We start from the raw sequence: 66,468 nt of genomic DNA, 5'->3' as shown, positions 1-66,468 counted from the left end.
CAGTGTACTATTACACTGGTAGTGTAGATGCTTTGGTAGATGCTTTTATTTGCATTCCAGATTGGCCATATTCCCCTTCTGCAAATTACTACATAGAGATAGCATGTGGGCTAAGTTATAAGCACTCTCCTTTATTTAGTGCTAGTGTGAGCTTATACTGTTGCATCTATTTTACAAGGGCATTTGTCAAAATTAATACAAGTCTTAAATATTTGCATATTAAATATTTCCGCATCTAGCACTTGACCCATTTCTACAATTCATCCTACAAATAATTAGAGATTTCATCATAAGGTTTTGCCTTAGACCATTCTGTGACTGCTCTAGGCATTCATGAATCCTATAATCATGTTATTAACATACTTTTAAAATGTACTCTGCTTTTAATATCATGATTAAATGTTCCTTCCAAACTTTCAAAATTATTAAACAATTCAGGATATATCTTATCTGTTTAATTCTGTTTTTATTTCTTATATTGAATATCTGATTCTCTCATTTATTTTGAAAATATGAGAAGTGTTGCAGATTTGTTTTCTTTCAAATCGCAACATTGGCATCTCAATACTAATTATTGCAGGGTTAATATTTATCCACATGTTTAAGATGACACATCTGTCACACACAATATATTCGTACACAAACAAGATAATTTTTCTGAAGTATATTATTTTCTATTACACCTGTGTTTCTTCATACTCACACTATGCCACTTTTTAAAGGGAAGTCTCAGAAAACGTAAGAGGTGAAAGCAAACACATGTAACTAATGACTTGTTGAACACCTCACTTAGCATGGGCAAATTGTATTATTTTTATCAGCAAATATAAATTCACCAATCTTTTCCTTAATGGCCATGCTTCCCCTAAATTAAAGATATAAAATTTTAGTTTGATTTTCCTATGAAAATTTTAAAGAACCATTTTCAAATCTAAAGTGATAATATATCTAATGAAATTTTTCTGCATTTTTTGAGTTAGAAATATAATTTTCCCTATATTAAATAACAATAGTCTCAATACTATTAGTTGAATAGTCTATTTACTTCACTGATTTCTAATGCCAACTCTAACATATAGAGAGATAAAGGCCTGGCCTGGTCCCTGTATTTTGATCTACTGACCTATTATTTATTTCAGCATATACTTTCTATTTGTGTGCTAAAGCATTCACCCTTTCAATTGTTTAAATAAATAATTTTAGTAGATCTTGATATTAGCTAAGATACCCCATCCTTATTTTCATTTTCAAAAGTTGTCTTGGTATATTTTTGAATCTTTAAGTTTCTGTATATAATTTAGAACTGTGTTTTCAACCAAGGTTACACATTTCCTTCTTAAAATAGAACTTACTGCCAGTGAATATGTCAATATACTTTCTCTCATTTCATCAGTTATAACAAAATTATAATAAAACAGATCTTTAAGAAATTTCCTATAATTAATATATAGATTTCGAGAATAACATTTACAGATAGGTTCATTGAATTATGTTTCATAATTTCTATATTATTTTTATATTGAACATTTTTTAAGATAGGGAAGATCTGTGTTATATTATCCACAAAGTTCAAAAGAAATTTTATGGACAGAAAATAAAGGAGATGATTGGCAATTCAGGGACTCACAGTTGGTTTAGCAAAAAACTGAAATATTTCACACCAGATCCAAACTTTAGAAAAGGTCTTCTTTAATTCAAAAACAAGAAGAAATTACTTTTCTAACTGTTCATGGAAACTTACAACAGCATTGCAAACAGGCCATGATCATGTATCTTTCTTCATCCCTACTGCAGAAATTTTTGCCAAACTATTCACATACTAATATTCAATCTAATATTCTTCAATACTGTTCATGATACACATAACAAAATTTATATATTTTTGTCACTCTTGAATTTTATTGTGTGCATCTTCTTCTAATAGCAATTCTGTTTGTTTTATGATAAACATAAAATAAGAATTCATGATGGAATAAAACGTGTCCCCAAGATGCATTCTCATCATTAATTTAGAATTGAATGTCTTTGCCATCCAAAAAGTTACAAATTCAAACAGTGAAATCTAAACTCACTGTGGTACATATGTGTGGTACAAATTACAATGGAAAATGGTAATGATTTCCTGAGATAAATTGTATGTTCTTAACAATGTATAAATATAGGTCATAAAGTCTTCAATAAAATAAAATATATATGAAATACACATTGTTTTATAATTCTGAGGAATGTTTTACTATATTTTTATAATTAGTTTGTGTGAAAAAAATTGGTGATGAGCATATTATTGTCAATATTCCTCATGTTTTTCATAGCCATGTGCGTGCACACACATATACACACACCCTTTTGATACAAGTGTAGGTAGAAGAACTTTTCCATTTATACCCTTGGAAGTTATTCAAATGTATACACTGTGGGAAAAACAGTAGTAAATTTAAAATATTCCCAAAACCATTAGTTTGTTTTCTACTACAGAATATGCAATGTCCCTCTTATTAATCTTTATGGAGCTGAGTGTGAGTGTTTCTTTCCTTTCACCCAGCAATTCGCCTGCCACAAAACCAAAAGAAAGGTCTGCTTTAGCTTCTGCTTCCTAAAATCAGGATGAATGAGTGGCTTGAAGAATAAATGACTCTAATAGCTTGGACAGGTTAGTTCTGTAGCCTGTTAGAATCCCAAACTAGTGTGATACTATAGACAGAAAGTAAACAACAAACAACATGTGGGAGGAGATGAAAGTTGGCAAAGTTTTTATTTGGCCTTTGGTGCTGGAATCTTGAGACATTTTGCCATAAAGCTGCATCTTCTTGAGATGTTTAAAAAGAGAACAGATAAACAGCGAAAAAGATATCAGGGACATTGTAAAGTGTGTGAAGTTTGCTGGTGTGAATCCAGTCCCATTTGAAAGGTATGCAGTGCTCTTCAACTTGATCTTCCAAGTCGCTTTTCTTTCATAATCTTTTTCCCCATACTCTCATCCACTGCAAGATGATAAAAGAAAAAGACCAAAGACCCTAATGGTGTCACCGAAACTACATTCTTAACTCTCCTCTTTAGGTAAAGAAAGATAAGGTTGGAGAAATTGGCAATATTAAACAAATAAAATATGCTGAGGCTAGTAGCAAGCCAGATGCTAAAATATTTCATTACTGCCCAGGCAACTGAAGCAATAATTCTTACCTCTACACTATATAAATCTGGATTGAACATAGCAGAATACCAATTTAATAATATTACGCAGGGCAAACCAAATCTAGAGACCAATACAGCAGTGAGAATTTGATTAGTTGAGAAGATTTTTTTTCTGTCTTGATCCAGTAAATGAAGTTCACCAATGCTATGAAGACACTGGCAAAATTTCCAAGAACAAATCTGATCACTGTTAAGATTGGAAAATGGGGTGGGAAGGGACAAGATGGCTGACTGAAGCCAGCTTTCCACAGAGGCTCCTGTCCAGAAGGAGAGTTAAAGGACAGAAATTTACCAAGTAACATGGTAGATTAGAGCTGCACCAAGACAGAAAGTAGAAGAACGCACATCAACCCTGCTGAGTGACCTGCGACCCCAAGGATAGAAAAAAAAGGTACAAAATCCATCACCAAGCGGACAGGAGTCCCATCCCCAATGAGAATGGCTCAGAGTGCCCCACAAACAAACAAGCAGAGTTCAAAGGTCCTCCCACTCCACTCCACTGGAGAGACCCTCTAAAAACTGGGCCTCCCCTAATAGGGTGCCATGGCGTTCTCCTGCCAGGCATAAAACTGTATAAAACTGTATATATTCTGTACCTACAATTCTGAGCTCCCAGCACTTCCCTCCACTCTCATTCTGAGGTCTGGAGGCCGTCTCCCCAGGAGTCCAGATTCTTGGATGATTTCTCAAGGGGTATGGATAGGGCTAGATTGCAGCTGTTCAGTGCTGATTCTGTGGCACGGAAGTGAGGACAGGATGGTCACTGAGAGGGAACCACACCGGAGCAGTGGTGCCCCAAGGCACAGAGCAGCAGCCATTTTTGGGAACAATAGGGCTCAACCCCAGATATTCCGAAGCCACATCCCCTGTCTCACTGGGCAACCAGAGTAGGCCAGGCATCTTCTCAGGTGGCAACCACCACAGAACAGGTCTGGGACGGAAACGCAGGCCCCATGAGTAAAGGGTTTGCCTGAGGTGGTACTGGCCTGGCTGGAGCACGGGGACTAGAAAAGGCACGCACAGAGCCAGGAAATTCCCAGGACGGGGCTGACCCAGAGGACCTCTTTATTGAGCCTAAGACATACCCAGCCCTCAGGGGATCATCAGCCTATAGACAAAGGAAGGCAGGAGGCTAGAATGGACAGCTAACCAAATACAAACCTGCAGGGGCAAAGACAGGGCTGGGGCGCAGGCTCTGGGAACTCAAAGCAGCTTCTCTTCTGCAGGGGAATTTAGCAGGGACAGAAACAAATTCCCACAAAGTTTTGCTGTTCTGTTCTGTCAGTAACATCAATCAGAGGCAGGGCTAGAAATGAGTGAACACCCCCCAGCCTCCATCAAGAACCCGAGGTTGTCAGGCCTCACCTCCCCCTGCTGGATAGAGGCAGAGTACAGCGGCCTGGCTGAGCAGATATAGATTTCCTTGTGATTCAGGCAGGTGCAAACCCCTGGAGTATCTGTTCACTACAGGCAACTGGGTCACAGCCCTGCGGGGCTATCAATGACTAGGTGTGACAGAGGTGCAAGATGGGGAAGGAGGCATCAACCTTCCCAGACTAATTTATTTGCTGGTGGGTCCTCCTGACTTCACAGAGCACCGGAGCAAGTCATATCTGAGTTGTCACCAGACCCCTGCCATCCAGTTGCCAGAGACCTTTTAAACTCTCCCACCTGAGACAGGTGCTCACTGAGACAACTGATTTGGACCTTTTGAACGGAGCCAATCGCCTGAGGACTATCCAAGTGGTGCCCTGGGTGTGTGGTTATAGGAAGGTTTGATTTTCCTTTTCCAATTGTTGCATGTTGGGGGCAGGGTGACTTAATTGCTGGTATTTCTCCAGAGCTGAGACTTCAACTCGGAGTAACTATTTCACTAGGGTTGGACAGAGACCAGCTGAAAACAAGACAGAATCACTTAGCCCCACCACACCAAACAGGTTCCAAGTTTCTCAAGCCATCGTGCTCTATGGGTACTCGACAAAGCTCTAGGGAGTCAAACGGTATAAAATAATCATGGGGCAGAATCAGCAGAAAAACTCTGGTAACATGAATAACTAGAATAGATCAACCCCTTTCCCCCAAGGAAAGACACGGCAGACGTAACTAAAGATCCCTTTAATAAAAAGCTGGCCAAGATGTCAGATATCGAATTCAGAATTTGGATTGCAAACAAGATTAATAGAATGGAGGAAAATTAGGGATTAGAAATTCAAGGAGCAATTCAAAAGTCTGAATTAGAAACACAAGGAGAAATTCAAAAGTTGTCTCAAGAATTTAACGAATTTAAAGACAAAAACCACCAAAGATTTTGACGCACTGAAGCAAGAATTTGCAGTCCTCAGAGATCTGAAAAATACATAGAATCCCTAAGTAACAGAGTGGAGCAAGCAGAAGAAAGGATTTCTGACGTTGAAGACAAAGCTTTTGAATGCTCCCAAACTCTCAAAGAGGAAGAAAAATGGAGAGCAAAAATGGATCATTCTCTCAGATAGCTCTGGGATAATTCTAAGAAGGCTAATATCCGGCTCATTGGAATTCCTGAAAGTGATGAAGTGGCCTCGCCAGGCACAGAGGTCCTTCTCCATGAAATTATGAAAGAGAATTTTCCAGACATACCAAGAGATTCTGAAATTCAGATAGCAGACAGTTTCAGAACCCCAGACGAATGAATCTGAATAAGACATCCCCCAGGCATATCATAATTAACTTCACTAAAGTTAATATGAAGGAGAAAATTCTGAAAGCAGCCAGAAGTAAGAAAAACATTACCTACAAAGGGAAGAATAATAGAATGACTGCAGATCTCTCTGCTGAATCTTTTCAAGCCAGAAGAGGGTGGGCATCAACTTTTAATCTCCTAAGACAAAATAACTTTCAACCCCAGATCCTATACCCAGCTAAACTGAGTTTTATTTATGATGGAGAAATTAAATACTTTAATGACATTCATATGTTGAAGAAATTTGCCATAACCAAACCACCTCTTCAGGATATTCTCAGATCTATTCTCCATAATGACCAGCCCAATCCTCTACTACAAAAGCAAACTCACTCAGAAACTTTTGATCAAACTCCAACTTCCACTGTGGCAAAAAGATTAAAAATGTCGACTGGACTTTCAAAAAACTAGATACCCAAAATTTTACCAGACTTTCCAATATTCTCCATTAATGTGAACAGCTTAAACTGTCCTCTAAAGATGCACAGGATAGCTGACTGGATACAAAAACTCAGGCCAGATATTTGCTGCATACAAGAGTCACATCTTACCTCAACAGATAAATATAGACTCTGTGAAAGGATGAAAGGGTGAAAGGATGGTCATCCATATTTCAGGCAAATGGTAATCAGAAAAAAGCAGGTGTTGCAATTCTATTTGCAGACACAATAGACTTTAAACCAACAAAAGTAAGGAAGGATAATCATGGTCACTTCATATTTGTTAAGGGTAATACTCAATGTGATGAGATTTCAATTATTAATATTTATGCACCCAACCAGAATGCACCTCATTTTATAAGAGAAACTAACAGAAATGAGCAACTTGATTTCCTCCAGCTCCATAATAGTCAGAGATTTCAACACTCCTTTGGCAGTGTTGGATCGATCCTCCAATAAGAAGCTGAGCAAAGAAATTATAGATTTAAACCTAACCATCTAACATTTGTATTTAGCAGACATCTACAGAACATTTCATCCCAACAAAACTGAATACACCTACTTCTCTTCAGCCCACAGAACACATTCCAAAGTCGATCACATCTTAGGTCACAAGTCTAACCTCAGTAAATTTAAAGGAATAGAAATTATTCCTTGCTGGGCAGCGCCTGTGGCTCAGTGAGTAGGGCGCCGGCCCCATATGCTGAGGGTGGCAGGTTCAAGCCCAGCCCCGGCCAAACTGCAACCAAAAATAGCCGGGCGTTGTGGCGGGCGCCTGTAGTCCCAGCTGCTTGGGAGGCTGAGGCAAGAGAATCGCGTAAGCCCAAGAGTTAGAGAGTTAGAGGTTGCTGTGAGCTGTGTCACGCCACGGCACTCTACCGAGGGCGGTACAGTGAAACTCTGTCTCTACAAAAAAAAAAAAAAAAAAAGAAATTATTCCTTGCATCTTCTCAGACCACCATGGAATAAAAGTTGAGCTCAGTAACAACAGGAATCTGCATACTCATGCAAAAACATGGAAGTTAAATAACCTTATGCTGAATGATAGCTGGGTCAGAGATGAGAATAAGAAAAAAATTGCCAAATTTTTGGAACAAAACGACAATGAAGACATGAATAATCAGAACCCCTGGGATACCACAAAGGCAGTGATAAGAGGGAAATTTATACCACTGCAAGGCTTCCTCAAGAGAACGGGAAGAGAGGAAGCTAACAACTTAATGGGACATCTCAAGCAACTGGAAAAGGAAGAACATTCCAACCCCAAACCCAGTAGAAGAAAAGAAATAACCAAAATTAGAGCAGAATTAAATGAAATTGAAAATAAAGGAATTATACAACAGATCAATAAATCAAAAAGTTGGTTTATTGAAAAGGTGAATAAAATAGATAAACTTTTGGCTAACCTAACCAGGAAAAAAAGAGTAAAATCTCTAATCTCATTGATCAGAAATGACAAAGACGAAATAACAACAGACTCCTCAGAAATCCAAAAAATCCTTAATGAATATTACAAGAAACTTTATTCTCAGAAATATGAAAATCTGAAGGAAATTGACCAATACTTGGAAGCACATCACCTTCCAAGACTTAGCCAGAATCAAGTGGAAATGTTGAACAGACCTATATCAAGTTCTGAAATATCATCAACCATAGAAAATCTCCCGAAAAAGAAAAGCCTGGGACCAGATGGCTTCATGTCAGAATTCTACCAAACCTTTCAAGAGGAACTAGTACCTATATTACTCAACCTGTTCCAAAATGTAGAAAAAGAAGGAAGACTTCTCAACACGTTCTATGAAGCAAACATCACCCTGATTTCCTAACCAGAAAAAGAACGAACAAGAAAAGAAAATTATAGACCAATATCACTAATGAATATAGATGCAAAAATATTCAACAAGATTCAATCCTAACAAACAGAATCCAGCAACACATCCAACAAATTATACATTATGACCAAGTCGGTTTTATTCAAGGGTCGCAAGGCTGGTTCAATATATGTAAATCTATAAGTATAATTCAGCACATAAAAAATTAAAAAACAAAGACCATATGATTCTCTCAATTGATGCAGAAAAAGCTTTTGATAATATCCAACATCACTTCATGATCAGAACACTTAAGAAAATTGGTATAGAAGGGACATTTCTTAAACTGATAGAGGCCTTCTACAGCAAACCCACAACCAATATCATATTGAATGGAGTTGAATTGAAATCATTTCTACTCAGATCAGGAACCAGACAAGGCTGTCCATTGTCTCCATTGCTCTTTAACTGCAATGGAAGTTTTAACCATCACAATTAGGGAAAAAAAGGCAATCAAGGGTATTCACATAGGGTCAGAAGAGATCAAACTTTTGCTCTTCGCAGATGATATGATTGTATATCTGGAAAACACCAGGGATTCTACTACAAAACTCTTAGACATGATCAAGGAATACAGCAGGGTCTCAGGTTACAAACTCAACATTCATAAATCGGTAGCCTTTATACATACCAACAATAGTCAAGCTAAAAAAAATTTAAGGACTCTATTACATTCACAATAGTGCCAAAGAAGATGAAATATTTGGGAGTTTATCTAACAAAGGATGTGAAAGATCTCTATAAAGAGAACTATGAAACTCTAAGAAAAGAAATAGCTGAAAATGTTAACAAATGGAAAAACATACCATGCTCATGGCTGGGAAGAATCAACATTGTTAAAATGTCCATACTACCCAAAGCAATATACAATTTTAGTGCAATCCCTATTCAAGCTCCACTGCCATACTTTAAAGATCTTTAAAAAATAATACTTTGTTTTATATGGAATAAAAAAAAACCTCGAATAGCCAAGACATTACTCAGAAATAAAAACAAAGCAGGAGGAATCACACTACAGGACCTCAGACTATACAATAAATCGATAGTGATCAAAACAGCATGGTACTGGCACAAAAACAGAGAGATAGATGTCTGGAACAGAATAGAGAACCAAGAGATGAATCCAGCTACTTACCGTTATTTGATCTTTGACAAGCCAATTAAAAACATTCAGTGGGGAGAAGATTCCCTATTTAACAGATGGTGCTGGGTGAACTGCCTGGTGACCTGTAGAAGACTGAAACTGGACCCGCACCTTTCACCATTAACTAAGATAGACTCTCACTGGATTCAAGATTTAAACTTAAGACATGAAACTATAAAAATACTAGAAGAGAGTGCAGGGAAAACCCTTCAAGATATCAGTCTGGGCGAGTATTTTATGAGAAGGACCACCCGGACAATTGAAGCAGCTTCAAAAATACACTACTGGGACCTGATCAAACAAAAAGCTTCTGGACAGCCAAGAATACAAAAATTAAAGCAAGCAAACAGCCCTCAGAATGGGAGAAGATATTTGCAGGTTATGTCTCCAACAAAGGTTTAATAACCAGAATCCACAGATAACTCAAACGTATAAGCAAGAAAAGAACAAGTGATCCCATTGTAGACTGGGCAAGGGACTTGAAGAGAAACTTCTCTGAAGTAGACAGGTGCACGGCCTACAGACACATGAAAAAAATCTCATCATCTTTAATCATCAGAGCAATGCAAAACAAAACTACTTTGAGATGTCATCTAACTCCAGTAAGATTAGCCCATATCACAAAATCCCAAGACCAGAGATGTTGGTGTGGATGTGGAGAAAAGGGAAAAAAGAAGACAGCAATAGCCATGTGGGATCATCCTGTATTTGCTATTAGCATACTGATGACTTAATATGTCATTCATTGTATTCATATAATAATAAATTTCCACTAGATAACTTTAAAAAAAAAGGAAATGGAGATGAAAGAACAGGAAAGAAGCTAGGCTTCTCTAAATACACTTTGTTTTGAAGTTTTCCTGTTCTATGAGAATTTATTAAAAGAATCACAAACAAAATTAAAACAAAATGAAAGAAATATTAACCCCTATGCATAAAAAATAACACAAAGGAACTGTTTCTGGTTAAACTAAGAAGAGAAACTGCTTCAAATGATCTTACAACAACATGATAATTTAACTTTTTGTCTCCAGTAGGATGAATGCTAAAATAAATATTAAATTGTTTTAATAATTATGATGCTAGAATAACCTAAGTCTAGTTAGTTTGAAACTACTACACACAGAGATGCAAATAAATAATTACGTTAATATTGTATTGTTAGTGGCCAAGATGTTCAGCATAAGAAAAAAGGAAATAAACATAAAATTTGAATTGGAAATAATTGACATGAGCTTATGAAAAATTTTTTGTTGTTTGGGATTCATTGAGGTACAAAGAATTAGGTTACACTGATTGAGGTTGTTAGGTAAAGTCCCTCTTGCAATTGTGTCCCACCCCCAAGAGGTGTCCCATATACTGTGACCTCCCCATCCCCCTCCCTCCTTCCCTCTCCCCATTTCCCTCATTCCCCTACTTGACCCTTTGTATTAGATCATCTACTGCCTTCAATATTAGAATTTAGTACATTGGATTCTTGCTTCTGCACTCTTGTGATGCTTGACTAAGAAGAATGTATTATACCTCCATCCAGGTTAATACAAAAGATGTAAAGTCTCTATCTTTTTTAATGGCTGAATAGTATTCCATGATATACATGTACCACAGCTTATTAATCCATTCCTAGGTTAGTGAACATTTAGGCTGTTTCCACATTTTGGTGATTTTAAATTGAACTGTGATAAACAGTCTAGTGCAGATGTCCTTATGATAAAAGGATTTTTTTTTTCTTCTGGGGAGATGGCCAATAATGGGATTGCAGGATCAAATGGGAGGTCTATTTGGAATTCTATGAGGATTCTCCATACTTCCTCCCAGAAAGGCTGTATTGGTTTGCAGTCCCACCAGCAGGGTAAAAGTGTCCCCTTCTCTTAACATCCACACCAGCACCTGCATCTTTGAGACTTTGTGATGTGGGCTATTCTCACTGTGGTTAGGTGGTATCTTAGGGTGGTTTTGATTTGCATTTCTCTAATGATCAGGGATGCTGAACATTTTTTCAAATATTTGTTAGCCATTCATCTGTCTTTGTTAGAGAAGGTTCTATTCATATCTCTTTCCCAAAGGTACATGGAATTGTTTACTCTTTTTCTGTTTATTAATTTGAGTTTTCTATACATTCTAGTTATCAACCCTTTGTCAGCTTGACACCCTGAAAATATCTTTTCCCATTCTAAAGTCTATCTTTTTGCTTTACTTGTTGTGTCCTTAGCTGTGTAGAAGCTTTTTAATTTAATTAAGTCCCATTTGTCAATTTTTGTTGTTGTTGCGATGGCCACTGAAGTCTTTGTTATAAAATCTTTCCCCAGTCTAACATCATCAAGAGATTTTCCTACACTTTCTTCTAAGATTTTTATTATTTCATGTCTTAGATTTAAGTCTCTTATCCATCTTGAATTAATTTTTGTATGTGGTGAAAGGTGTGGGTCAAGTTTTATTCTTTTACATGTGGTTATCCAGTCCTCCCAACACCATTTGTTGAATAGGGATTCTATTCTCCACTGTATGCTTTTGTTTGGTTTATCAAAGATCAGATGGCAAGTAGAGACTGGTTTCATCTCTTGGTTTTCTATTCTGTTCCACATGTCCATGTCTCTATTTTTGTTCTAATGCCATGCTGTTTTGGTCACTGTGAACCTATAATATAGTCTGTAGTATAGGCTGGTAGTGTGATGCCTCTGGCTTTGTTTTTATTGCTAAGAATACCCTTAGCTAGCTCGGCACCTGTAGCTCAAGCAGCCAGGATGCCAGCCACATACACCAGAGGTGGGTTTGAGCCCAACCTGGGCCTGCCAAACAGCAATGACAACTACAGCCAAAAAATAGCTGAGCATTGTGGTGGGCACCTATAGTCCCTGCTACTTGGAGGCTGAGGCAGGAGAATCACTTAAGCCCAAAGAGTTTGAATTTGCTCTGAGCTTTGACAGTACAGCACTCTACAGAGGGTGACATAGTGATACTTTGTCTCAAAAAAAAAAAAATGAATACCCTTAGTTATATGGGGGTTTTTCTGGTTCCATACAAAATGAAGTACTATTTTTTACAGTTCTTCAAAATATGATATTGGTATTTTAATGAGAATTGCATTGAATCTGTAGATTGCTTTGGGTAGAATAGACATTTTGACAATGTTGATTCTTCCCAGCCAAGAGCATGGTATGTTCTTCCTCTTGTTTGTGTCTTTTGCAGTTTCTTGTCTTAGAGTTTCATAATTCCCTTTGAAAAGATCTTTCACCTCTTTTGTTAGGTATATTCATAAGTATTTCATTTTCTATGAAGGTGCTGTGAAAGGAATTGTGTCCTTGATTTGCCTCTCAACTCAGCTCTTACTGGGATATACAAAGTCTACTGGCTTGTGGACATTGATTTTATACCCTAAGACATTATTGTATTTTCTGATGACTTCCAGTTTTGTGGTTGAATCTCTGGGATTTTCTAAGTATAAGATCATATTATCAGCAAAGAGGGAGATTTTGACCTCCTCTGCTCCCACTTGGATGCCCTTTATATCCTTCTCTTGCCTGATTGCATTGGCTAGAACTTTCAGAACAACGTTAAATAATAGTGGCAATAGTGGACATCCTTGTCTTGTTCCAGTTCTAAGTAGAAAAGCTTTCAATTTTATACCATTCAGTATGATGTCAGCTGTGGGTTTGTCATAGATGGCTTCAATCAGATTAAGAAATATGCTACCTGTGCCTATTTTCTTAAGTGTTCTTGTTATAAAAGGATGCTGAAATTTGTCAAATGCTTTTTCTGCATTTATAGAATTCCACCATACTTATCAATTATCTCAGTAAATGTTAATGGCTTGAATTCCCCACTGAAGAGGCCTAGGCTGGCTATTTTTTGGATTAAAAAAACACAAGCCATCCATTTGCCATCTGTAGGAAACACACCTAGCCTCGAAGGACAAATTAAAACTCAGGGCTAAGTGATAGAAGACAATTTTTCAGGCAAATGGAAATCAGAAGAAAGGTTGCAATCATATTTTCAGATACATGTGGATTTAAAGCAACTAAAGTCAAAAAAGATAATTATGGAATTTTTTAAATCTGATCTCATAGTTCAAGCATAGAAGAAATGTATTAAAGAGTATCAGAGAGTCATGAAAGGTCTGCAGAAGTAGATTCAAAGATAAGCATGTAGACACAATGTGCATCAGATATTTTTTAGATACTACACCATCCCCAAGTTTTCTGAGCTCTCTCCCTTACCACAGGGACATAAAAGCTGGAAATATCGGGCGGTGCCTGTGCTTCAGTAAGTAGGGCACCAGCCCCATATACCGAGGGTGGCAGGTTCAAACCCGGCCCCAGCCAACCGCAACAAAAAATAGCTGGGCATTGTGGCGGGCGGGCACCTGTAATCCCAGCTATTCAGGAGGTTGAAGCAAGAGAATCGCCTAAGCCCAAGAGCTGGAGGTTGCTGTGAGCTGTGATGCCACAGCACTCTACCAAGGGCGACAAAGTGAGACTCTGTCTCTAAAAAAAAAAAAAAAAGCTGGAAATATTTCCCAGACACCCTGGCCAATTAAATTTCCCCCCAAAGGACACTTTGAGGTAAAGCCATTATTTCTTGAGCATGGAAATAGACAGGAGCACAGGTATCTACAGACTACAGCAGAAGGTTTACACAGGTACAAGCATACTCTTTAGGAATCACACACTGGGGTTAAGAGGTACCTGGTATCATAAGTAGCTCTGATGATTACTTTTATGTGTCAACTTGACTGGGTTAAAACAAATCCAAATAACTGCTAAAATAATTATTTGGGGGGTGTCTATAAAGACGTTCTAGAAACGTTGAGCATTGGAATTAGTAGACTGAGTGAAGAACTTCCTTCACTAACATGGGAGGGCCTCATCTGATTTACTGAGGAGGCCAAAGGAATAAAAAGGTACAAGAAGGGCAAATTTGCTCTCTCTTCTTGAGTTAGGACATCTATCTTCTCCTGTCCTGTATCAGAGCTCCTCGCTCTTGGGCCTTCGGACTCCTGGACTTACACCAGTGGCCTCCTAATTCTCAGGCCCTTGGCCACAGAGTGTTACACCACTGGCTATTATCATGGGACTTCTCAGCCTCCATTATCACTGGAACTAATTCCCCTTCTATACATAGTCTCACTTCCTCCAAAGACTCCAAATATTGGGATAGCTTCTAATTCCCTGATTCAACTTCTAATTCCAAACATGTAGAATGTCTTCTGTTGTTTACTTAGTCCCAATTGAGGCATCTCTTTAAAAGGAAAAAAAAAAAAAGAAAAGGCATGCTTCTTTCTTTTGTAAATTAGCTTTATTGAAATATAATTTATGTAAATTCTATGAATGGCCCATTTTAATTTTACAGTATGACTTTTGACAAATTATACAGTATTTTTCTCCACATCCACGCCAACATCTCTGGTCTTAAGATTTTGTGATATAGGCTAGTCTCATTGGAGTTAGATGATATCTCAAAGTAGTTTTGATTTGCATTTCTCTGATGATTAAAGATGATGAGCATTTTTTCATATGTCTGAAGGCCGTGCGCCTGTCACTTCTGCACTGCTGGTGGGAATGCAAATTAATACATTCCTTTTGGAAAGATATATGGAGAACACTCAGAGATCTAAAAATAGATCTGCCATTCAATCCTGTAATTCCTCTGCTGGGCATATACCCAGAAGACCAAAAATCACAACATAACAAAGATATTTGTACCAGAATGTTTATTGCAGCCCAATTCATAATAGCTAAGTCATGGGAAAAGCCCAAGTGCCCATCAATCCACGAATGGATTAATAAATTGTGGTATATGTATACCATGGAATACTATGCAGCCTTAAAGAAAGAAGGAGACTTTACCTCTTTCATGTTTACATGGATGGAGCTGGAACATATTCTTCTTAGTAAAGTATCCCAAGAATGGAAGAAAAAGTACCCAATGTACACAGCCCTACTATGAAACTAATTTGGGACTCTCACATGAAAGCTATAACCCAGCTACAACTTAACAATAGGGGGAAGTGGGAAAGGGGGGTGGGTGGGTAGAGGGAGGGGGATCGGTGGGATCACACCTGTGGTGCATATTACAGGGGTATTTGTGAAACTTGCTAAATGTAGAATGTAAATGTTTTGGCACAGTAAGAGATAACGCCGGAAAGGCTATGTTAACCACTGTGATAAAAATGTGTCAAATGGTTTATGAAGTGAGTGTATGATGCCCCATGATCATATCAATGTATACAGTTATGATTTAATAAAAAAAAAATGACAAAAAAAAATTATACAGTATTGTAATTACCACAATCAAGATATAGAACATTTCTATTACCTCAAAAACATTCCGGGCAGCACCTGTGGCTCAAAGGAGTAGGGTGCCAGCCCCATATGCCGGAGGTGGCGGATTCAAATGCAGCCCCAGCCAAAACACACACACACACACACAAAAAAAACATTCCTTGATGTTCCCTCACTCCTTTGTAGTGCATTCCTCCCGGAGGTCCCTGATGATCACTAATGTATTTGCTGTCATATTTTTTTTTCTTTCTAGAATATTATAGTATAAATGGCACAAATGGCACCATGTTTGCTTTTCTGTTTGCACTTAACAGAACACTTCTATAGTCATCTATGTTGTCACATAGTTTACTTTTTCATTGCTGAGTAGTATCCAACTGTATAGATGTTTTCATTTAAGAACTGACAGGTTTAACAGAATCGTTAACTATAAGAAACTATCAAACTCTTATCCAAAGAGACTGTGCCACTTTGCATCTGCCCCAGTAACATATGAGGATTACAGTCACCCCACATCCTCACCAATTAGTATTTTCAGTCTTCTAATTTTCACTGTCACTCTTTTTTCATTTTTCTCTTTATGTTTCAGTTTCAGAAGTTCTTACTGATCTACCTTCAATATCACTGATCCTTCCCCCCCCCCTTTTTTTTAAGTGATGGGACTCTGTTGCCCATCTTGGAGTACAGGAGTGCAATCATAGTTCACTGTAGCCTACTCCTGGGCTCAAGCAATCCTTGAGCACCAGTCTCTTGAGCTGCTGAGACTACAGTATGCATCACTAGGTCCAGCTAACTTTCTTTCACTTTTTTAGAGACAGGGTCTCCTGTGTTACCCAGGCTGGTCTCAAAATCTCAGCCTCAACCAATGACTCAGCCTCCTCAGTTTCTGGGATTATAGGCATGAGCCAGTGTGCCCAGCACTATCACGGAGTCTTTCTTCAGTGTGTTGATGAATGGTCAAAGGAATCTTTCATCTCCAACACCACGTTTTTCATTTCTAGCTTTTTATACAGTTCCCATCTCTCTGCTAAGATTTTCTGTTTATGCATGTTATTTACCTTTTCCCCCAGATTTTTAACATTATTAATCATTATTATTTTTAAAGCCTCTAATCATTACAACCTCTGTGCCACTGTTTTAACAATGGCTGGTATTTTGCATGTGTGTCTGCCCTTAGGTTCAAACTGCTCCAGTGGTGGAATGCCACCACTTTGTGTTAAGGTGAGGACCAGAATGCTAAAGGAGTTCAGTGCTCAGATTCAGCTTCAGGAGTCCACACGTGCACCATTTCTTCCCACACTCTTGCTGCTCTCCCCAAAACATACTCATATTGCTTGCCACTCACTCACTGCAAAATTCAAGGTAGAGCAATGGAATTTGTTCTCTTCCTCAAGCACCTGCCCATATGGTACATCCGCTATATATCTTTACCTCAGATGGGGGGATTCGTTAGTGTTCCAACCACCCACACAACAAGCAAAAAACTTCCTCCTAGAATCAGTGTAGGAACCTGGTTAAAAGCAGATTTCCTTTTCCTCCACCAGTGGTAACAGAGGGCTTTTACCTAGTGTCAGTATTGGAGTCCACGGCAGGTAGCCTTCCTATTCCTCCTGAATGTCAGCCTAAATTTATCAGTAAAGGGTCTTGGCATTGGCATCATCAGATTAACTGGCCCCCTCCAGCAGCAGGTGCCTTTGCCTAGTGTCCAGAGTTCACAGTGGGTATATTTTGTGCCCTTCCTAAGTAGCAGATGGCTTCTATTGTCAGTGTGGGGCAGAGCAAGTGAGTTTCAGCAGACCTCTAACATGTTTCAGTGGAGATCCAGGGGTGCAGGCAGGTTTCTTACCCTTCCCCTGGTGCCAATCAGCCTGATATCAGAGCAGGGACCAAGTTATTGCGATTTCCTGCCCCTCACTCAGCAGAAAGTAGGTTTTGCTTAATAAAGATCCAGAACATAAGCAGTCTTCTTGCTCATCCCCCAGCACTGGCCAACAAACACCTGTTACTGATGCACAGTCCAGAGTGCAAATGGGGTTTCCAGTTTTCTATTGTTCTACCTTCAGACTTAAGACTATATTCCCCTGTATTTCATATTCCTATTGATGCTATAACAAATTGCCACAAATTTGGTGATTTAAATGCCACAAGTTAATTATCTATAGTTCTATAGATCAAAAATCAAGGTGTCAGCAGGGTCATATTGTTTTCTGAGGCTCTAGGTGAGAATCCATTTCCTTACCATTCCCAACTTCTAGAAACTACCTGCAGACATGGCTCAGGGAGTCCTTTCCATCTTCAAAATCAGAAGTGTTGCATCCCTCTAACCTTTCGTCCATTGACACACCCTTTTCTTTCACTCAGAAAGAATCTCTGCTTTTAAGGGCTCATATGATTAGAACAGACCCACCTAAATAATCCAGAAAATCTTCTATCTCATGAAGCATATCCTTAATCACATATGCAAAGTCCTTATAACAATGCAAGGTTAGCATATTAACAAGTTAAAAAGATTAGACTATGGACATCTTTGGGAGACCATTATTCTGCCTACCATTCCATGTACAATAAAGGGGGCCTTCTTATGCCTCCTGCTCTGACCCCTATCTTGCAACACACTTGGTAGAGAGGCTTAGAGAAAGGAGCTAGCAATTACTGATCACTCTTGGATCTGAGTCTCCCAGGCACTCTAAACTGTCACACTAAACTACAACTGAGTTTTTGTAAAAATTGGTTCAAATTTCAGCCATTTTATTCTCATCTACCTTACAACAGCTAGCTATTCTTCTCATGTTCTGCCAAAAATTTAATGGTTCACGTGTCCAACTTGGAAAGGCTTGTCGTGTTTTGGAATTCAATTTACCTGCTTACCTTGCAACTTCAGCTCTAACAAGCTCAAAATAAATTATGACTTTGTAGCCTATCTAGTTTATTCTCCTTGTTACAGTAGAGCAACATTCTTACATGGTTTTCTCCCCCCACCCCCGCCACCAAAAGGAAAATTCTCAAATTGTTTTCAAAATACATACATATATCCTATCCTTCCACATGTATCGGATACAAACTTACCGACTTTGTAAAAAATCTTTAGTGAACGATCCAGATAGGTGACTTCTCATGCAGCTTCCTTTGCCTTTGTAACCTAGAGCATAGTAATTTGACAACTATTCAGCATATCCCATTGTCTAAAAGAGAAGCGAGAGTGCAGAGAACAAAACAAGTTTTCCTGGAAAAGTGGAAACAAGCGTATGTTTAGCTATATGAATGTTCTAAGGAGAAGTACAATGATACCAAACCATACATATATATTAAAGGCATAGCAAAAAAAAAAAAAAGATTTTTATATGGACTTCTACTATGATTTCTTTTCCTAATACAAAAATATGATTTCTTTTCTATGATTTCTTTTTTCCTCCTACAAAAATAAATTTTTATCAAGGCTTTCATAAAGCCAAAGTTCTGTCCTATCAAGCCAAACAGTACAATCATGAATTCTAATAGCACCAACAGCATAGTATCTTTCCTTAAACATATATAGAGAACATTCTTAATCTCTAACGTTGCAACTGATTCTCTGCTTCAGTATTAGACATCTGATGCCTGACTATATAGAAATTACCTAATGTTGTTATGAAACCCAATCATTGAGATCAATTGATATAATTTGTTTCCTTTAAAGAATTTTACTAAACCTCAAGCAGTTTTCAGGGGTGTGATGATGATCAGAAGACTGAACTCAATTTGCTGGTATGCACATGTTGGATTAACTCACTGATCTGCAATTTTCCTCATACCTTCAGGCTTGGATCATTTAGGTCCAATCCTTGCACTTTGAATGCACTTCTTACATATAATAGAGCATTTACATTGGCAAATTCTCAAAAAAGGAATTGATAATTTGGCAAGATGGTACTTTGCAGACATACTATAGTTTACCTTGAAACTTTTCCAAAAGATCATCAAACTAAACAAGCCTTTAAAATTTATCAAAACTGGAATATAAAGTCAAAAATAGGAGAATAACAAAGATCAAGAAAGGAACGCCAAGTTAAGAATCATTGAAGTACCCACAGAGAAATGGCTTAGGATATGCATTATTGCTGGTAACTTGTTCATATGTGCTATTGGCAAGTGTGGGTATTAGTCATTCAAATCTAAAGATCAAGGGACAGAATGAATACCACAACTAGTGGTCTTATCCCACTCTCCTCTATCAGGTTCAATCCTCTGTCAGGATTTCATGGAAATCCTTCATCTTTGGAGTATTAATGAGTAAAGATTTAGAGCTTTGTGAAATGATCTTCTTTACCTATTCCTTCCCATTAGAATAGGCCCTCCATCTGGCTGTCCTATCAGTAGGTGGCTATTTTCCCTACAGGCTCAGAGTGGAAAACTGGGTTTCCATGGAGTTAACTAGAGCTGAGGCAGGCGGGGAGTTGGGAGTTGGGGTAGCACAAAGGAAGAGTTGAAGAGAGAATGACCCACAAATCCAGGGACTTAATGACTCCTGTGACCCTGACTGGGGTGGTATTGGTACAGCAAAGTAGCAAAAGAAGAAATTCTAGCTGGGAATACAAATTATATTTTATAAATTTCACAGTAGCATTTTATTTGTACCACTCATATCAAAAGTAGGATAAATAGAAACAGAAGTACTCTAGTATACATAATTGTGCTTTAAATAGTACTGAAGATATGCAGTCCAGGGGGAAATGTGAGATATTTGAAGATGCTTTTTAGAACCAGACTGTAATCTGAAGGTTATAATCAGAAATCACATATTTGAATAATCCATGAATGTAGAGGGTGTATGTGATGAAAAAATACAGAGCTTTCTAGTTAAAATGGAAGATTAGTGAAGGTAATGAAATGCGCATCATATAAATATCAGGAAAAGTATTGTGACTATGGGAGAATTACTCTGATGTTAATCTAAGTGTATTAAGAGTTTAAAAGCGGGGTTGGTGCTCAAGCCCAGTGGTTAGGGCGCCGGCCACATACACGGAGGCAGACGGGTTAGAACCTGGCTAGAGCGTCCTAAACTATGACAACTACAACGACAGCTGGGCATTGTGGCAGGTACCTGTAATCCCAGCTACTTGGGAGGCTGACGCAAGAGAATCGCTTAAGCCCAAGAGTTAGAGTTGGCTGTGAGCTGTGACGCCACAGCACTCTACCAAGGCTGACAAAGTGAGACTGTCTCAAAAAGAAAAAGTTTGAAAGCGGACAGTAGCATGTGCCTAGCCAGAGGTTTCATAGGTGCAGCTCCATGCATTAATGACTGAAGTTTTCATACCTCCTTGGAACTTTTTAATGGGTTTACATGGATGGAAATATTATTTTGTATAGATGTCCAGCAAAAAATAAAGTGTGTGTATATACATAAGAATGTGTGTGTGTGTGTGTGTTTGGTTTTTGCTTAAATACGTGTGCAATTTCTGCCATACGCAATTTAAATAGTCCTAACACACACACAAAAATGTATATCCTAAGATGGTGATCTTTTACAGCAGGCGTCCTCAAACTTTTTAAACAGGGGGCCAATTCACTGTCCCTCAGACTGTTGTTGGGCAGGACTATAATTAAAATATATATATATATATATATATATGAACAAATTCCTACCCACACTGCACATATCTTATTTTGAAGTAAAAAACAAAACGTTCACACCGCTTCATGTGGCCCGCAGGCCGCAGTTTGAGGACGCCTGCTTGACAGTCACGCTATATTATGATTGCAGAGTCTCTGTGCCTGTATTGACTTATGTAAGGAGATCATCTTGTCTTAATGGCACAAAAGCAAAAGGGTGAAATTCCTGGCTAACATCCCAGATCACACAGCAGGCAAACCCAACTTTTAATCCCATTTGGGCCCTTACAAACCGTGTGTCCTAGGGAAAACACATCATTTTATTTAGCTTTTTCATTTTAAAGTAAAAATAGTATCTGCATGGCTGCTCATGTATGTTATATAACGTACCCTGTTCCGGCTCTACCACTGGTTAAGCAATGGTAAATACCACTATGAGAAGCGGACAGGAAGGGGCGGAGCGCCAGAGGCGGCGGGGGCTGCTCGCAGCACTGGAAGAAGCGACAGCAGCGGGAGGCGCAGGTGTGAGCCCGGAGGTCGCTTTGGCCCTCGTCCTGGCGGTCACTCGGGGGCTTGCGGGACCTGCGGTGACCCTTGGCTCCAGGCGCTCGACGGCCTGCGACAAAGGGTCCATGGCCTCAGCGGCGGCTCCGTCTTCCCTGGCCGTCAGGGCCCCGAGCCCGGTCGCAACCCCCACCTCGTACGGGGTCTTTTGCAAGGGGCTCTCCCGCACCCTGCTCGCCTTCTTCGAGCTGGCCTGGCAGCTGCGCATGAACTTCCCGTACTTCTACGTCGCGGGCTCGGTGATCCTCAACATCCGCCTGCAGGTACACTTTTAGAGTCGTGACTAAGCTGCTGGTCTCCGGGACCAGCGCGATGGCCGATTCCCAGGGGTCCCCGCGCCGTAGCGGAGCTGCAGGGGAGAAATTCGCAGTCTCGCGAGATTGCCGGGCGTCTTCCGCGGCTGCGCTCTTGGTTCCCAGCCGAGTTCTAAGGACTGTAGCCTCCATCTTCCGGAAAGGGGAAATGCGCGGTTCTGGGAGCAGAGGACTTAGTTAGGACCCACCGAAGGTGTAAGAAACCAACACCGGATGAATTTCAGGAAGCGATAAAGAGCACAGGATGCATTACAGAAAACAAAATGCCAGGAAGGCCAAATATTTTCAGGAAGAAAATTAATAAACTTTCGTAATACTGGATTGAATGATAAGCAAGACTTGAATAAGAAGCTGAAGATGTGGAGGATATGATATGGAAGGCATATATTTCTTCATCCCACAAGAAAAACTTCCAATGAAAAACCCAGAACTGTACAGGAAAAGCATCTTACAAATACCAAACATAAAATGCTGCAGGATTTTGAACAAATAGTAGGAGTGCAAGAAAATTAACTCTTAATTCAATGTTCCTGTGACCAGCATGTGAATCAAGACCTTGGAGCCAAAGAAAAGGAAACCTTGTTGTAGCAGAAAGCTTAGCTATTCAGTAAATAACATACAAGTAATAATGCAGATGTTTATGGTTTTTATCTTATTTAGGGGAATACTTAATTATGGTTACCAAGTAGAATGCAAATGTTATCTACTGAGTTTTTAAAATACAATTGGGAATACAGAATATTAAGGGAGAAAAGACAAGGTAAATTGGTTGTAGCGCCCTTATAAAGTGAGAAATTGAGAAATACAGAGTGTTGTTGAGGGGTCAAAGATACTACTTTCAGGGTAGCCTTAAAGTTTCTAGAATAGTAATATAACTGTCTTAAAGAAGGATGGAGGGAGGTAAGGGAAAAGAGCATGAAGTCAGCAGGAAATGCCTAATGATCTCGATTTCAGATGGGATGTCTCGAAAAAGAGTAACTGATGTATTTGAACATGGACTAGAGATTTTTCAGCCCCTAGAGAACCTGGGGCTGAATTAATAGATTTTTCAAAAACTGAGTTAATTATGAACCCTAGAAAAATATTAATAAAAATTCAAAAACTACAATGCATATGTTAACTGTGAATAATATTAGTCATGTACGTCAATTGTAATTATGTAAATATTGAATACTGATTTAACATGAAGTGATTATATAACATTGGAAGGATGAGAAAGAACAAACAAATGTGTGTGTGATGATGGAGGGTTAGTCAGGCCTCCTAATGTAGAAAAGTCAAAGCAGTACAGATGTATTTTTTAAAATAAAGTAAATAAAAAACAGCTAAGAGTTAAAATTAAGTCTCCGGAGAAAGGAAATCATCTGGGGTGAGTAGAGAAAAGCAGAGGCTTGCTGTTTTTCACTGCCAGTCTAATGGTATTATTTGATTATCTTTGGACATATGTATTTGCTTTCCTTTCACTAAAAACTAATTTAAATAAATTTCGCTTTTAAAAGTTCTCCAGATAATCCAAATGTGTACCACCAGTTAGGGTCCACCAGAGTAGAATGGGATTGAGTTCCTAAATCAAGCAGACCTGTGTTAAAATAAAAACTGTATTCTGTGGCTTTAGGTTGAGTTCATTAATTTTCCTAAACTTCTGTTTCCTCAACAGTTAAATTACCCCACTGTGATTCTGAGAATTGGAGATGTGCTTGCTTTAGTGTTTGTTATATACATAATAAGCAGTATTTGTTGTAACAGAATACTACATTAAAATATGAATTAAATGTAAAACACACATATGAAAAGCCTGCTTTTCCAGAGGTTTGCAATCAAAAAGGAGGCAAGTAAGGTACTGACTGAGGATGGGGGAAGAGACTCCAGGATGATTTTAGGTGAGACATTTGAGTAAAAAGGGATCATTATTGTTGAAGGTACAGAATTAAACTAATTGCAGTGTTCTGTAATATATTTCACTCATTAAATCCAGCAAATGATATTTAGTGGTTTTAAAATAAGCATCCAGCTTTGTCCAGCATCATGTACGTCTTGAGGTAATTATCTTTCTGTTCTTTGTTCCTTTCCTCCAGCCAGATTCTACTGAGCCCGTCTCTTCTGTCTGCCTCCTCTGCCCTTTGTCTGCCTATAAATATTCTACTTTTGTTTTAAGACTTAAGCTTAGATGACATTTTTTCCATTAAATTTATTCCACATTTCCCTGACTAGATTGTCGCTCACTTATTCTAATCCTTCTGGGGGCTGTGTTCATATCAACCTGTGCCATTTTCATAGGCTGCCTTACTTCCCCCCTTATTGCACATTAATTATCTGTCATGTTTTTATTTTTTAGAACTAAAAAGACAGGTTTCCTGGGTGGTGACAGAGTGTAGGAGCCAAAACATAAATATCAGAAATGTAGTTCAATCAATGAAATGGTAATACTAAGAAACTCAATATAATGGTATTACTATTTCTGAATGTGTCTGTCAGTAGTCCTGAAATGGTGACATAGAGTGGGGTTCTCTATTTGGATAACTACATGAACATTTGTTTCTTTCAACTTTTTCTTACTGTTGGTCATTTGTTGCACTGTAGATACTAAGGCGCTTTAGCGGCCTTAGTATTCATCATATCCTCCAACTAGCTTGGAAGCTCCATAAGAGAAGATCCTTATCCAGTTTTACATCTTGTATCAGCAAGTAGATACTAGGATCTAAATGTAAGCTCTGTATACTCTCCACAGTCACTCTTAATCTTGATGTGTGTTTTTCTTCCCACATGAAGCAATCTTACGAAGTTTCCCAAGGGAGAAAACATGACTTTTGGCCTGACTAAACCACTTAATATTATAAATCACAAGTAAATTTATTCTTCCTGGCACACTACGAGGTTCAAAAAATTTTGTTGTTCACTGCTCCATCTCCAAGCCTTATATAACTGCCTAAACGGAAACTAGATAACAAACACTATTAAATGGATAAATGAATGGCAACTTAGTTGGTATTCTACACATTGTCTCCAGTCAATAAAGGAAACATATAAATTTGCCTGATATTAAGGTGACTATTTTTGTTGCACCCATGTTCAGTTTTTTGAGATCATCATGAATATTCATTGGTCCCCAAATCTCTCAAACGTGAAGAAACAAAGAGGCAGTGTGATTATTACCAATAAAGAAAAAAACTTGTTAATGAAGGAAAACTGATTTTTAAAATTACTGGGAAATGGTAACTAGGTGTTATAGCTTATTCTACCTAAAAGGGAAATAGCATAGGCATGTACATAAACTGTGGCACTGGAAAGATTCCCCTCCCCCCCACCACCAGGGCAAAAGTATGTGGTATTGTTTGACCAAAAGTGTCATCATCACTATCATGTAAATTTTATTGGGTTTAATTTTTTATTTTTTTGAAACAGAGTCTCACTATGTTGCCCTCTAGAGTGCTGTGGCATCAGCTCACAGCCACCTCAAACTCTTGGGCTTAAGTGATTCTCTTGCCTCAGCCTCATAATGGAGGACTACAGGTGCCCACCACACTGCCCAGCTATTTTTGTTGTTGTTGTAGTTGTTTAGCAGGCCTGGGATGGGTTCGCACCCGCCAGCCCCAGTGTATGTGACTGGTGCCCTAACCACTAAGCATGGATGGACACCAAGCAGCGGGTTTAATATTAGGAACTACGAGAAATTATTTATATACATATCTCCATTAATTCTCACCTGTGCCCTGTGAGGAAAACATTTTCATCATCATTTTTCAGACAAAGAAGTTAGGATTTAGAGAGGTTAAGTAATTTCCCAAAGTGATGGTGAGTAGCCACCCACAACTGAGTCTGCACTAATCCCTAAAGATATATTTCATAAGGAGTTCAAATTTTTTAATTGTGTGGGTAATTACAAGTAATCCTGTTTCCTTCCTCAAATTTCCAAACAAGCCTTTTCAAAAATATAATTGAAGGCCTTCTATACTAGGATATAAATAACATGATCTGATGTATAAATTCAAATATTTTATACTCACTGTTGCCTAAAGTGTATTTGCCTATTGTATTTTATTTGGACAAGTGGGTGGAAGCAGAGTGAGTGGAAAGGACATTTTCTCTAGAATGAAAGAGAACAGTTTTCTTCCCTCTATAGAGTAGCAATCAGTCCTGTATTTTGAAGCCATGTTTGTTGCTTCCTTGAGGATCCCTAAATAAAATGTTTGTTACAACATTTGGCAGTTTGCTATTAATAGGATATCTTTCTGGAAGAGCATCAATAGTATTTGATGGAGTCAAGAATTAAATAAAGCCGACAGAGACATAAAGTGATAAGGAATGAAAGTATAGGGACAAAAAGTAAGGGAAAGGAAAATCACCACGCCAGAAACATTGAGCCTCGAAAGTAGTCTGAAGATGAGACTTAAAAAGTTTCAAGCAAGTAGACCCAGAAAACTATTAGAATTCCCAGCAAGCAAGTTGAATTGAATTATGTAAATCAATCACTTTGATTATCCCAGGTGTTGGGAATTTTCTTGCAATTTTAACAAGAATATTTGTGCTATAGTCTGAATATCTGTATTCTTCCCCCCCAAATTTTTTATGCTGACATCTTGGCCCCTCAAGGTGATGGTATTAGGATATGGAGCCTTTGGGAAGTGATTAGGTCATGAGGACAGAATCCTCTGGAATGGGATTGGTGTCCTCATAAAGGAGACCCAGAAAGGATTTCCTCGCTCCTGCTGCCATGTGAGATTACAGCGAAATAGCCATCTGTAAGTAAACAAAGTGGACACTTACCACTTAATTAGGGCCCCAAGTTCTCCTAAGCATGAAGAAGCAGGCAGGTGGTGTGATTATTACCAATAAAGAAAAAACTTATTAATGAAGAGTAACCCATATAAAAAATACTGGAAAATGGTAACTGGGTGTTATAGGTGATTCTCTCTCAAAGGGAAATAGCATAGTAATATAAATATATAATCTAAGGGATAGGGAAGAAGGCACCAAATTTGTGGTCGCCTTGTTTTTGGACTTCTCAGCCTCCAGAACTGAAGGAATAAATTTCTGTTGCTTATAAGCCACCCAGTTGATGGTATTATTGCTGTAGCCCAAACAGACTAAGACAACCTGATAGGCTGTTGTTCACTAGGATTACCACAGGCCAGGTCATGAATCTTTTCAAAGCTGAAGTAAACCTCCTCCAAACCCCCACTCCCACAAATATAAATCTCAGCAATACTCTTAGGACAATTGAAAGCTCAAAAGGACATTCCCAGGTGTCTACTACAAATGCAATGAAGAAACTATGAAAATCTTAGTAGCTTTACTGCAGGACATCTGAGGACACCCTGCCACTTTCTGTCCTGATTTGGGATCTGTAGTGACATTAGAAAATCTTGACCATCTTTATGGCTTCTAACACCAAGTATGTGAATGTATTCACATTAAGATAGTGGCATCAATCAACAATAAAGAGGAATGGAGATGTTTCTTTTACATGTGAGGGGAGTTAGGTAAACCTTTTCATGGACCAAAATGAAGAAAAATAAGTTATCATACAACCAAATTATAAAGTACTGTAACAAGTATTCTCATGTCTTGACTATGGATCATAGGCACAAAAATAGATAGTGTCCAGCAGATTTTTTTTTATTGTTTAAAGAGAAAAGCCATTTTTTAAGAGACCATTTTAGCTTATTAATTGATAAAAAGAAAGCTTTGACAGTATCTCAAACTGAAGGCAAAGAAGAAGATAAATAATAGAAGCTTTACAATTCAGAAGCGAGGTTATATCAATTATGAAAGGGAAACTAAATTATCTCTAGAACTAACTGGTTTATCGAACATGGGGTTAATGAATAGGTGTAGCACTATGCAAGTTGGGATAGCATCTTCATCTTAAACTACGTCTACATTGGTGACCCCCAAAATAGTTAAAATTGGGAATAGTCTATCTTTCACCTGGAATTTTATCTACAAATACATGGGTCATTACAAAAGTTTTGAGATACACAAAAATCAAGAAAGGTAAAATCTGTACAGGTGGAAACAAAAGAAGCCCTCCCAGCAAACACCAATAAGCTGAGCAAGTTGAAACTTGCACAGGTAAATCAGAGAAAACACTGTTGACTATAACAGACCAGAACATAGTTTGTCATTCATAGTGAACCATGTAAGCCCCTCAAAAAAAAAAAAAAAAGAAAAATCAGGACATAGGTCACTGCAGACAACATTAACCAATGTTAACAGGTAAGTAAACTGTGGTAGTATATGTTTTGCGATGGCTTCCTTGTTTGTTTAACGAAGGAAATCCTTCCCTGTTCTGTTAATTAAATTTTGGGACATTGAAATGGGATAGGAGAAAGGACTGGATAGAAAGCATTATTCTATTCATTTATCTCCTGGCCCTACAAAAATGAAAAAAGAAAAAAAAAAAATAAGGAAATCCCTGGCCCAAAGGATATGAGATTAATCAAGAACAACAGAAATCCACCTGTACCATCACAGATTCAACAGGGATGATTACATTCTCTGAAATATGTACTGATCCATGCATATTTCCACTGGGACTTTTTCAGCTCAAGACAACATGGTTTGCATGCTTTAAAATCTGCTTAGGTTCTGGATCTATGGCAGGGCTCACACATAATCCTCTTTTGGCATTAGAAGAAGCATTAATATGCAACTCTTCTATAAGTCAATGGTGTGACAAAACTGGAAAGAAAAACTCATGACCTCAATATTACAAAAATGTTTATTTTAGGGGAAAGTGGCAAGAAGGCAATGACAATTGTTTTATTTGGCCCCAGGATAGGTTACAATTTTCTCTAGATTACTTAAGGATGTGATAGTCATAGTTTTCTTGGATCGTGTCTTATGTCTCCCACCCAGGCACTTGTTACAGACATGGTGCTGCAGAGCTTAATCTCAAAATCCATTATAATTGAAAGAATAGTAGCCACTGTCCCAGCCTAGGACCTAAGCTTCATCTTTTAATAATCATTTGCTGTACTTTTATTTCAGGAATAGGTCCCTGCTCCTTCTTGTTCCTTCTCTCCAAGGTTAGTTCATAAGAAATGAGAACTTAATCCTAATGAGGCATTGAAGACTGCTAAGTCCCACTCACAAGAAGGAAGGGTTGTACACAGTTGTTTAAATCTTTTGTATCTTGATCACTAAAGTTTAATAACTCTAAATATAAATCTAAAAACTACAACAAAATATTCACATCATTTTCTAGTAAGTACAAAGTAATCTTTAACTTTTTTACTGAAAGGAGTACATTCTAAATTATTTTTGCTATCAGAACCTTTATATAGCCAGTGTGATTTTAATTTTACCTTTCCCAATGATAATGATTAGAAAATTTCTTATATCATGTCTAACACAATGAATAGGATTTAAAAGATCTAAATGTCTGTGGAGATCTGGAAATACATGTAGTGTCATCACCATAATCATCATCAATACATCAGAGCACCATACAGCACAGTTTCCTGGAGTGAAAGCACATTTTACGAAGCCTTGGTAGTTCTTACACTCTTCCCATATCTACAACTGACCTACCGCACCATCAAAATTAACTTACAAATAACATATTTTCAACATTTATTTTCTACAGTTTTTTGTTTACTTCTGTCACTGAAAAATTACAGCAATTTTAAACCCTGAGATTTCTTCATTACTGATAGTTTTTAAGTATGTTCACAATTAGAATCTCTAAAAATTATTATTTACAAACTGTTATATTCAAAACTAGAATATCACTAACAAGCACAATTTTATTACCTGCTAGTCTTAAGCTTAAATACATTTTTTAGCTACTTTGATTTAAATATTTTATTCTAAAAGTCAAGCTAGCATTATCCACAAATGTCTAAAATTTATACAAATATGTGACCTTCTCTTAAAAGCTTTCCTTTCGGTTCTTATCACTAGGGAGTTGGTTGTGTTACTTTTCTTTGACGAGGAACACTAGTATTCATGGTATAACAAAATATATCCCTACATATGCACACAGACATGCACACACAAATTCAGTGTTAAAGTGTGATTATTTTGAATTTTGTAAAGTAGAAATATAAGCATGATTATGCACCTATAGATAATTATTCAATTTCTTTTTATAAATTCATTTGACTTTTATCTTACAAAAGTAGAACAGTTTGTATTTCTAGCAGGACTCCTAATGATATAATGCTCTTCTTTTTCTTTTTTTTTTTTTTTAAGTTGTATCTTTTGTTATCAGATTATGTGCTCTGAATATTTATTTATTTTTCACTTAGTGTTATAAAAATATTTCAGCTACTCATCTTGGAGAGGATTTTCATTTCTAAATGTTTTTTCTTCTCACATGTGAATCTAATTACACATTTACCCAATACATATTAAATTAATACATGTTACATTAATACATGTATTACATTCATGTTAAGTCTCAAATATTTCCTTGTTATTAGCAAGTGTTCCAATCACAATCATGCTTGCTCTTTTAAAAAATCTAATATTGTGAGTAAATTATTTGACACAGAAATTCTGTGATTCTCAATGGTGCCTAAGAGAATTCAGTGAGAAAAATAGAAGTTAAATGGATTTTCAATATCTTCTTTTTAATTCCCCTGAAATATAAAAAAATTCTAGAAAAGTCTATGAAGCTAAAAGTTTCATTTTTTTTAGGTGGCATTTAAGATGCCGCAGTAATCCTACAGCCGTCTGTCTCAGCCTGTTGTTTCCAAAAATTAGAAAAAATGAGTGGCCTGAAGGAAAAATGGTCGATGTTATTGTGACCAAGAAAGTGGCCTGATGTTTCTGCAGGAGAAGGAAAATCCAACCTGTCAGTATGATAGAAAAAAAGTGAATAATGAAGAACAGGAGGAAGGACATCACCATTTTTAGGGCCCTCCAATGGGCCTGGGTGCTAAGATCCTTGGAGCCCAAGGAGTTGAGCTGCAAATTTCTGATGTGTCTCATCAAGGACAGAAATAAAAGGACCAGCGAGGTCAAGGACAGAAGAAATGGAATTAAGTAGATCAAAGCGAAAACAGTCCAGTTTTTAAAATATAGAGTTATACTTACACCGGACGATAAAGTTGAGTTTCCTTCATATCTGTTATTGAAAGTAAGCCAGAAGTCATTTAATGTGTCTGTTAATGCCAAGCTAGAAAACAGCAAGAATAGAGACGCCAGTTGGAGCACAACTAGCACTCTGCTAATTCTCCACCTTAGCCAGATGAAGCAGGGGTGGGAGAAACTGGCTATTTTAAAGAAGTAGAAAACACTTAGACACGTAGCAAACCAGATAGCTAAGTGATTGGTTATTAACCAAATCATAGCAAGAAATTTTGCAAGTTTATCAATGACATATAGATGTGGCCAGAACACCATTACAAATAACTGGCATAGCGTAGTCCAAAGTTGACTGATTCTGGAGATGGCAAGGCTGGTAAGGATGCACTCAAATATTGAGATCTTTTGACTCTTCACCCAGTCAATGCAGTTAACAAGCACAATGAACCCATTCCCCAAGATTCCAATTATTAACGTTCCCATTTCCACTATGAAAAAGGCACTTGTAATTCCAGATGACATTTCTACAGAAAGCCAATACTGCTTTACTGATACTTTTTACTGTCAAAATGTTGCAGAATAATATCCAGGTTGATGCTTCTCACTTCATGTTAAAAATACTCAAAATAACCGAGACTGTTCTGCTATTTGATACCATCTCATTTATCTTCACAAACGATCTTTTTCTTTTTTTATAGTAATCCCAGTGATAGACCTGAAATATGTGTGCAAGGAGATCCAGTCTCCCAGATCTTAATGGAAAATTTAACATTACTTTCAGTCAGCTACTGGCTTTCAAATTAAATAGTAAATGTGCCCAGTCATCATTTGCACTGGCAGCAATTTCCCACTTGTGAGGACATCTGGAAGGGTGAAGTCGGGTAAGTAAACATGCAAACGTAAGAGCGATTTCTTTACACTGATTTGTATTTCCTCTTCAATTGAAACCCAGTACCATTTGGATTTGAGTATCTTAATTTTCATAAATTCCCTAAAATAATCTCTATAATGTACACACTATTCATCAGTTCCATTAAGTATGTACATAAAATCCATCATATTTCAGATTCTGTTATAGCTTAATTGAGTGTAATAAAAAGAAGCAACATCAGAGAGCACACAAGTGAGAAACAAGCAAAATTAAGCTATGACTATTAAGTGTGACAAAAGTTTGATCTAAATACAATCATAGCACCAAGGAAAATGTTACAAAATCTATGCTCAACAGTTTTTCACAAGGATAGTGACGATCAGCTTGGGTCTTGAAGCTTCTAGGATTTCTTGCAGAAATAGATAAAATGATTTTACATAATGATGTAAAAGTATATGCAGAGGTAACAGACGTATACCTCTACCTGAGGTACTTTTCTGAATTTTGAACTTGGTTTCCAGTAAATTGTTGGATATTTGATTCTGAATAAGCTATCATTAGCTGAAAGTTAAAAAAATTTTTTTTAAAGATCAAAAAGTAGCAAAAATAAAAATTGGCACAGAAGAATAGAAGGGAAGTTCTTCTTTTTCTTAATTCTTCCAGTGGTAAATTCTTTGTCTCATAAAAATTAATTCATACAGCCAGGCATAGTGGCTCATGCCTGTAATCCTAGCACTTTGGGAGGCCAAGGTGCAATGATTGCTTTCAGATTAGGAAGTTGAAACCAGGCTGAGAAAGCGTGAGACCTCATGTTTTCCAAAAAGAGAAAAATTAGTTGGACGTGGTGGTACTCACCTATAGTTGCAAGCTACTTGGGAGGCTGAGGCGGGAGAATCACTTCAGCCTGGGAGTTTGAGGTTGCAGTGAACTATGATGATGCCATTGCACTCTAGCCCAGGTGACAGAGTGAGACCCTACCTCAAAAAAAAAAAAAATAAATTCACATTAAAATACATTTTATTTTATATTATTATTTATTTGTATTATTTTGTAAGGTTTTTGAACATTTTAAAACATTACCATTGCCCACCCTTCCAGCTTGGGAGAAGACCCTTACTCTGTCTGTGGAGTAGGATCTGTTGTCTGTCTCTCTGAATAAACTTTATGTTGCTAGTAGCCTCTAGTTTTAAGTCTTTCCCACATGAAGCCAGGAACCCACTTGGCAACTTCAGGGGACTTTCCTCCCTTCCTTGGGACACCTCCCACATCAAGCTAACTGAGGATCTTATGTATTCCTCCCATTAACATTACTTTTTTTATTTTTTGGCTTGAATCACACAGTTTTCTTAAATTTCTCTGATTTCCTCCCTGTGTATGTGTCATCTCCAGTGAATGACATCACTGAGCTTTATGTTTGCCTCTTTCTATTGTCCCTCCATTCCCCTCCTTTTAAAGGCCTCCCAGTAGTCTCAGAGTAGCCAGCAACAAGTGCTCTTGTACATGTGCTATTTCCTTTGCCCTATCATTAGCACACTTTCCCACTTATTTGCCAGCAAAAAAAATACATATATATATATAGTCTCCTGGTTCTTTTTTGAATCACAACTTGGCAAAAGTCTTTTCTGCATCAATTGAGAGAATCATGTGGTCAATCTTTGTCTTTAATTTTATTTATGTGGTGAATTACATTTATGGATTCATGTATATTGAACCAACCTTGCATCCCTAGGATAAAATCCACTTGATCATGATGTATAATTTTTTTAATGTGTCACCATTTTCTGTTTGCTAGAATCTTAGTGAATGTCTTTGCATTGATATTCATTAATGATATTGGCCTATAGTTTTCCTTTTTTGTTGAGTCCTTTTCTGGTTTTGGAATCAGGGTGATATTTGCTTCATAAAATATGTTGGAAAGGATTCCTTCTGTATGTGTTGGAATAGGTTCTGCAATATAGGTACTAGTTCCTCTTTGAAAGTTTCATAGAATTCTGGTGTGAAACCATCTGGTCCAGGACTTTTCTTTTTGGAAGATTTTGTATTGTTGATGCAGTTTCAGTGCTTGATATAGATTTGTTCAAAATTTCTAATTCTTTTTGGTTGACTTTAGGAAGGTGGATTGATTTCAGGTATTGGCCCATTTCCTCTACATTTTTTAATTCCTGGACATAGAGTTGTTTATAGTAATCATTGAGGATATTTTGTATTTCTGTTATTTTCCCTTTTTCACTTCTGATGGAACTTATTAGAGCTCTTACTTTTGTTTCTGGTTTGTCTGGCCAAGGGTTTATTGATTTTATTAATCTTTCCAAAGAACCAACTTTTATTCTTCTGTTCTTCCTAATGATTCTTGTGTTCTCAATTTCATTTGATTCTGCTCTAATTTTGGTTTTTCTCTTTTTCTACAGGGTGTGGGGTTGGGTTGTTCTTCCTTTTCCAGTTACTTGAGATGGCCCATTAGGTTGCTAATTTGATATCTTTCCTTTTTTTTTTTTTTTTTTTAGTGTAATCATTTTATTTACAGAATATATTGAAAAAGCATATCATCACCTTTAGTCCAGATGGAACTAACGATAAGTAGACTTAGATACTGCTTTGTAAACTTTGCACACCTTTGTAAAATAAAGCTATACAATTTAGTTATAAAATAGTTAATTGTCTGTGTTCATGATAATTACCAGAAATGGCAAACAGAGAAACATTTATGGTAGGCATACAGAATATTTTGAAGATTACCATCAGTGTCTATGGTGAATAAATCTTCCCCCCCCCCGCCCCACTATTCTCCCATCCCAGCCCCGACCCCACAGTTGAGTATAAAATAAAATACACATTTGAGGTATAAACTTTTCTTTTTTAAGCATCACAATATAAAATGTTAACTGGTGATATAGTAAACCAATATGATCATTTGTCTTATTTGCCTTACTAGCGCTACCACCATAGAGGCACTTTTCCATGTAGTCAAATTATGAACAGCATTTTTCTATAATAAGGCATATTCCATGAACATCATTTAAGAAAAGTCAATTAAAAAATAGGAAAGATTTATGGAGCATGAAACCTAAATGCATGTAATGTAAGCATATGTTTTATAAGTATTTTTCTCTCTGTACAGGATAATAAATATCACTATATCTGATGCAATTAATTCCCTTCCAGGATTGTACATATTAGTTTATCAAACTAATCCCATCATTAAATTATCACCTTGCATTTATCATCAAGACTCCATTACCACGTATGGAATATATACAGGATAGGTTCTACATGACATGACATTCTGCTTTACAAAATGGGTCTGATTTCTGTGTTTATTCAGAGATGGACAAGTCAGCAAAGCATCTACAAAATGCCTGTGATTTATATGAACATATTTGTGCATAAACACAATGAAGATTGTGAAGTGTGCAGTCACCTTGACTTCAATGAATACTATTCCTTGCCTCCATTCCACACTTCAATATTTTTCACAGAGGACTAACAGAAAAAGGCATTTTATATTTTAAGTTCTTATAGCAACTAACAAAAAGCATTTCAGTTTGACTCATGTGGGATCCTTTACTGTTCTGCTGAAGTCTCTGTTAAAAAGCAAATAGAAGCATTGCTTACATTTTCTTTTTTTTTTTTATTAATAGTAAATCATAGCTGTGTACATTAATGCGATCGTGGGGCACCATACACTGGTTTTATAAACAGTTTGACACATTTTCATCACACTGGTTAACATAGCCTTCCTGGCATTTTCTTAGTTATTGTGTTAAGACAATTATATTCTACATTTACTAAGTTTCACGTTGCAACATGCCTTTTAAACTGTCCCAAACTAGAAGAACTAACAAATCCATTACTAAATACTAGAAAGACTGAAGTAAATGTCAAACTCAAATAGCCTGACTTGCTTTAACAAGTAATACGGTGTATTCTCTCAGAAATTTCAGGAAAACATGAGCTCATTTTCTCCTATCCATTTTACCAGAAAGTCATCTAAACCTGCAAGATTTGTACAGATTTTGCTGTTTGGAGGCAGGCAGAACCAATTTAGGAATTACCAAATTGTGTTTGTATAAACTGAAGAAATCTGTAGCACACAGGACACAACAGAAAAATGTCAATAGAAATATAAAAGTATCTGGGTGTGGGGAAATAAAACTTTTTACTCTTTCTCCATCAGAACTAAGGTTCTTTTTTTAATTTTTTTATTTTTTATTAAATCATAGCTGTGTACATTAATTGAATAAAGGTTTTTCATGGGAGTAAGACTTTAGAAAAGGCAAAATCACAGGTTGACAGCCCTCAGTTATTAAAAGACACTCATACGACAACATGAGTAATTACAGAAATTAGCAGCAATCAATTCTGTGATTATACAAAGCAAAAACGTCAAAAAATTATGGGCACACATAAAGGCCTGAAAAAAGAACCTCATCCAAGATTTTTAGTGCACAGAAAGCACATGACCCAAGTGCATTCAATTTGTGCTTTTCTTTCGTGCACAAAACCTGATACAACTGAGGATCTTAGGCTGGTTGATAGTAAATTAAAAATTTTGAAAAAGTTTCCAAAAATTAAATCATCAATTCCTAGCTGTGTTTCAAGATTGATTTTTCTCTCTTCTAGGAGCAAGCAAATAAGAATATAGCCATGCACATGTAATTTTACATGTATTTATAGTTATACATTGAGCGAGGAGATCTAGCAGGAGACAGCTAGCGTTAGATGTTCAGTTTTACTATTGTAATATTTCTTCATTTTCTTACACAAGGCCAAGGTCTTAGGCCACAGACAAGGCTGTGGATCCTATGTTCCAACTTAGAGCATTCAATTGTTGTTGTTGTTGTTGCTGTTTTCTCCAACATGGAATATCACACAGTCTTGCATTAGTCACTGTTAATACTAGAACAAAATAGGTTTTCCTATAGTTTTTCTTGGACATAAGAAATAAAACGTTTTAGAAATTTAGGATACTCTCATTTTGCCACTGCCCTTAACACTGAGGCTGGTGCCCATCCTCCGGGGTTCACATTAGCTACCCATGCAATCTTGCGCAGAACGTTGTCCCTGCTAATCTCTTGGTTGCCCTCTGGTGGCTTACCAAGGTTTGACATATCATAGCAACATTAATTTTGGCACTGACACATGGATTGCTTAGAGGAGCACTGTCATGATCCACAAAAAAATTACAAACTATCCAAGTTTCAGCGTCATTTTCAGTCAACTCTGGTATTTTTCGAATGGCAGAAAGATATAACATATCTCTCTGAGAAGCAGGCCATACTCTCTTATGTGTCTGATAAATGATTATTGCATTATCAGTTAATGTTTCCGCCACAAGAAAATTTTCTATAGTTGTTTCCCAGTCCTTACGAACGTCAACATTCCAGAAGTAATTGCAGACGTCATGTCCTGTAACACCTTTAACTGCATGGGTAGCTTTTAAAGGATACAGAACAATACCATTTTCTTCTAATTCTCTTCTGTATACCTTCATTTCTCCTTCTTCTACAACCAACTGCCAATTGGCATCTCCACCTACATCCTGTAACGAGTAATTCACATGGTTCTGCACCATCTCTTCAACCTTTGGACAAATCTATGTATCCCCACAGAAGAAAAGGCATCTCCAGATAGCAAGGGTGTAGGACAACGTAATCTGACTTTTTCACTCTGTGATTGTTCTTCTATTTTATCTTGTCTGTCAAGAGCAGCTTCAGCAGCATCAAAGAACTCTTCTTCATTAATCAGACTATTAGCGCCTTCTTCATAATCCGGTCCTCCAAAGTGGGATTTTTTCTTAAGTTCCATCTTCGTATGTTTGCATTCTTCTTCTGCCAACTCTCCTCACATTTAACAATTTCAGTTCAATACAATGAGAAAGCATTGCAAGGATTCCAGCAGTTGTTGCTTTAAAAGTCATTGCTTCCCCTTTAAACTCTATACCATTAATTCCTTTTGGTGTTACAGGTGGAAATAACTTTCCTTTATTGCCATTGGCAAGAAGTCTCCATCAGAACGTGTTGTAGGAAAGTCATCATCATCATCTTCTACCACTTTATCCCTTTGAAGTTCATCCTTGGAGATAGCATCAGCACAGGCATCGAAGTACTTCTGTAGAAGTACTTTCTTAATCTCATTCTTAACCCAGCTGTCGTTCAGCATAAGGTTTTTAATTTCCATGACTTTATTTGGGTATGAAGATTCTGTGTGATGAGTTCAACTTTTATTCCATGATGCTCTGAGAAGATACAAGGAATAATTTCTACACTCTTGCATTTGTTGAGGTTAGATTTGTGCCCTAAGATATGATGAAGTTTGGTGGATGTTCCCTGGGCCACTTTTATACATTGAACTTAGCAACAACTCCTTTGAAGGTCACTAAATTAAAGTTGTGATCTTTGTTGTTTTTGCAGTTGAAAGAGGACTTTAGCATCTCTTTGGCCCAACCCTAACCCGAAAATCAACCAACAAGGGCTAGGGCCGCAGCTTGAAGGAATGGAGATTTCATCTTTCGTACATGGTGCATATTTACCTAGATTAATCACTGTCAGCCATAAATATTCCTTTCATGTTTCATTGTAGCATAACCCTTTCATTTTCAAAACTGAGAGGTGTAGTTTTTTCTAAAAAATCCTTAGAAGAAAACATACCCTCTGATTCTTCCTCATAACAAACCTAAGTCAAGGCTGGTCTAATTTATTAACACCAATCCTCTCATCCGCAAATATGGGGTCTCAGGCTCAAAATAAGAACAATTGTGCATTTCCTTAGTCTTCTGGGGCTACATTTATATTGACTTTTTTCTAAAAAAGGAAAATTTGAAAAGTAATTTGGTTTACAAGAAGACAAAAAGAGTTACCTATTTATGTTTCTCAAATTCACCAAATTAACTTTTCATATCAATTAGTTCTTGTGAAGGTAGATCTTAGTATCCTGAGTAGGACATAGATTACTGGGCAACATATATCCAGTGTCTGGGATGAGAGAATTGGAAATGCCTGTGCGATGATTCAAACACCTCTTAGAGCATGTCTCTGGATCAGAGAAAATGGCTTTAATCAATATTTTTCTAGGAGAAGCCCCATACTAAAAGGTAGCAGACAAATCACATGATATCGTGAGAAAAGTGGTATGCCTTTTTCTTGGAAATCAGTATAGGTATGAGTTCCTAAACCTATGGATAGGAGATAGGCTGATTTCTTCAGTAGAAACAGGTTATTTTTTTTCTGTATAAATTACCTGACTGTATGAATTAAAATAAATGATAATGATTACACTCAGATTCTTAAAATGAATATCTGTTTACCAGGTGAGAGAAGGATGATTGACAAGAATCAGTGATAATCTCTCCCATTCCCCAACACTCTAGTCCTAGGGTAGGACATAATCATGGCTGTCTTTCTTCTCCAGGTTGCCTGGGTTAGGAGTGGCTCATCTGAGAGTGTGGGTTGGCTGCTGCCAAGTCCCTTACACAGGCCTTGTTGTGGGGAAAGTGAAGGTGCAGAGCTTGATCTCACTTATCAAATACAATTGCAATAGCTCCAGCCCATAGCCTGATCTTCCTTTGTTAAGACAAGGCTCTCTCCCTTTACAGTTCCATCTCCCTAATTTTGCTCTTAAGTGTGGACTTACTCCTAGTTAGACATTTGCTCATTTATATCTAAAGCCGCTTATTAGAAGCAAAGTTTTCTCACACATTGACCCAATTACTTTAGCTGGCTTACCAAAGAAAAGCTTAGTAACACTAAAAACTAAATTATGTTTTTGATTATCATCTTGTAAAGAGTACCACTTTATAATCTTTAAGTCATTTATATAAAAGAGTATCTTCAAAACAAAACTAACTCAGTATCTAAGATGTATTCAGCTTGATTTGTGCATTGCCCTTTCCTGAAGGCAAGATAGTTATAATCATTGATAAAATACTAAGTTGATGTTCAAAATAATATATGTACCTTTTATTTTATAACATGCAAATTACTAGGTAAAATACATAGTATATTATCACTAAACCCATCAACAATATCATTTTTATTGATATATGGAATAACCACATAACTCAAATGTACTTTCAGTTTACTTTTAGATTTATGGAGGGCATGTTAATAATTCTAACACCATTTTCAACTCCAAGGCACAGCATAGAATGGTGCAATTACCTATGGCTCCATCAACATTAATTTAACATAAACAAGAACATATTTTTCAACATTTAATTGCAGCTTTTTGTCTTCTTACTCTAACATAATATAAAGAATATTTCAAAGTTAAACCCTAAAAAGGAGTTGTCATTGTTAAAAAAGTTTCATTATATATATACATGTATAGCATCTATATAATGGTATAATCCATACTATAATAGTCACGGTTTTACAGTAAATTTCCCCACCCTTACCCTTATTTACAATTTATGCTTACCTTATCTAATGTTAGATTATCCCAGTCAAAACAATACTATGTATACATATACATCCCCCAAATTCACAGTGAACATGGGGCATTCTGTTGTAAACTTTGCTTTCTGTGCCTTTCTAATTGATTTCGTTTCTATTTGTTTCTCTACAGACTCTAGTGATCAGATTTCAACAAAGTGCAGGTCACACACAAACACAATCATTTTCAGGATGTAATTATGATTTTTTTTGTAGTAGCAATTTAGTATAATTCTGAATTAAGGGAGATTCTTCTTCATATTTTTAATTCTATTACAAACATGGTACAAACATTGTTGCCTCACTGAAAAGGCATTTTACAAATTCAGCAAAATTAATAAATGCCTAGAAACATCAAAATATTTTATTTGCAGTTTCAATTTAAGGTTAGATTGCAATCATATTGTTTACAGCCTCTACTTAAAAATAAAATTATTTCATATTACAAGTATTTTCCCTATTCTCATCTAAGTATCATATCCCCTTGTTATCAATCAAAGGGCAGCTAATAACAAAAATATACTGCTTTTTCAATTTTTTTTTAAGTTAGGCTTTTAAGCTATGCTCTTAAGCTTTTTCCTATTATGATTTTAGTTTTTTGGTTAAATTTTCTATCAACATTTTATTGATCTATCTACTCAAGTTTAGAATTTACCTTGCTTTCTGTGCAATAACATGTCTTTTTCTCCAATGAGTTGCAATTACATATTTTGCATATAAAATTAAATAATTTAGATTTTTTTGAAATGATATTTGAGACTTCAAAATATTGTTTGCTCATGCTCTGAACAAACAATACTTTTAGTATGTCTTGGCTGGCAATGTATGAATTATCATCAAAAGCAGGCTGGGCAGGGAAAATTTCAGTTATGTTCAATAATACTTAAAGGAACCCAGTGGAGGTGGAGAGGGAAACAACGGAAGTGATTATCAGAGGTTGTCTATTAAGTTATCTTCTCATAAAGGATCCTGGAAATGCTGCCTCTAAAGGTAAAGGATTTGATCTTTGCATGTGGCTCCTAATATGGTACAGTACCCTCAAGCTTGAATCAGAATCAGAATCAGAATATATGAATGGCCTGAGAGAAAGACACATGTCAACATGACAAACTTTATATACTTGTTCCAACATATAGAAAATATCCACCTTGCTACTTGTGTGTGTGTGGGGGGGGGTGAACTATGAAGAGGAAGAGGAAAGACATCACCATTTTCATGGTCCTTTCGGGGGCCTCTGTGCTGGAGTCTCTAGAGTCCAGGGAGCTCAGCTCCGAATTTCTAGTGGGCCTCACAGAGAGTAGAAATAAAAGGACCATTAAGGTCAGGGACAGAATGAGGGGGATGAAATACATCAAGCTAAGAAAAGCCATGTTTTTAACACAGAGAGTTTTGCTTTCAACTAAATATAGAGTCAGATTACTTTTATCTGTCGTAGAGGTATTCAATCAAGGAGCAGAAAACATTTCCAGCAACGGAAAATGGAAAATTACTAAGAACAAAGAAAATATAAGAAGCACAACATGAACAGCAGTCACTCTGTTCATTCTCCACCTCAGCCAGAAGAAAGAGGAGTGGGAGATGCCGGCTACCTTAAAGGAGAAAAGGCAGGCAGGTAGTCAAGTGATTAGTCTCCAAATCATACCAATAGATTTTGCTAGTACATAAGTAGTCTTCTATACATGTGAATCTAGTCCCAATACACATGACTCAAAGAGTAATGTCAAGATAGCCAAGCAGCTGAGGATGAAGTCAGCAGAGGAGACCTTTTGGTTTTTGACACACTCAGAGCACTTTACTGGTGCAATGAGCACATTCCCCAACATCCTGATTAAGAAGCCTGCTGTTTCCAGGTGGGACCTCACCTAATGTACACAATGTAAGAGTTCATTTCAAAACAACTAGGAGTATATTATAAATGTTGTACCACAAAAAATAAGTGACGTGATGTTATGTTAATTAGTTCGATTTGAGTGGTCCACATTGTGTAACAATCATCACAAATATATGAAGTAAAAAAAGATTTTATCCAATCCAGTGAACATTTCCATAGGAAAAAAATTCCAAATTTATAATACTTTGTCTTGTTAACTAATTTTTAATCAAACTATTACAAGAATAGGGTTTACTTCTGAAAGTCAAGTATGTTAACATGCAAATAGGGGCCAGATTCTTTTTCACCTATCTGTACTTTCTGCCTCGCTTGAAATACTATACCATTTAAATCCAAATACCTCTGCTGTTTTTCAAATACAGTGCTAGAAAAAAATCCAGATTATTTTGTTATTCTTCAATGAATCCATTTTGTGAGTGCTGTCTGAACTTGTGTGTGAATGCAATAGATGTTTATCCCAAAAAAAAAGAAAAAATTAAGAAGTCTATGAAACAGGGAAAGCAAAGAAAATGAAACTGAACCAAGAATAAAATGTAATATGAATGCAGAAAAAGGAACTATAAACACTACTGTTGGGGAGTAAAGTAGACGTATTAATAATATTTACCTTGGATCTAGAAGACACTTAGAATTTCATGAGGAAACCGACAAGTCATATTTTGGACTGATTGAATAATATATCAAAAGACACCAAACCCAAACTACTTTTCTGAAATTTAAGACCTCTAAATGAAAATGATACTGAAATTTCAGTCTAAAAGTTACTTGAGTATCTCAGAGTAACATGTTCAAGGTTAAACATGTTCCTCAATTTTGTTTTTACATTTCAGTTGTATTTATTTGGGCCAGAAATAAAATGCTTTCAATATAGCCTTAATAAAGAGGTAGAAAATTATTTTAGATAAAATAAGAAAATGTTAAACAAAAGTATGTTTTTCATTCTGGGAACAAAGATTTTAACAAAAGCCACTAATGCATCAGAAATAAATCAGAATTACAGACTCTTGTGTCTTGGTTTATGTGTCACCAGACAAATATTTTATTAGTAGTAATTAGTGTGTAAGTGTTGCCAGGCAACACCAAACAGAAACAATGAATTAAATTATTTTAAAAAATCTAGCCCTTTTTCAGTACTGCTGCCATACTTCCCAATTAAGTTCTCTTAATTAATCTTTTAAAAATGTATATTTCAAGAATGATGTATAAAGAACAATTAGTAAATTATTTTTTATGAATAAAAATATCTTCACTTAGGATACATATTAAAAATTATAATAAGAGATAAAAAGGAAGGATAGGCAGGAGGAAGACAGCAAGGGAGGGAGGCAAGGCATGAGTTTATAAAATAGAGGAAGGCGGAGTGAAAATGAACAAACCTGGTGGTATTTTACAGAGGGGAATGATAGCTTTGGTCATAATATTAACGTCTAAAGATGGAGGTAAAGTTATGGCTATGAGCAGCATTTAAGAGGAAGGATCAGTAGGCTGCATGATGGATATGAGGGCTAGGAAAAGAAGGAGCTGGAAATAGCAGGTTCCTTTTGCACCCAGATCCATGTAGTCCTGCTGCCTAAGGGGACCACTGGAGAAAAAGCAGGTTTAGATGCCAAATAGTAGGAGAAAGAAAAAAGTTGGAAGATGATGAGTTCTGTCTTGAAAATTTGGGGATGTCTGTAAATCATCTAAGTGGACAGCTGGAGTAGGCTTTGGTATCTGTGACTGAAGCTCAGGAGAGTAGTTGGGAGCACAAGCAGAGATTGGGGGTCTCGTCAGCACATTCTTGATTCCAAGAGAGGTGGTGAGGTCCAGTGGCCCTGCAGAATACCAGAGAGCAAATAAACCAAAAGAAAGGTGAAGAAGCTCAGATGGAAGAGGGAAACTAAGACACTAGAGTTTCAAAGCAATTACCAAGCAGTGATGGAAGGAGAGTAATCGGTACTTCATGATATTAATGAAAGGTCATGTGCCAAGTGGATTGAGTATCAGAGAGGTCCTTAGGTAAATTAGCAAGAGCAGTTCAACTGAAGAGAAAGCAAACGGCCATGCCTTAAGGAGCCACTGAGATCCCAATAATGAAGCACTGGAAAACCAACAGACATAATTCAACCATTAACAGATCAAAGGCGAAGCATCAGGACAAATTCCACTTCTCCTTATAATAAATATTCTTAGCAAACTGAAAATAGTATGAAATTTTCCTCTTCCTGATGAAAAGTTATCTGAGCTGGGTGTGGCGACTCACACCTGTGATCCTAGCACTCTGGAAAGCTGAGGTGGGTGGAATGCTTGAGCTAAGGAGTTTGAGACCAGCCTGAGCAAGAGTGAGACCCCATCTCTACCAAAAACAGAAAAATTAGCTGGACATTATGGCAGGCACCTGTAATCCCAACTACTCAGGAGGCTGAGGCCACAGGATCTCTTGAGCCCAAGAGTTTGAGGTTGCTGTAAGCTATGATGCTACAGCTACCTAGGGTGACAGCAAGACTGTCTCAAAAAAAAAAAACATTTTTTTTCTGAAAAAGCCTAGAGCAAATATTATACCTATCAATGATACTTTGAAATCATTATCCTTGAGTTTGGGATCAAATAAATCTGCAAAAAATACTTCTTAATTTCTTCACCCCATCAACAAACAGTTAAAATAAAATTTCTTTTTAAAGGGATAAATCACCATAACCTCAACAAATATTATGTATCTAGGAATAAATCACACACACTAAAAGTGCATAAGACCTTTATGAAGAATATTAAACTATCTGAAAAGGCCTTAACTTTTTTCTTTTGCCATAAAATTAGCTCATAATTAATATACATTGACTATATTCAAACCCTCCAGATTTTTCTTAAACTTAAATTACTATCACATACTCTTTTCCATTGTAGGTATGTTATCCAAGGACATTAAGTTCTCTGTGTCATTAAATATATTTAAGTTTTTCTGACTGGTATCTAAATTACAGACCGTCTCCAGTCTAAAAACAACCCCTAAAGTAATATTAGCCATTCCTATCTCCATGAATACCAGCCCTGCTCCTTTCACTTGATGTAGAAAATCGGTATTTTACCTTTTTACCATACCTGTCAGCTGTAATTTTTTATGTCAGGCGATAAATGACAAGATTGTCTCTCCTTTGCTCATGTGAAATACAGACAGATATTGTTCCTCTTTTTGCATTTTCTTTGCCTAGCAAATTTGCATCTGCACCTTGAGCTGTGGAAGATCAAGGAAAATAATATACAGATTGTAAATTTTACTTTATTTTTTTGAGACAGAGTCTCACTGTTTTGCCCCAGGCTAGAGTCTCACGGGCTCAGCCTAGCCCACAGCAAGCAAGTGATCCTCCTGCCCAGCCTGCCAAGTAGATAGGACTACAGACGCCCACCATGATGCCTGGCTAATTTTCTATTATTAGTAGAGATGTGTCTCACTCTTGGTCTTGCTCTTGCTCAGGCTGGTCTCAAACTCCTGAGCTCAAGGGATCTTTCCCACCTCAGGCTCCCAGAGTGCCAGGATTACAGGTGTGAACCACCGTGCTGGCCCATGTTGTCTCTTTTCATGATTCTTTTAGTTTGACTTAGCTCTATTTTTTGAAAAAGGATGCATATGTAGTGATATTTCTGGGTCCTATCATGTCCATAAACAACTTGATTTTTACCCTTTTACTTGAATGATAGAGATTTACAGCTTTTCTCTGGATGTGGCCATGCTTGAGAGGAAGAAGTAAATCAAATAGATCTTCCCATTGTTGACCTAGTCATTAAAGTTAACCAGTCCATTCTCCGAAATTCCTGTTGTGAATTCCACCACAGTTACACTCATGAAGATGCTCTCCGCTGCCCGTGACATAGCTCCAGGGAGAAGGACCCCTTTGAATTTCCAATGTTAAGTTCTAAATAATCCAACATTGATGTACCAATAATCCATTATTTTGTATCCATAAATATTCCTTCTATCCTTCTCATCACTGAATTTCTCAGCCAGGAAGCAAGTCTGTCTGTCCACAGAGCTCGGCACGATTTCCAACACAGCCTCTACAGACATGACCTTCCAGCATGCCCTCAGATTGTGCTTTCCACATAAGATTGTGGCTGACTTACCTTTCGCTTTACCAAAGATGCAAACTGAAGAAAAGCAGCGTTCTACATTGTTCACACCCCATCTTCACATAATGTGGATCTCTCATTAACTTGTTGGTTAAGAGGCTCCAGCAACAGACTAATATAAACACTGTGCGTCTAACTTCTAATTTCTGAGATAAAATGGAATCATTTTTATCATTATTACTAAGGAATATATGTGCAACAGACTAAAGATATTTTAGAAATGATTTATGAATTAGAGGTGTGTATGAGGTACAGTGAGTTATTCAGGTAAATGTTTTTTGTTTTTTTTCCCCTGGGTTCATGGAAATACACATTAGTTTTTAAATATTAATTGAACACCTACCATGTACCAATGCATTACTAGGCACAGTTCAGAGTCTCGTATGAATAATACCCTATTCTGCCTGTTTTAAACATACTACTTCAATCTGAAAGAATAAAAATAAATAATTACCTTAAAAATTTTTACAGTAAGCAATTTCATGATTATACTATTTTATATAATTCATTAGTTAAAATTACTGCTATTTTTTAAAGCTTCTATCTAATAATAGCTGTAGGCAAACTTGGATAGGCAAAAGATATCTATTATACCCTATTATACCCTATCTATATACGTGGCATACTATGAGAGAAGGGGGTGGGAGAAATTGGTTCCCAGTAAAAGGGGTATCCTGACTTACAAGTGTGTCTCAGTAATGTAAAGTATACAGACTTTTTGTCAGTTGCATTATTGTTTTAAATTTTATACAAGCAAGTTACTCCTTACTGTTTGTACCTGAGACAAATATTTTTCATCCCGCTGCATCCAAATATTGTGATGGTCTTTTGATCTTATACCTGCCACATAATTAAAGCTTCCTTTCTAACTTTCATTTTAGGCAAGCAGTATGGAATAGGGCAGTCATTGGGACTATTGCTGTAAGGTTATTACACAACCTGAGTTAACTTCAGATATATGATACCCCTCACAGGGATAAAAATACAAATAAAAACTGACACATATCAAATTCTCCAACAGGCAAGACCCTGTTTAATCTCTCTACATGCCCTATCTCATTTAATCCTCACAATAGTCCTACTGATGGGTATCACAACAATTTTCTCCATTTAACACAAAAAGAAACTGAGATAGGATTCACACTATATGCACATGGGACCCTAGGAAATTTTTAAGAATGCCGCCTTAAAATTGTCATAATAATAAAACAAATAGGAGTCATACTATTATATATATGAACTCCAGAAATGAAGTGGGAAAAGGAATAACTTTTGCCATCAGTGAAACAAGATAAAGAAAATGAGAGATTGATGGCACACCCAGGTAGGTAACGAAGACGTTTACAGGAATGGGCCATGGGAAACTGCCTCAGGTTATTTAGACGAGCCACAAGACACATCAGGACTAGCGCCCCTTCACTTCTGGGGTGCAGCTAAGTAGGGCTCCACTAACAAAATATGGAATCTCTTTGCCTCTGACCTTGATTTCCACATTAAGCAAATAAATTAGCAAAGTTAAAACTTCTTAGAGGTTGAGCTTGCATAAGTATTTACAATGCCTTTATGCAACTGGAGGCTAAATTCTGAGCTACTGCTCTCACTGCTTTCTCACTGAGATGTTTGATAGCCAAACAAGTCATTCACTCATGACTTTATCATTTCTTTGATACAGAGAAACGTGAATAGAGGTATTGGCATGCAAGGCTTCATACTAGTCTCTAACAAACACAGCTCAATTCCTTCTTGATGTAAAGGCAACACACAGACAATATAACTTAACCCTGCACAGAGAAAAACATGATAAACAAAAGCCCTGTCATGAAGCCAGGCAATGCAGTCTATAGCCCAAGAGAAGAAGCCCCATACACCAAGGATTCATTTCTCTGGCAAGAAACAGAAGATTTGTGAAAATACTACATTCCTATTCTTCACAATAGTCAGAAAAATATTGCCTCTGTGTTACAGAGCAGAAAGGAATACAATGAAAGGGGAGTGGCTTCATGGAGATGAAGAATATGGTAGCAGAATCTAAAATCAATATGGAGGCAGGGAAGAAAACTTAGCACTGCAATAATTAATATAACAGTAGAAATGGAATATATAATTCTGTTATACAACAACATAAAATAACTAAAATAAAGGTAAAGCATGTAATTGAAATGGAGAAGATAACAGACTGCTAAACCAAATAACAATAGCAGTAATAATATCAGACCAATTTTATTTAGCTTTGGCTGTTTTCCTAGCACCTGACGAGTAGCACATTTAATCTTCACACAGCCCCATTAGTTCAGGTACTATATTATTTTATCACTGCTTACCCATATACCCAAACATATAATAAACACAGAATGAACTGAAGCTTAGAAATATTAGTATCTTGCTAAATTTCACTAGGAATTCCACAGGTAGGAATGTGGAAGACATTTGAAACTAGGTCTTGGCATTCAGAGTTCATAGTTTATTAAATCTCAAGAGTATGCTGCCTTTCATACTGTAAGGTTAAATTAATTATAAATTAATTAATATATATATGAATCTATTATTAATATATATATGAATCTATTATTATAAATTAATATCATCATATTATTCCAAAATCTATGAGAGCATAAAAAAAGAAAACACTGGCTGGTCACAATTCTTAAGATATTTTTTCTAAATCTTAACTAATACACTAACAAATTGATTCAAGTATCAAAAGTATAATACTAATAATGATGGTTTCAGAGAGCTATACATACATCAAAATTTGTCAAATTGTACACTTTAAATATGTGTGATTTATCATATGCCAATTATACCTCAATAAAGCTTGTGTGAAAAGAAAAAGTTTAATGACACAAGACCCTGTAAGGTTTATTTCATATGCAGTGATGGCTCTGGAAGAAATATATACATACGTATGTACAAAAACATAATAAACATTATTAGGCTGGAGGAGAAAAGATACATACATAATCATCTCTAGAGATTTAAAAATATTACATCTAATTTGATATGCATTCCTGATTGTGTACCACTAAATAAAACAGGAAGTTTTAAATTATTAAATTTTTTAATTATCAATAAAAAGCACACGTAATTGAGAAACACTCAAGGAGTGGCCCAATAATGAGATTGTTAGAAATTTATTCTCTTCCCAATTACATACAAATATTTTGCTTTTTTTAAAAGAAATTGGTTTAAATACATGCATTTATAACAGTTGCCCGCCACAGCCCTATTTGAATGACAGTAGATTTGGAGGCATTACTTCTTAAGACACAAACCATAAGATTAAAGAAAATTAGAAATGAGACAAATTTTGGAGGCTATAAAGTAAATTAATATGTGATGAAAACTGTGATTAGCACTAAAAAAGCTGAATCTGAACCAGCAATGGAGAAAGCCAAGAATCAACTTGATTTGCATTCTGGAATACCCAAAGGATTTAGGGACTGGTAATGAGGATAAAAATGGTGGATTCGTTAGAAAGACTCTTTTTAAGGCAATATGACTAGAGATTCCCTCTTTCTTTTCCATGGAGCTGGGGAACTGTCCCTTCCCTGTTCCAGTGGAAGACCAGGTGTCCCTTCCCTGGAGAGAAGAGTCACTTACCTGGAATGCAGCATATTAGACAAAATTAAAAGTAGAGAAAATGCGCTAAAAACTGAGGAATTCATTTAGTGTAACATACTCAATATTAAAATCCCCAGACTCTTGTTTCACTAATTCCCCCAAAGCACTGGGAGCCAGTTTTATTTTCTCAAAGTAGATTGGAATTATCTTCTTTGGGAACTCTTGACAGTGTTTTTAAAAAGACCTAAAAATAGGCCAGGCTAGGTAGATCACATGTATAATCCTAGCACTTTGGGAGGCTGAGGAAGGAGGAACACTTGAGCTCAGAAGTTTTAGATAAAAAAAAATTATTAGCATAAATTGTCGATAATATTTTTCCTTTCTTTTGTGTCTACTGATGTTTCTTTTATTATTTTTGTTATTCATATTATTGTATATATTTCTTAATTAGCCTCCCTAATTTTATTTTTCTTTATTGGCCTGGCCAACAATTTTTCTATCATATTTACTTTTCAAGAAATAGCATATTATGTCATCAATCTTCTGCATTTTTAAATTCATATATATCTGTCCTTTTCTTTCTTATTTTCCCCCTCCCTGTCTTGTTTCCTTACTTTAGTTCTACTACTCTTTCAAATCTTTTGTATTAAATGTTTAACTCATTTTTGTCAAAAAGTATTTGAGGGTATATACCTAAGACGATAGATGACAATAACTCAGATTTTGCACACTCATGTTCAGAGCAGCGCTATTCACAAGAGCCAAAAAGATGGAGGCAACCAAGTGTGAATGGTTAAAATGGGATAGATGCATGCAATGGAATGTTATTCAACACTTTTTAAAAAGAGAATTCTAATGCTTGCTACGATGTGGATGCACCTTGAAGACATTATGCTAAGTGAAATAAGTCACTCACAGAAGGACAAATGCTATGTGATTACTCTTACACCAAACTCCTAAAGAATCAAATTCATACAGAAAGTAGGATGGTAGTTGCCAGGAGCAGCAGAAGGGGGAAAATGGGGAGTTAATGTTTAATGGGTATAGAGTTTCAGTTGGACAAGATGCAAAGGTTCTGGAGACGGACACTTGTGGTGGCAATTATTGAACAACAATGAAAATATACTTAAATGCCACAGAATGATTAAAATGGCGACTTCTATGTTATGTCTATCTTGCTACAGTAAAATGTAATTTTTTTATGTTTATTTAAAGCTATGTATCTCCTTCAAAAAGGACTTTGCTTTAGCTCTATCACACCTTTAACATGTAATGGTTTCTTTGTTGTTTAGTTGTAAATATTACGTATTTTTCATATGATTTTTAATTTAACCAAATGTTACCTTATAGTATTTTATTTAAAGTTCAAGTCATCGGGTTTTTAAACTCTCCTCACTGTTGATTTCTAATTCAATTAAAGAGATATTTTATATGAATTTCATTTCTTAAAATTTATTTATCTGATATATTTTGAAGAATGAGTACTCAAAATAATGTTTATTCTTTGCTTTTGGACAAAATTTTATATATTCCATATATTCAATCTTAGTAATACCTTTTGTGTCTTTGTTTATTTTTGTCTACTTGACCTATGAGTTTTTCAAGAAATTTACCCAAATCCTCCATTTTGCTTATTAATTTATCTGTTTCTCACATAATACTATTACTTATTGATTTACATATTTGTGATAACATTACTACAGTACAATGTTTGGTCATGATGACTTCCTGACACATCTTCCTTTTACCAAAATAAACTTGCCCCCTTTGCTTTCAAGATTGTTTTTTCTTTTGCATAAATTCTATTTCGGCTGATAGCAATTTCTGCCAACCTTAAAACTTTGGTTCATGTTTTTTCTGGTGTATACTCCCTCATCCCTTATTCTCATTTTGTTTTCTTTTCTTTTATCTATTTTGTTTTATCTCTCAGTCTAAGAGTCTCTGGCATTAACCTGTGAGTTTAAAATATTTTTGTTATCGTTTGGTATTATTTTTATCAGCTTATTTTCCATTCTCTATTTTCTCGTTTCTTATTTCCTTTTTTTCTTTCCTGCCTTCCACTGCATAAGTCAAATTGTTCTTATGCCAGCTGGAGAGTCAGATATTCTACTCAAAGGTAATAAGGCCTTAGATGGGTGTATTTTTTCCTTTAATTTTCTTAAGTATATGAAATGTGTACTTCCCACTGACTGAACGACTTAATAAACACTTAATGTGCTTTCTACCACCACTAGTATTGTCATTCACTGCTTCTCACTTCTACCACAGACTGTCTGTTTCGGTTCTTAATCATTAGGGCTATAATTTCAAGGGAAGAGAATCAACTTTTTAGATAAAAAATGAAATTTGCTAAGTGATTTCCCTCACAGTACAACCCATATAGCTCATTGCTACTTTCTAAACATTACTCTGTTTTCTAGAGTACTTCCCTGTCTCTGAAGTGTTTTCAGAGAGTCTTCTGAGGACTTATATACTAGAAAATATACCTATTGCTCCCTCCAACTTGAATAGGTATTTAATATGTATCAACTGGATATATGTTATATATTTAAAGTCTCCTCTTTCAATACTTTAAAAATATCACTCCATTTCCTTCTTGCCTCCAGTGTTGCTGTTGAGAATTCTGATGTCAATCTGATTTTCAAATTTTATACATGATCTGCTCTTTCTTCCTAATCTGGTTAATGTTTTCTAACCAATTCTGACACTCTGAACTGTTTTGGTGTGGCTGTCCTTTTCTTGATGCTCCTGTGTGCTCCCCTATGAGCGTTTTCAATAATGTGTTTTCATCTTCAATTCTGCAAAATAATTTGTCATTTTTTTCTTCAATGATGTCTTTGCTTCATTTCTTTTCTCTGAATTTCAGGGGACTATCATTATCTGGATATTGACACTTCCGTTGCTCTTCTCTATAATTTTTGCTCTTTTCTACAATTGTGTCTCTTTGTTCTTTAATGAAGCTTTCTGGAAGAGGTCCTCACCTGATTTTCCAGTCTGAAGCTGGATCTATTCTACTGTCTGTCTCATTCATTATGTTCATTATTTTCTCATGCCCAATATTTCTACTTTGTTCTTTTTCATAACTCTTTCTTTCGACTTTATGTTGCCAATTTTCCCACTTAACCTTTTTTAAAAAGTGTTTAATTATGATTTTTAAAAAGTTACATAAAATGTACCATCTTATTTTTATGTATTTGGGTCAGTAGTGTTAAGTATATTCACATTATTGGACAACAAATCCTCGGACCTTTTTCATCTTATATGAAACTCTATACCCATTAAATAACTCTTCATCTCTCCATTGTCCTCTCCCACACGCTGATGGCCATTTATCATTTGGATAATATCAATTAAACATATTTAAATTTCTTAACTGTATGCTCAGATAATTCTCATTCATCTAGTATAGGTTGTTCAAAATTTTTGAATTTTCCTTATAGTGAATGTTCTTTTTATTTATCTAATTATTATCTCTGAGGCTCTCGTGTTTCCCTGAGTATTTCAGTTATGTTGTCTGAAAATGTGTACCAAGGAGTAGCTAAAGCTCATTCCCATGCTTTTGACACTCCTGATGGTCATAAAAGATAGAGGGTGTGCATTATAGAGGACACTTGCATGGCTGAGTGGGACCACCCTGTCTTCTGACCCCTCACCAAATGACCATTCACCTTGGTGAACTGCTATAGTTCTACATTTGTCACTTCTCTTTTCTAAAATCATTCTTCGCTTGCTTGTAACTTTCCATCCTTTGAGACATGAAGAGGAAGGTGAAATGGCTCAAGGCCTCCAGTCCACCTGTGGTCATCTCTTCCTTTCAGCAATGTGGGCTTTGAAGCCCAAATGCTATACCACAGGCCCTGCAGCTCTGAGCTAACACTGCTGTTTATCTATTTTATAGCATATGGGTGAGTAGCTGAACTTGCAGTGTGGCCAACAGAAGAAGAGTGTAAATCAAGATGACTCCCTCAACATGTTTCCCATCCTTCCTCGGGCTCAAGCTATTATTTTCTCTGATACCATGTACCAACCACCTTTTTAAGGTTTCTTGGTTTTTCTTTAGTTCTTAAGATGCAAATATTCTTCTCTCACTTTTATGGCATCTCCCAAATGAGAGTAGGAAGAGCATCAAGAACTCAAGCTCAGGCGGCGCCTGTGGTTCAAGGAGTAGGGTGCCGGTCCCATATGCCAGAGGTGGCGGGTTCAAACCCAGCCCCGGCCAAAAACCACAAAAAAAAAAAAAAAAAAAAAAGAACAATGCTAAAGAACTCAAGCTCTTTCACAAGTTGTTGAGAAGTTATCTTTCACTAAATCTTTATCACAACTAAAATAATTTCTGCCTCACAGGGTTGGGTTAAGATTCAGATAAATAGGTACCAATAAAACTGGTGAAAGTGGTTTACAAAGTAAAAATAAATTATAAATGTAAATTATAATAGTTGGTATGAGACAAAGTCATCACACTTTGAATAAAATTTTGTCACCCCTTCGTATAGTGAATCACAAAACCTATTTTCCTTTCTCCAAATATGACCACTTTCTACACCACCTATTATCACCAGGTTGGGATAGATGTTGATCCAAGCCACCCTCATGTCTCTTCTAGATTGCTGCTGTAGCTTTCATATTATTCTCCCTACTTCTGCTGTGGCCCCTGGGGGGTGATCCTACTAATCTGGTTAGGGAATGTCAGCACTCTGCCCCCAAATCTCTAACAGCTCCCGGTTCCACTCAACGTAAAACCCAAAGCTCTCACTGCTTACAGGTCCATTCTCTGCCCTCAGCCCCCATCTGATCTCACTGTCAACCACTTTCCCCTTCACCCAGGCCTCTATCATCTTACTGCCCTCTGAGCTGCTCCTCAAACACTCCAGGCCTCTCCAGCCTCAGAGTGTCTGAGGGATATTTCCTATTCCCTCTGACTGAAACCCACCCACATGATTCACCCCTGACTTTCATGTCTTTATGCAAAAGTTCCCAATTCAGTGAGGTCTTCCATGGTCATTCATCCCAGATAATCCATACCTTACTTTCCTGCTGCTTTTTTTCTCCTTTAGTATTTTATTACTATTGAACACAAATTAGATTTGTTTCTGGGGTGTTGTTGTTGTTGTTTTGTGTGTGTGTGTGTGTGGTGCTTCTCATTCCAAAAATGCAAACTCCATGAGAGCAGGGGCTTTTGTCTATTTTACTCACTCCTGTATTCCTAGCACTTAGAAGAGAGAGATGCCTTCCCCGTAGTACAAATTTGGGTGACTCTAAAGCCAAGGTCTAGAGAGCTGGAATCAGGAAAAACGTCATTGCATACAAAACTAGAAAGGCTGTCATAACAAACTGTTTTGTCTGAGTGTAGAGAGTACTGCAGCTGCTGTTGAACTCTGTGAGGACTGTAGACAACATAAGTCAATATAGGATAGGTTCTCATTTTAATAAGTTGAAGGGTAAGAGTGCCACCTAGGGGCAATTATTTTAAGTGCATGGCAGGATTTTAGGGAAATAATTCTTAAGGCTAAATCCGGAAAACTAAATAAATTATGAGATAGTCTTTCTCAAGTATTAAGAATTATAGCTTGTAGCAAACATGAAAAAAATGCTCATAATCCCTAATTATTAAATAAAGGCACATCAAAAACACCCTGAGATACCATCTAACCCCAGTGGGAATGGGCCACATCACAAAATCTCAAAACTACAGATGCTGGTGTGAATGTAGAGGCAAAGGAACACTTTTACACTGCTGGTGGGACTGAAAACTAATACAACCTTTTTGGAAGGAAGTATGGAGAACCCTCAAAGAACTCAAGCTAGACCTCCCACTTGATCCTGCAATCCCATTACTGGGCATCTACCCGGAGGGAAAAAATCCTTTTATCATAAGGACACTTGCACTAGACTGTTTATTGCAGCTCAATTTACAATCACCAAAATGTGGAAACAACCTAAATGCCCACCAACCCTGGAATGAATTAACAAGCTGTGGTATATGTATACCCTGGAATACCATTCAGCCATTTAAAAAGATGGAGACTTTACAGCCTTTGTATTAACCTGGATGGAAGTGCAACACATTATTCTTAGTAAAGCATCACAAGAATAGAGAAGCCTGAATCCTATGTATTCAATTTTGGTGTGAGGACAATTAATGACCTAGTACATGGTGAGGGGTGGGGGCAGGAAAGAGAGGGAAGGAGGGAGGAGGAGGGGTCTCTGTGTGTGACACACCTCTTGGGACCAAGACACAATTGTAAGAGGGACTTTACCTAACAAATCCAATCAGTGTAACCTGGTTTCTTGTAACCTCAATGAATCCCCAACAATAAAAAAAAAAAAAAAACTTCACAGACAGTGTCCTGTGACATTGGTACATTGTCAAGATGTGTGATACAAAAGTCATAAGTTATTGGCTAATATTTTCAGTTAAGATTTTACTATCTGTTGCTCTGTTGATATTTACTTGATCTGCTATGCTTCCTACAGTCAGCCAACTATTTTAATGCACAATTTAAAGAATTTTTATAATATTTAGACATCTACGAAGACTTGCAAGTCACTTATAACAGGAAAAAAAATATTTAACTATAACACTCTTTGCCAGAAGAAAGTGCTGTACCATTAAATATGCAGAAATAAAAAATGCAGTTTTCTATCTGCAAAACTGACTGTCAAGTAAAAGGGCACAAACAAACCATTGTTAACTATGGGAATATTGTTCTCAAGAGCTCTTCCTGAAGAATCTACTGTAGAGTGAGTCTTAGAAAACCTAGAAAGCCATCAGTATAAGTGCTGGTGGAGCATTAAACATACAGTTACTTACAGAACTAAGACTGAGCAAAGATTAAAGGAGAAAAATGTAGTATGTGATAATTCTATGATCTGACCATCTAGATATTGGGAAAACCATTTAAAAATAGGACAGAATAAGAAGAGCATTTGCAAAACATAAAATTTATTCTCAGAAATTATATAATTGATATGCTAATATTGCTGTTCTAAGACCATTGTTTACATGTGAGAATAGTCTATCACCCTGTATGTCCCTTTAATGCCATGCAAAACACTAAAACTAATGTGGCAATATTCAATATTACATAACATTTCTTTAAGTAGAGAACAAAGCGGTGATAGAAGAACTCCTTGAATAACCTATTGGTTTTCTGATGTCCTGAAATTTCCACCTCATTGCTCATTTTCAAAGAATGATTTTTACTCTCCAGACACTGTGGCTGTTGTTATGGGGCTGCACCAATAAATCTGTCTGCCTATCACCCAAGTCAATCAACAGAGAAGTAGATAAGAGAGCAACAACTTCACTTTCATTTATAGAGAAGCAAGTAATTTCAGAGAACAGCGGGGATAGCTGCTCAAGGAGCCATTCTGTCTCCTGTTCCTCTGGTTTACTTTTATATTCTCACAGTAAAAAATAAGCATCAGTAGGGCAGTGCCTGTGGCTCAAAGGGGTAGGGCACCAGCCCCATATGCAGGAGGTGGTGGGTTCAAACCCAGCCCTGGCCAAAAACTGCAAAAAAAAAAAAAAAGTAAGCATTAGTAGTGTTATTAGTCTTCTCAGTGTACATTAAACACATTTTTTAAAGGTTATGGGTTGTACAATATCTCTCTACCTTAAAGTGATTATCTCTTCCAAGTATTCTTACTCTAGACTAAATTTATAGCTAGTTACTAGTTCACTAGGTGCATTTCGTGCACTGGGTCTCTGGCACCATAATCCTTGGAGAGGATTGGAGATGCTCCTTGAAGTGTCCAGTTTCTTAACTTCATCTATGGCAGTAGGCCTTGGACATGAATAAACAACTCCAGATGGTGGCACACACGCTCATCTGGCCCCGCCTGAGCCTGTCCAGCAGCACCCTGTATGTCAATGGTTATTTAGGATAACCATCACTTGTACGGTTTAGTTTGAGGACTTTAACGGCTTCGAGATCCAAAACGCATTTAGACACACCATCAGGCTTATATTTCTCTTGGTCTGGCATACCTGCCAATCCTGCAGCCTCTCAACCAAAATGTCTGGGCCTACGATCTAATGTCATCTTTCCCAACAAGGAAATTTTATGCTTTGGAATCACCCTTGTTTTTATGATTGACTGTAACCATTACGGGCAGAATGACTTCCTTTGTTGATTTAACATTTAAACCTTTCCTCACTGGCATGTCCAAGCTTAAGGAATAAAGGACATTTTTGTTCTAATGCTATAGCAATTTTGGCTACTACGTGTACCATTTTAAACAAGAAGATTCATATTTGAAAGAAATTTAGAATCTGAGATAAGATTCTTTTAAAAAATTATTGACCATACTCTTCTTCATTTGTGCTTTGATATAAATCATAAGGAAATTAATCTCCTCAGTAAGCTCTGTCAAGTCCTCAATTCCCATCCTGAATCTTCTGACATTACTTACTGTCTCCTTACAAATATTAAAAATTTTGGTTGGGAGTTCTTTCCAGTTATCTTGCCTCATCCAATTATAGTCACTAAAGCAGCAATGACCTCTGAGTTTCTGAATTCATTTCTTTCTTTCTTCTTCTTCTTTTTTTTGGGGGGAGGAGTACCAAAATCTGCAATTTTTCTTTAAATTTCAGATTAATATGCGGATTTATACAATTAGATTATATAATTTGCATTTGTAAGGTTAAAGTCCACATTGTGCTGTGTCTTCACCCAAGAAGGGTGCCGTATTCCTGTACCTGTTAGGGGGAGCCCACTGAATCCCTTCTTCTCCTCCCCTCAGTTGAATCCAACTAAGTTTTTCTCTCGTGTGAGCCTGTAGTTGTTAATCTACTAGTTTTAGTTTAGTACTGACTATACCTGGTGATTATCTTTCCATCCCTGTGATACTGTGCTTAGGAGGATGTTCTCTAAATCTGTCAAGGTTGTATAAAAGATGCAAAATCTCCACCTTTTAAGGCTGAATAGTATTCCATTGTATATTTAACCCTAGTTTATTAATCCATTCATGGGTTGCAGGGCACTTGGGTCGCTTCCACTTCTTTGTGATTGTGAACTGAGCCACTATAAACATCAAGGACAAATTTCTTTGTGGTAAAATGCCTTTTTTTCTTTGGATAGATACCTCATATTGGGATGGCAAGGTCAAATGGTAGGTCTACTTTTAGTTCTTTGAGGAATATTGATACTTCTTTCCATAGAGGCTGTACTAGTTTGTAGTCCCACCAACAGTGCCTGAGTGTTCCCTTCTCTTCACGCCCACACCAGCATATGTTACTGTGGTACTTTGTCATGAGGGCCATTCTCACGGGAGTCAGGTAATATCTCAAAGTGGTTTTCATTTGCATTTCTCTGACAATTAGGGATGATGAACATTTCTACATGTGTTTATTAGCCATTCTTCTGTACTTGTGAGAAAAGTTTCTGTTCATTTCTCTTGCCTGGGTTTTAATGGGGATTGTTTGCTTTTTTTTTTTTTTGCTTTTTTCTTGTTGATTGCTTGAGTTCCTTGTAGATTCTTATAATTAGCACTTTATCAGATTCATAGCATGCAAATAGCTTCTCCATTCTCTATGGTTTGTTGCATACTCATTTCTATATATCAATTATGTATTAATTTCAATTTCTCAAAAGACATACGATCACATCTGTAAAATAATTTCCATCATCTCAGATGACTAATTTTAAGTTTCTAGTCACCAAGCATGTCTACTAGGAGTTAGGACAGAAAACTCACACTCATCATCTTAACCTGGTGGGAGAGGCAGAGTGTTGAAGATCTAAATTCTCACACATATAGTTTACCTCAATTATTCATCCTGCCATTTCCTACAGGGCCACCTCCCACTCCTGTTATCTTCTGATCTCTGAGCTTGGAACAGACCCATTCACACCTCCATAGCTGATTTCTCCTGCATGGTCTTTCAGCTATGTTTCCTTCCATTTTCTTTGTCTGTTAATATATATCCTATACTTCTTACTTTTTGGAATTCTTCATAAATTTCTAATCTATATTAATACTCTGTTATTTTCCAGAAAAATAATGAATTCATTTTTCCCCCTAAGACAGGGTCTTTGTCTGTGGCCAGAGCTACAGTCCAGTGGCATCATAACAGCTTACTGCAAACCTGAGCTCAACCAATCCTCCTGCCTTGGCCTCCCAGAGTGCTAAGATTACAGGCATGAACCACCATGCCCCACCTCATTCTTTTAAAAGTAACTTCTATTATTTCAGAGAATTGGTCAAAAGGCAATGTAAACTCATAGGTTAATTTTCATTTTCTTGATCAAATCTCATGAACCATGATTTTTTGTTGTTGTTTTTATTTTTGTTTTTGCATTTTTCCTTTATTTTTCTAAATTATTGTTTCAGGTTAATTTTAGGGTATAGAGAAATAGGTTACAATGTTTGCATTTGTTAGGAACAGTCCTTTTATAATTGTGTCCCATCGCCAAGTGTGCCATACACCTTAACATTGTGCCCATTATATATATTCATGAAGAGGAGCCAGGGACCTGGGCTATCACTGCAGGACGGTCTCAGAGTGAAATAGTGGTTTACTGTTTAGAGAATAATAGACAATGACCAGCACTGAAGGGCTGAGCTGGTCTTCATCCTGTGCCAGAGGAATGTGGCATTTTCACTGCTTTTTAAAATAAGTCATTTTCCTGTGGATTAAAGCACCAAAGGTTTAAATCTGAACCTGTTTTAAGAAGGAAATTGGGGCGCTGGAATTGATGAATGCAGGGGCATGAGACAAGATGGCTGACTGAAGCAAGCCTTCCACAGAGGCTCCCATCCAGAGGAGAGTTAAAGGACAGAAATTTAGCAAGTAACCTGGTAGATTTGAGCTACACCAAGAGAAAAGTTTGAAGAATGCACATCAACCCCTCTGAGGCGAGCTGCAACCACAAGGATACAAACAAAAGGTACAAAATCCATCAGCAAGCGGACAGGAGTCCCCTCCCCAATGAGAATGGCTCAGAGTGCCCCACAAACAAACGAGCTGAGTTCAAAGGTCCTCCCACTACACTCCATGGGACAGACCCTCTAAAAACTGGACCTACCTCCCCTACTAGGGTGCCACGGCATTCTCCTGCCAGGCATAAAACTGTATAAAACTGTATATATTCTCTACCTGCAACTCTGAGCTCCCAGCACTCCCCTCCACTCTCACTCTGAGGTCTGGAGGCCTGTCCCCCAGTAGTCCAGATTCTTGGGTGATTTCTCGAGCGGTGTGGACAGGGCCTAAACTGAAGCTGGTCAGTGCTTATTCTGTGGCACAGGAGTGAGGAGAGGACTTCGGCTGAGAGGGAACCACACCAGAGCAGTGGTGCCCCAAAGCGCAGAGCAGCAGCTGTCTTTTAGCAACAATAGGGCTCACTCCCGGATTTTCTGAAGCCATACCCCCTGTCTCCCTGGGCAAACAGAGGAGGCCAGTCATCTACTCAGGTGGCAACCACCATGGAACAGGTCTGGGATGGAAACACAGGCCCCATGAGTAAAGGGTTTGCCTGAAGCAGTACCAGCCTGGGTGGAGCATGGGGACTAGAAACGCACACACAGAGCAGGGAAGTTCCCAGGGTGGGGCTGACCCAGAGGACCGCTTTACTGAGCCTAAGACACACCTGGCCCTCAGGGGATCATCAGCCTATAGACAAAGGAAGACAGGAGGCTAGAACTAACAGATAACCGAATACAAACCTGCAGGAGCAAAGACAGGGCTTGAGGCGCAGGCTCTGGGAACTCAAAACAGCTTCTCTTCTGCAGGGGAATTTAGCAGGGACAGAAACAAATTCCCGCAAAGTTGTTCTGTTCTGTCAGTAACATCAATCAGGGGCAGGGCTAGAACTGAGTGAACACACACTAGCCTCCATCAAGTGCCCAAAGTTGTCTGGCCCCACCTCCCCCTGCTAGAAAGAGGCAGAGCGCAGCAGCATGGCTGAGCAGAAATAGATTTCCTTGTGATTCAGGCAGGTGCAAACCCCTAGAGTATCCATTCACTACAGGCAACTGGGTCAAAGCCCTGTGGGACTGTCAGTGACTGGGTTTGATAGAGGTACAAGATGGGGAAGGAGGCATCAACCTTCCCAGAATGATCTATTTGCTGGGTGGGTCCTCCCGACTCCATGGAGCACTGGAGCAAGCCATATCAGAGTAGTCACCAGAACCCTGCAATCCAGTTGCCAGAGACCTTTTAAACTCTCCCACCTGGGACAGGTGCTGACTGAGACAATTGATTTGGACCTTTTGAACTGAGCCAATTGCCAGAGGACTATTCAGGTGGTGTCCTGGGTGTGAGGTTGTAGGAAGGTTTGATTTTCCTTTTCCAATTGTTGCCGGGGGGGGTGGGGGCGGGGGACTTAATTGCTGGTACTTCTCCATAGCTGAGACTTCAACTCATAGTAACTATTTCACTAGGGTCTAACAGAGACCATCTGAAAACAAGACAGAACCACTTAGCCCCAACACACCAAACAGGTCCCCAGTTTCTCTGGCCATAGCACTGTATGGGTCCTCAATAAAACTCCAGGGGAAAAATCAAATGGTGTAAAACAAATATGGGGCAGATTCAGTGAAAAAAACTCTGGCAATATGAATAACCAAAATAGATCAACCCCCACAAGGAAAGATATGGCAGATGTAACTGAAGATCCCATTCATAAACACCTGGCCAAGATGTCAGAAATCAAATTCACAATTTGGATTGCAAACAAGATTAATAAAATGGAGGAAAATTTGGAATTAGAAATACAAGCAGCAATTCAAAAGTTAGAATTAGAAATTCAAGAAGAAATTCCAAAGTTGTCTCAAGAATTTAACGAATTTAAAGACGAAACCATCATAGGTTTTGATGCACTGAAGCAAGAATTTGCACCCTCAAAGATCTGAAAAATACAGTAGAATCCCTCAGTAAAAGAGTGGAGCAAGCAGAAGAAAGGATTTCTGACATTGAAGACAAAGCCTTTGAACACTCCCAAACTCTTAAAGAGGAAGAGAAATGGAGAGCAAAAATGGATCATTCTCTCAGAGAGCTCTGGGATAATTCAAAGAAGGCTAATATCTGCCTCATTGGAATCCCTGAAAGTGATGAAGTGGCCTCGCTAGGCACAAAGGCCCTTCTCCATGAAATTATGAAAGAGAATTTTCCAGACATGCCAAGAGATTCTGAAATTCAGATAGCAGACAGTTTCAGAATCCCAGCATGACTCAATCCAAATAAGACATCCCCCAGGCATATCATAATTAACTTCACTAAAGTTAAAATGAAGGAGGGGTGGGAGACAAGATGGCGGACTGAAGCCAGCTTTCAACAAAGGCTCCCGTCCAGAAGGAGAGTTAAGGGAGAGGAATTTAGTAAGTATCCTGGTGGACTTGAGCCTCACCAAGAGAGAAGGCTGAAGAACGCACATCAACACCGCTGAGGCAAGTTGTGATCACAAGGACGCAAACAAAAGGTACAAAATCCACCACCAAGCAGACGGGAGTCCCCCTCCCCCATGAGACCGTCTCTAGAGCCCCACAATTGAACAAGCAGGCAGAAATTAAAGGCCCTCCCACTATACTCCACGGGAGAGACCTTCTAAAAACTGGACCTACCTCCCCTACTGGGGTGCCGTGGCGTTCTCCTGCCGGACATAGGGCTGAATAAAACTTTGGGAATCCTTTGCCGGCAACCCTGAATCCCCGGCGCTCCCCTCCCGCCCACTGAGGTCCGGAGGCCTGTCCCCCAGGACTTCGGATCCTTGGGTGATTTCTCAAGGGGAGTGGACAGTCCCCGAGTTGCGACTGGTCAGCATTGACTCTGAGGCGTGCCGAGTGAGGAGAGGGCACCGGGCTGAGGGGGAGTCATGCCTCGCGGCACTTCCCTGCGGTGCAGTGCACCAACCTTCCCCGGGCATACGGGGCCCAAGACTGAATCAGACTCTGGCCTCCCTGCTGAGAGCTGAGAACCCCTACTCTCACTCGGGGTCTGAGGGCCTATCCCCCAGGAGTTCGGCTCCTTGGGTGATTTCTCGAGGGGAGTGCACAGTGCCTGAGCTGCGTCAGGTCAGCGCTGACTCTGGGACACGTGAGCGAGGAGAGGGCACTCTGCTGAGGGGAAATCAAGCCTTGGCGGCACTTCCCTGCGGTGCAGGGCAGGAGCCCTCCCCGGACCGTAGTATTGCGTGAAACTGAATGAAACTCTAGCTTCCCCCCGTCCCACTCCCAATCAGGGTCTGGGGGCCCATCCCCCAAGAGTTCTGATTCTTGGGGGATCTCTTAAGGGGTGTAGACCCAGCACAAACTGCGGCCGCTCAGTGCTGACTCTGGGGCGCGGGACAGAGGAGAAAAGGGTCACCTGAGTGCCCACACCAGAGCAGCAGTTCCCTGGAGGTAGATCAACAGCCGTTTTTCTTTAACGGCAGAACGCTCACTTCTGGATATTCTGAGGCCACACCCCCTGTCTCCCTGGGCAACCAGAGGAGGCCACTGGTGACACGGCTCACAAACCCGGAAGCCTCCAGGGTGGGGCCGACCCAGAGAGGTGTTCAGACGCAATTCTCCAGCAGCAAAGACGTTTGAACTCAAAACAGCCCGTCTCCTGTAGGCGACGACAGGAACAGAGACAGAACCTCACAAAGTTGTCTGTTCTGTTCTGTTCTGTTAGCAGCATGCATCAGGGATGGGGCTAAGCCTGAGTGAACACCTCCTTCCCATCACCTGCATCAAACACTCAAAGATGTCAGGCCCCATCTCCTCCTGCTAGATAGTGGCAGTCTGCGGGGGCCTGGCAGACTTCCTTGCAATTCAGGCAGGTGCAAACCCCTGGAGTGTCTGTTCACTGCAGGCAACTGGGTTAGCCATCTGCAGAGATACCAGTGACTGTGTCCGACGGAGGGGCAAAGTGGGGAAGGAGACGTCAACCTTCCCAGACTGCTCTGTTTGCTGGGTGGCTCCTCCTGACTCCACGCTGCACTGGGGTGAGCTGTGTCAGAGGAGTCACCAGGCCCCTGTGATCCAGTTCCCAGAGACCTCTTGAACCCTTCCACCCGAGACAAGTGCCGATTGAGACAGTTGTTTCCGACCTTTTGAACTGGGCTAATAGACTGAGGACTCTTCAGGCAGTGCCCTGGGTGTGCAATTGTAGGAAGGTTTGATTCTCCTTTTCCAACTGGGGCCAGAGGTGGGAAGGCGGGGTGACTTAATTGCTGATTTTTCCACACAGCTGAGACTTCAAGCCAGAGTAGAAGTTGCAATAGGTCGAACAGAAACCAGCTGAAAACAAGACAGAACCACTTTGCTCCACCACACCAGACAGGGCCCCAGTTTCTCAGGCCACAACACTGTTCGGGCCCTCGATAAAACCCCAGGGGAAAAACCAAAGGGAGTAAACCATGGGGCGGAATCAGCGGAAAAACTCTGGTAACATGAATAACCAGAATAGATCAACCCCCCCAAGAAAAGATACAGCAGATGTGATTGAAGATCCCATTCATAAACAACTGGCTGAGATGTCAGAAGTCGAATTCAGAATTTGGTTTGCAGACAAGATTAATAAAATGGAATTAGGAATTCGAGGAGAAATTCAAAAATTGTCTCAAGAATTTAACAAATTTAAAGACAAAACCACCAAAGACTTAGACACACTGAAACAAGAACTTACAGCCCTCAAAGATATGAAAAATACAGTAGAATCCCTCAGTAACAGAATGGAGCAAGCAGAAGAAAGGATTTCTGACATTGAAGATAAAGTCTTCGAACGCTCCCAATCTCTCAAAGAGGAAGAGAAATGGAGAGCAAAAACGGATCACTCACTCAGAGAGCTCTCAGATAATTCGAAAAAAACAACATAAGGGTTATAGGAATTTCAGAGAATGATGAAGTGGCTGCCAAGGACACAGAGGCCCTTCTACATGAAATTATGAAAGAAAATTTTCCAGACATGCCTAGAGAATCTGAAATTCAGATAGCAGACAGCTTCAGAACCCCAGCACGATTCAACCCCAATAAGCCATCTCCCAGACATATCATAATTAGCTTCACTAAAGTTAACATGAAAGAGAAGATTCTCAAAGGAGCCCGGCGAAAGAAAACTATAACGTACAAAGGTAAGAATATTAGAATAACTGCAGATCTGTCTGCTGAAACTTTTCAAGCAAGAAGAGGCTGGTCATCAACTTTTAATCTCCTAAAGCAAAAAAACTTTCAACCCAGGATCTTGTATCCAGCTAAACTGAGTTTCATCTATGATGGAGAAATTAAATACTTCAATGACATTCATATGTTGAAAAAATTTGCCATAAGTAAACCAGCTCTTCAGGATGTTCTCAGACCTATCCTCCACAATGACCAACCCAATCCTATACCACAAAAGTAAACTCACTCAGAAACTTCGGATCAAACTCCAACTTCCACACTGGCGAAAGGATTAAAAATGTCCACTGGACCTTTGAAAAACTCGATACCCAAAATTCCACCAGACTTATCAATACTCTCCATCAATGTGAATGGCTTAAAC

The 66,468-nt window shown here is 37.9% G+C and overlaps 2 protein-coding genes, 1 non-coding gene and 2 pseudogenes across 3 annotated transcripts; 2 read left to right on the top strand and 3 right to left on the bottom strand.

Annotated features, from left to right (window-relative positions):
• Nucleotides 1-2,502: 2,502 nt before the first annotated feature.
• LOC128561932 (putative taste receptor type 2 member 33) lies at nucleotides 2,503-17,919 on the bottom strand (annotated as a pseudogene).
• Nucleotides 17,920-20,315: 2,396 nt separating this feature from the next.
• On the top strand, nucleotides 20,316-22,216 carry SMIM10L1 (small integral membrane protein 10 like 1). Its single transcript, XM_053557432.1, has one exon. It carries the CDS (start codon nucleotides 21,656-21,658, stop codon nucleotides 22,073-22,075), a length of 420 nt encoding a protein of 139 aa, XP_053413407.1. The 5' UTR covers nucleotides 20,316-21,655; the 3' UTR covers nucleotides 22,076-22,216.
• Nucleotides 22,217-28,366: 6,150 nt separating this feature from the next.
• On the top strand, nucleotides 28,367-28,496 carry LOC128562987 (small nucleolar RNA SNORA36 family). Its single transcript, XR_008373665.1, has one exon. It is a non-coding gene; the product is annotated as a small nucleolar RNA SNORA36 family (small nucleolar RNA).
• Nucleotides 28,497-36,914: 8,418 nt separating this feature from the next.
• Nucleotides 36,915-38,195, bottom strand: LOC128561931 (ceramide transfer protein-like; annotated as a pseudogene).
• Nucleotides 38,196-41,396: 3,201 nt separating this feature from the next.
• TAS2R42 (taste 2 receptor member 42) lies at nucleotides 41,397-46,185 on the bottom strand. Its single transcript, XM_053556588.1, is given in 4 exon segments — nucleotides 41,397-41,503; nucleotides 41,506-41,620; nucleotides 41,623-42,309; nucleotides 46,108-46,185. Coding segments are annotated over 4 exon segments (987 nt in total).
• Nucleotides 46,186-66,468: the final 20,283 nt, after the last annotated feature.

Source organism: Nycticebus coucang, chromosome 12, assembly GCF_027406575.1.
Source record: "Nycticebus coucang isolate mNycCou1 chromosome 12, mNycCou1.pri, whole genome shotgun sequence".
In the NCBI taxonomy this organism is placed as follows: domain Eukaryota; kingdom Metazoa; phylum Chordata; class Mammalia; order Primates; family Lorisidae; genus Nycticebus; species Nycticebus coucang.
Note: the sequence above shows the minus strand (reverse complement) of the source record. Positions and strands in the feature narration are given on the sequence as shown.

Coding starts and splice junctions, on each gene's coding strand:
- SMIM10L1 (XM_053557432.1), top strand. CDS start 21,656: ATGGTAAATACCACTATGAGAAGCGGACAGGAAGGGGCGGAGCGCCAG.